Here is a 72,089-nt window from a genome sequence, read left to right on the forward strand (position 1 = left end):
GTTTTTAAATATAGAGGTCAGTGGATTGCCAAGACACAGATTATACAAATAAAAGGAGGCAGTGGTTTTATTGATATTATTACATCAAAAAGGGCCTCATTAATGGCACAAGGCTTCATGTGATCAGAACGGTTAACAACAATGTAAAGTAGAATCTAAAGTCCTAACATGGAACAAGTGAGTAAGGACATATTTTGATTTCGAGGATAACAAATTTGCCCGTCTGAAACAAAGTTACCTTTTAAAATGGAAAGATGCTAATTACTGTTATTTGGCATTTGAAGCACAAGCACTTTAATGAAAGAGCAGCACTGTTCTTAGCCAGACCAATTTCAGTCATATGGAAGTTCTTTTGTGAAAAAAAATATTGTTTTTTAGTGTTTATTTTTAAAAGTGTTTTCTTCAAGCAGCATTTTATGACCCCTCAAAATATGCTACATAGGTATATGCTACCTTCACTGCCTATTGGTTTGATATGATAAAATGTTTTGTTAAATGTGTTTTTAAGTCTTAAAAAAATAACTACCCTTTAACATACTTGAACTTGAACACTTATTAATTTACTAAATATAATACGCATACAGCTAGAAAATGACTGGATTGCTTCCCTTCTAATGCTTTATTATTACTGTATTTAATTTTCAACGAGTCAATATAGGCTATAACACGATGAATTTGTTTTCTAAATTCATATGTTTTTGCGGGGCATTGAGCCGCACAGGTTCACTAGTATACTATTAAATACCGGTAGTGCTACTTTTTTATAACCTGTTTAAGGTAGAAAAATCACTCTACATGGCGTGATTTATTTATTTTATTTACTTTCTTTAAATTAGTAGTTTTATTCACCGAATATACATATGGAAATACATACGAGACAAATCTTTAGGATTCGTTTTGCACTGTCCCATCGTATTTAGACATTTTTAGATACTTTGGTCATTGGCAACCTCTTCTCTTTGTTATTTTCACTTAAGTTAATTATTTGCTCCTTCTATGTTTTTTGATACTTTGGAATATCAGGGTTTTCCACAGGTTGTTTCGGTGCAGAATAAGGAGGTTTATATTCCGTGCTTTCAGAAATAAAGGTAGGACACAATATTTCTTACATTATTTCTTACATTATTGAACATGAAACACTCTGAGCTAGGAGTTGTGTCACCTTGTGATTGACGACTAACTCTATATTCTAGTTTACTGATCGGTTTTGGCCGGTTAGTGCATTCCTCGACGACGACGTTGTTGGATTTTACTTTCCCTTGAGACAGAAAGTCAAGGTTACAGTCTAGTGTTCCTGGAACAACTCGCTTCCTTCCCTACTGTAGTGACCGGTTCTCTGACCCAAGCTGTGATGTCAGGATGAGCAATAGGTACAGGACAGTCGGTAAATGTATCAGGGAACGCTTCAGGTCTGGGAAGTGGAAGAGCCAGTTCTACTGAGTGCATGAATTCAACGTTATTTAGATGTGCAAGTTGGAATTAGACGCAACTCTTCATTTTAATAATATAAACCTACCTATACCTCTCTATCCTGCAAGGATATGACACTCTTACATTTTTTCATCCTACATTTTTATATTTGGCTGTATTTGAACTTGCTTAGTCCAACTCTATTTACATAGCGTATTTCATCGCTAGGGCCTAAAGTGTCTCTTTTTGACCCGAGCTCAAGATTTACCATCGGGGCGAAGCCGAGGGTTAAAAATACACTTTTTGCCCGTGTGATGAACTATATTTTTCGTAATATCGCACCATTTTCTAAACAAACTATGTAACAAAACTTAAATAGTTTTAATTTAAAGATAACCTCTTAAAACTAGCTTGTGTTTAATTTTATTTGCTAATTGAACACATAGCTGTTTAGTATGTGATTCAATCGTCTCGCCTATTACGATTGTGTTGGTGTACATTATACTATCGATATGTTGAACTATTTACAATAAGGCAGCAATTAAATACAATAGATTACACAATCCATACATACTTTCGATACATGCAATTGTTTACAATCGACACTTACAACTGAGTTGACAACAGCAGATTGTTTACTCCCTAGGGGCTAAAATGATTTTTAGAGAGTAAAAATGCTACGTTAGACCCGCAACTCATGCAATAAAAACGGCTGTTTTTGCTGCAGTGTGACGTAAAATATATTTGTCCTACAATTACCTAACAATGTACATGTTCTCTCACTGTTTTCAGAAAGCAAAGTGGCTAATTCACTCATCAGTGAGACAATGTTAAAATTGTCTCACTCTAATTACTTTGTCTCACTCCAGATTTGCAGCTTGAAGGCACGAAATAGTGAGCGCGTATGCAGACAAGGTCGTATGCGCACGAAATACGTTGGCAGCACTGGCTGTAAAGAAAAGAAACTAAAATAAACTTGAGAGCTGGGGCCCATTTCATAATAAAGTACAAACTAATATTATTAGTAAATCAGCTGATCGCCTAATGCAAATCTTATGGAAATTACAAGTTACAAGTTGTAACTTGTAACTTGTAGTTTATTATGAAATGGGCCCCTGGTCAGCTGTTGTACTGTAATGCTACTTTCACATTAAATGTCATATTAAAAGTTCACTCCTGTGTAAGAGTAGTATATTTCGTACCTAGGGCGTAAAATGAGGTTTTGCCGGTTCGAGATAGTTTTTAAGTTCGAGACGAAGTCGAGGACTTGAAACGATCGAGAGCTTTAAAACCATTTCGGTTCGTGGTACGAACGCTATTTTTCACCACGCTATACCCTATTACCACTATTCACCACAATAATAATGCACACTGATAGTCAACAGAACTACAACTTTTAGGTTATGTGAAGAAATAATTTGAGGAATCAGGAAAAATAATAATAAATAGTTGCTAGGCAGTGGTAACAATGAAACAATTCTATTGAAATGCTATGGATACTGATTGTATATTTAATATGCATTCATGTATTAGGAAAGCAAGCGGGCAGCTGATTTTGTGGCCCTAGGGATGTAAAAACCTGCTCGGTCCCCAAATGACGATGACAGCTGACATGGCCAGCAAAACGTAACTTTCAGCCACCAATGAACTTATGTAAAACAGCTAAAAACATCATCGTTTGGTGAAAAAATATGTTACGTTTCTTTACCACTTTTTTGTTTTATGGTAACTGTAGGAAAAATATAATGTGCAACTCGAGTGCAAAGTGCAATTGCCTCACTCGAGAGACTAGTTGCACAAATAACTATTTTCAATTGAGCTAAATATATCAGTAAGTTTTTTGCCATTCCGCAATAATGACATTTTTTTTATCAAAATATTTCACATGTTTATGAAACCATCCACTGAAAATTACATCTTATGATAAATAATTAGGCAATGAAAAAATTGGCATTATCCTCTGTTCAGATAGAATGAGTATGTTTCGTGTCTGAGGTTAAAAGAATGTATGAAGTGAGTTATTTTAGTGGCTCTCATTCCTGCGTCTGAGGGTGCCCTGATGCAGATGAGAGTAAAACAAACCAGATTGTCTTCTCATACATACATTTACATCACACACAGATTGTGTAACATGGCTGAATTCGTTAGCTTTTAACCCTTGGTCTTGTTAAGTTTATATACCACTTCACTCTACTGCATACTACTACAAACAAAATCATTACTCACCCACGGATATACAGGCATTAGGATGATCTATGTTCAAGTTGAAGGGATTTTCATAGATGACTGACAGCAACACGTAGGCAATAAACAGGGTCGGGAGATAATTGAGCAACACCGACAAATGAATGGAGTTGATCTGCAGCCTCTGCTGTACTACGGAGTTGGCAGATATAGCTACATACACCACAATAGTGAGCAACAAACAGCTGGCAGAGAACACGGAGCCCAGAACAAAACACTCCTCCACTTTCTCTCCATCCCCCGTGCACACAAACACGTACGTCTTGTCCTTCTTGAAGTCCACGCAGTAGTCGGACAGCGAGTACACGTCTTCGTTTATTTTTACATCCCCGTCGGCCAAAAGAAGAACAGAATCCCCTTCCTTCTCAGGATTACTCTTTCCATACGCACAGTTTTCATAAACAATGTCAAATGTACCGTTGCTCCAGTCACTTCCGTTGTCCTGAGGGATGTCGGATAGTGAGAAGTGAGAGACAGAGGTAGGGTAGCAACCGGACGTGAGGTTCGGGTTCGGCTGTTGCAGCTCCTGGGCGTGAGGGCAGCATTTCCTGATGCAAGGACGATACGTATTCGAGGAGCACATCAGCTTCTGTGACTCCAGGATGTGGAAGGACTGAGGATGTTCGATATAGGCCCTGGTCACCCACAGTAGTGCTACAACTGACGCGGCTGTCGCTAGGGCCTCCCACATGCAGACCCCGCGCCAATGTCTGCAACAATCACCTGGTTTTGTATAGAGTGTATAGAAAGGTGGTATGGCGCTCTGTACAGTTAAATTTCTTATATACGATGTATTCAAATGTGACAAGTACAGTCTAAAAATGTGTTAGCGAATAATTCAGTTAGCTTCCTCTATGTACGTTATGACGGTTTAAGGTAGAGAATGATATGTGTGAGTATTGACCACGCATTGACTAATCTGTACTCCTATACTTTGAAATAGGTAGCGCAATAAGCTGGAATGAATAATCAGCGTGACACATGGTGACACCGCCATAGGCCTACTACCTCAGAAGTTAACTTTGATTCCATGTGTACATTTCAAATGGTTTGTATAGGTGCTGCAGCTAGTTTTGTGGGATATTTACCAGACTAGGCAAATAGTAAAACTACGACATTGTAGTTTTATGGAATGTTTGAACCTAATCGTCAAATCATTTGAGACAGTGTACAAGAAAAAAATTAATAATATTGATTCACAATTGTATTAGTTGTGTAATTTACAGTTAATATACACCATAAAACTCAAATATACTCTTTTAGTTCTGGAGGCAGCCACAAAACCTAAATTCATTTCTTATACAATAGAATCTTGATTACAGGACCTTTGGCAACAACCCTTGATAACAAGTGTCATTTTAAAACTCCCTTGAACTTATGTAACCCATAAAATTTTTATTGCAAACCTCAATAACAAGTTAATCTTGATAAGGAGTCTTTTGATCATCCATTTGAGAGATTATTTGTTATTAAGGTTCAGGTTCTACCGTACATGTATCATATATTTGTGAACAACGTGTAAATAATATTATTTATAATAAACTGTTGAAGCAATAAATTTGTCGGTAAGCTATAGTGTGTATAGAGTGATAAATGAACACCACCAAATTCAATGTCAGTGGGACGATAAACACAGCCATGATACGGCGTATCAGCACCTCCGCGCCTCCGCCTACTGTTTGTTTGCTTTCCTTTCACAGGGATTCAACATCAACTAACAACTGATTGATGCAATGGGCAATGAGGGTCACTTGAAATCATTACATAAGCTAACCTGATCCATAAATAACACCATTGGTACGAGTAGTCTACAGACAAAGCTTGTATTTAACTGGACAGATTGAAGTGCATCTCCTTTTTTTCGAGTTTTTAAAGTCAATTTATTATATATTTGTGTAACTGGTGCGCTTTACGTATGAGCTGCAGGCTGCAGGCGAGTAGGCTACTTCATACACGATTACGAATTACCTACCATAATTCCCCTATCATTTAACGTAGCAATTAATTTAATGATCGTATTTTATTGTATATAACTTTTGCACCAACACTAAAAAGTTCGGTAGTGTATTTTTTTAATTTATCCATAAAATAACACTAAGTTTTAACGAAACATTCTTGGCTCTCGCAGGCAATAAAATAAGTGTAGGCCGACTACTGAAATTAAGTTCACAATTAACTATCTATATTTTGCTTTCATTTGGCCAAAGTAAATAAATTTCAAAAATCCTTTAAATAACTCAAGGATTTCGTTAAATTACTAGAATAAATTCTATGTTTTCTGTGGTTTGACCTACATCAGTAAAATATGTTGTTGGTGAATTTGAAACGTAAACAATAACAATGTGACCACTGATCTATGACTATTTACAGTCAGTGTTGCCAACAAATTATTTACACAAACAGGACCACCTTACTACTTTGTGTTTTGAACATTTGGTAGGTACCTATATGCGGAAAAGAAAAACGAATGTGCTGGAATCCGCAACTATTTTGTTCGATTTTCGTGTTATCGTCAGTGCACAAAGAGCAGTTTTTTTGTAGAAAAACGTCTTACTATCAACTGACACATTACACACATAAAATGGCTACACTATCCGATTATTTACAAAAGTCCGATCAGTGTATTGATTTCTTTACAATTAGTATTTATAGTTACTTTTACTGGCGTGAGGAGCTAGTTTGTAACAAACTTTAGCTAGTTTTGTGTTTGTGTGATTATTTATGTTATGTTAACTATAAATAACATAACATTCGCATTCAGGGTAACACATTTAGCGGGCTGCATTTTATTAGATTATATAACTAGCTCGAGTTCGCCTTGGGTTTATGTTTCGTTCCAATTACATGTTTTGACCAGTTTGTAAATTTTATTAGAGGCAGGATCATTGAAAGCCTTAAATCTTTAATTTCATTTAGCCAACAGCTGGATGGATACTGGTGATATGTTCTCTTCTGTAGGCTATATCATATTCATTCAAAATATAAATATTAAAAATAATAGTAAAAACAGGATAAAGAAACAATAATTGCAGCATTTTCATAAATATTGTTAATTTTTCCTACTCGCACGGTGTCAAGGGCAAGATGATAGCTGAACTATATACATTGTACATGTTAAGACATTTTCTACTAAAAAACAGCTCTTTGTGCACAAACGATAACACGCAAATCACACAATAGTGGCGGAATTCCTGACACGTTTTACTATTCCGAATAGGTTTTCTTTAAGTTTTGGGCACCTTAATACAAATAAGTAATACCAAAATCTGTAAAAGCAATTACATTAAATAAACGTACACTTACAATAAACACGGACAAACGCCTGTCCATGTTACGTTAACTACAAGCTCGGAATGAATACGTGATCGTGTTTAATAGTTAGTTGGGCTCGTTTTATCGAGCATTTAACACCTTTCACGAATACAATGTTCTCGGCAGCATCGAGGGAAAGTTCCATTGCCTCTGATGCTAATGAAATTGTTACTAATCGGCAATAACTGTCAGTTGCAGTCACCAGATCAACATCAATAAGCTATCCAATAATTAAATAGCCTACTTAATGTAATTTGTATCTTTATATTTTAGAATGCAGACTTTTTACTCGTATTGAACACGATACACGTTCTAAATGTCATAATATGATTCTGATGAGTTGTCCATCAAGTTATGTAAACTCAGTTGTATGCAGTTCTGATGACTGTGTGACACGGGAGGATGTACAGGGCCTACTGATCTGATAATCCTAATTTTAACTAGTTTTTGTGGGATTCTAATTATTTTAATGCCTTGGTTTTATGTCTTTGATATTTTATTTGTTTCATAACTTCAACTGGATACTTTTGACTTGTATAGTTTACAAATAACTGTGGTTTAAAAACAAGTGAATTTTTCAACACATCATTATTTAAAACATCATTACCAATCGTACAAAATGATGGACTTGTAATTGAAATAATAGGATTTCATTATGTTTACAAATACAACAAGCTATATAAAAAATATAAGTCATAATTTTTTTAACATTACATTTATAAAATAGAAAATTGTGATTTCTTCAAACAAATGCATATTTTGTTTTTGATCTTAAACCCATACATAATCACTACACTACTGTGTCTTGCTCATTTTTGGACTGTTCGAAAAACGTAAAATTAAATATATAGCCTACATCTTCATACAGTAATTTTACATAGTTTTAACATTACATTTATAAAATAGAAAATTGTGATTTCTTCAAACAAATGCATATTTTGTTTTTGATCTTAAACCCATACATAATCACTACACTACTGTGTCTTGCTCATTTTTGGACTGTTCGAAAAACGTAAAATTAAATATATACATCTTCATACAGTAATTTATTCATAGAACAATGATAGTGAATATCCTGGGTATTGTTTTTTAAATTAAAAACATGAGTAGCCTACGTTGAAATCAACTAAAACTATGTAAAATTACGTAAAAAAATTTAAAAAATGTAAAAACAAATTATGTAAAAAAATGGTTTTGCAACAGGAATTTAAATTACGTGAAAATATACACACAGTACAAATATATTACCTAAACAGTTAAATTATGTATGATAAATACTAAAAAATTTGTCTAGCTCTTATGAAACGCACTTTAACCACTTTAACTTTAAATTGTCCGGTTGGTTTTACCAGCATTATTATTTGGGAACGCTTGGAAAGTTTGGTTATGATTAATATATTAAAGTAAGAACTAACGTTTTATAAAATACCCTCTTTGTCAAAACTTCTGTTTCCATAGAAAAGTACTAAATTCAATTAATGCTATTTTGTGTTTTATGTTTAAAAATAGCACAAGAATAATTCGTCATGAAATATTTTAATCAGTGTTGTGTTAGCCATGTCTAATCACAAAAGCTTTACCAGTTCAATATCTGTTATCAATCATCAACACAGAACACCGAGGGATGAGTTGAACACGGCACATAGATACAGGAATTGAATGTTTAATTGAATTTATATTAGTCTTAGTACAGTAATTATCAAATCACAAATCTAAGAAGATAAGCTAAGAGATAAGTCGATCGGACGACACGACTTACCTCATGACTCGGCAGACATTCAGTGTTGACTGTCGACTGTTGACTGTTGTGTTGTGATGTCTGCTGCTGACCGGTCCTGTCCCGGCGACTCTTCCTTCCTCACACAAGACACTCACACAGGGACAGTAGACAGGACTCCGGGACTCAGGAATATATACATCGTGAAGAGGCCCACACCCAACAATATTTTAATCACTTACTCCCTATTTCTGGCTGTCTGGTATCTTGCTAGCGTGTTTGGCGCTGATTTATACCACTCTAGGGAAATCCATATATTTAATACGCTAGGCACATTTTTGTCAAAATTGTTTTGGAGCGGTGGTGCCACCAATCACCATGTTCAAGGTGTCGTTAGAAAGGTCTTAGCATGAAGTTTTGCCATCAAACCAAAAAACATTGGAATTCCATCAGGGCTCTGCCCCAGTGGCCTTCAAAGTTTCCATTTTGTTCTTAGGGAGAAAATGTTTGTTTACATTTGAATAGATGCTTACTTTGAAATTGACACTAATATTTGAAACAACTGGTTATACTAAAATTGGAGACACGTGCTATTTATTATACTAGCGTCCCTGTTGCTCGAATTCGAGCAATTGTTAAGTACTACAGGCGTTATTTTAAAACAAATAACAGTCATAATTTCTTATGACTTTCAAAGATTCGACCCAAAGATTATAGCAATACTCAAGATGTACATAACAGATCGATATAACCAACATTTCTTGTAAATATCTTATTGTTTTTCAAAAGCTGATCTTGTTTTTTAGTGTTTTCTACAAATAGCCTTACTCATAGCCATTAGGTTGTCCATAATAACGATTATAAATAAAAAAAACATTATTTCTATTTCTATTTCTTCTCCTTTGTGGTTTTCTATAGCTTTCCTGTTTCCATACTTAGCAAATCGGCTTTTTCATCGATTACAAAGAAATGCAGCACAGTGTTAATTCACTTTTCTTTTTAGTATAAGTTATCAATTTCTCCAAGCTCTCTCATTATTTTCCATTGTAATTAATATTTACGTTAACCCAAATTCAAATAGTAAAAATTTCATTTCAACCAAGTCAGTAATGTTTGTAGCAAACTGTTATATAAGCAAACTTATTGACTGTTTGCATTTAACATCTGTTCTTCTTCTCACTCTTAATTTCTGACAACAGCTGGAGTTTCATAACAATGTTTGTTTCCCATGTTAATCTTATAGAGAAATACAACACTTTAAAGGGCCCCGGGGCCTCACTCTCCAATTAATTTCCTAAAAAGAAAGTTTCCTGCACAACTTCACGTTACCCTCCTTCCAATGACACCAAAAACATGTAAATCGACTAAGTAGTTTCGGAGGAGTAATTGTCACAAAAAACTTGTTTGCTTATTAAATAAGTGAGTATAGATTATAGTTGAAAAAACTGATGTTTCACTGTTTAAACCAGTTTTTATTTGCACAAAATCAAAACATAAAAAAAAAAAACGTTCGACGTAATGGAGACTATAAGACGTCGACCAGGACGACCAATAGGAGGCCGACGAACTTTATCTGGTAGACGCGAACGAAATGCAAATAACACAAATAATAATAATTGTCATTGATAGCCAAAAATTTGGCAAGCCCTTGCTATTCATCACCATGACATGTAATCCCCGTTGGTCTGAAATCTCGGATAATTTTGAGATTGGTGAATCAGCTAATATGCGACCAGATTTGGTTGTACGTGTGATCCACTGAGGGAACTCATGTCAGACCTAACGAAAACTCAAATATTTGGAAAGGTCGTGGCCTTCAGGGCCGGAACAAGGGGGGGGCAGAGGGGGCGGTTGCCCCGGGCGGCAGGGTTGAGGGGCGGCAAATTTCAGGTTGCAGAAAATTTGTTTAATACTGTTTGTAAAAGTTTTTAATGAGCCGAACGTCATAAGGAACGTCAATTAAGTAATTTCAAAACTGCATAACGTAATAAACAAACAATAATTTTACAATAGAAATCAATATAAATTGCAACGGAGTAGAAAACACTGAGAGCCCTAATAGCATAGTTAGCAGCACAGCAAAGTTTGTTTACAATTTCAGCTGATCGCCATCCCTGTCAAGGCGCCATGCCGCCCTGCCGTGGTTCGTTATATAGAGGTTAGGTTTCCAGGAATTTCGCTAAGTCGAGGTTCCAGAACCAGCGTCGATCAATATAGGTCGGGACTTGACCTCATTAAAATACAGTACAATTAAAGTAGCATGGGCTACAATTCTTTACAGTACAGTGTTTACATTGTACAGTAGAACCTAAATTATCCGGCATAATAAAGGGGAGGGATCTTGAATATTGCGCAATCATGACAATGGCCACAACCAATCACAGCTTGTTCTAACCCTCCTAAAACCTAGCCAAACACTGTATTGCGTAGTCATAAATTATGTAAAGAACAAAACAAAACAGTAGAAAGTTTTGTAAGCTACTGCTCGCGATAGGCCGGTAGCACAGACAATATAATACTTTATTGTCTGTGCCGGTAGGCTACTAACAGTACAGTACTGATTTATCACAACAGAGGAATGTCAATAATAATCATTAACTATAGCATTGGTGTTGCTAATGCTAGTTGAAACAAATCGTATTGAAAACAATAAATTATTAGATAAGTCATTATAAAAGAGTATAATCATAGCCAACTTAAGGATAGTAAAAATACTCGTAAAAGGAATGTTAAAATAGCGATGTTGTTATTCTTTCTCTTTGGTTTTGTTTTTATATTCTTTCTTAGGTTTTTCTTTATCAAAAAAATTGTACAATTCACCATAGTTATCCCATATCGCCCAATCACGGCTTACTAAACATTACGTCGTCATCAGTCCTCAGTGAATGAAATCAGTTCTCAGTTGCAACATAGCGCGCGCAGAGACAGCAGACAAAGATGTAAATTGTAAAACGGAGCAGAAGAATGTTAGCGCAAGCGATGAGGTGACCTTTCCATTTCATTTGATAAAGAAACAGATTTTCCCAAAACAATAATTGGGTGGGGGATTTGTTATATCGAGGGAAAGACGTAGACAATTCGTTATGCAGAGGTTAAATTCGCAATGTAGAGGTTCTGACAATGATAAATTTGTTATACTTATTGAGGTGTCTTATTTTAGCCGAAATCACGAAAAATTCGTTAAATCAAGGTCGTTGTTATAGTTTGTTCGTTATGTAGAGGTAAAATATACATTGTGTCTTATGGAGAGTTCTAGGGGATTAAAAAAAATTCGTTATATCAAGGAATTCGTTATATCTACCTATTCCACTTTACCTATTCCATTTTTGTTTAATTTGTGAGGGATTTTTTGTTGTGGGTGAAGGGGGGGGAGGGGCGGCAAATTTTAGTTTGCCCCCACTCAAAAATTGTCTAGATCCGGCCCTGGTGGCCTTAGTTTATACCATCGAATTCCAGAAAAGAGGATTGCCTCACGCCCATATATTACTAACTTTGGACCCCGAAGATGTATATTGGCAGCCTGGTATTGTCTCCAAAATTGTTGAATTTAGCGAAGAACAATCTTCGTTTTTCGGGAAGAGAATTGCACGATCAACGATTTCATCTGCCTCAATAATCTTAGATTCGAATCGCTTTCCTTCAAACCGCCTATATTGTAGTGAACAGAGCGAGTATTGGAATAAGTCATTGATAAATGAAATAATTCATTGATACATCAAATAAGTAAGATTCTATTCTCTTGAGCTTTTTCTTAGCTTAGGAGAATTAATTCCTTGATACATTCTTGTGGAAACAGTAGTAGGCTACAATATTTTATTTTATTTTATTTTTATTTTATTTCAACGGACATTCCATTTTGTTTGATGTGGTACTAAAGATACATTGTACAGTTCAAGATGACTAATATTAAATAACAAATGTGAACTTTTGACACTTAGACATAGGTAACAAAACAAATAACAATAATATAGTAATTAACAACAATAATGTAGTAATTAACAACAATAATGAAGTAATTAACAACAATGATGTAGTAATTAACAACAATAAATTATAGCAAAAACATAAAAAAAAACGATCGTATTACATAATAACCATAAATAACAAGGAAAACAGGCATGTTTGGGAGAATAAATATTAGCTTAAATAAGTATAACAGATTATGACTAGAGCAATTATGACCAACTTTGTTTAATATTTACAAGGAACATGCAGTTTAATGAATGTGATTTTGAAAAGAAACAAGGAAAAAAAACAAGTGTAAATAATGATTATTACCAACAAGGATATTGAAGATACAAAAATAAAAAAAAAATAAATAAGCTAAACACTCACGCACTATCTGCCTGTTCAGGCGTGTGGCCCTTTAAAGGCGCCACCTAACACAAGCACACCATTCACCCACAAATTCCGAATGCGATCCTTTAAACGCATCGCCAAGCACAACCGCACAAACTCACTTTACCAACACGTATCATCTGGGCTGACGTTATTGGATGAGGCGTCGCTTTACCGCTCTTCTAAAACTGGCCAGGTTGCTGTTGAAGAAGTCAACACTGGAGGAGACGGTGTTGCCGTGGCGCTGTATTCTGGGCAAGGTACTGTTCTTCTCGTAATTGGTGGACTGGTGGGCTCTACCAAAGAGTTCAGTTGACCTTGTGCCACTAGGAACGCGAAAATGGATTCCCTCCAGTATCTCAGGACAGTCTATTATTCCGTTGACAAGTTTAAAGAGAAAGATGATATCCTGGAGTTTCCTTCGGATTTCCAGTGTATCCAACTTCAGCAGGCAAGATACCTCATCCATTGATACAGATCTGTAAGTGAACCCAAGTCTCAAGCCGACCAGGCGTAATAGTCTGTTCTGTACTGACTGCAATGTGGACACTGCCGTTACCTGGTGTGGGGACCATACAATAGATGCATATTCAAGTATGGGTCGCACATAAGCACAGTAAAGCAGCTTTAGCGTGGATGGGTTTGTAAGGTAGTGTGAGGATCTATGTATTAGACCTAAGTTCCTGCTTGCTCTGGATGAGATGTTATTGATGTGGTTGGTAAAACTTAAAGAAGAGTGCATCAAAATTCCAAGGTCCTTGGCTTCATCCTTTCTCTGAAGACTACAACCACTGAGAGTGTAACTTGTGTTATGTCTAGAACGTGTTCTATGGAAGGACATGTAAAAACATTTTTCTTTGTTAAGCACCATGCAATTTTTGTTACACCACACTTCAACGGCATCTAGGGCGTCCTGAAGGGAGCTCTCATCGGCTTTGTTCCCAATCTTTGTAAATATTTTCATATCATCAGCAAATAATAGCTGGTTGACTCCTAGGCCCCTGACGATGTCATTAATGAAGGCAATAAAAAGTAATAATTACTATGTTGGACAGGGAGGGCAGGATTGAGAAAGTTTTGCTTGTGTTGTTGGTAACAATAAATTGGGACAGGAACGACAAAATTACTAAAAAAAAAACAAAGTTTAGAGATGGAAAACGTGAGGCTGATGTAGCTCCTCTCCAATTATATTTCACTGGTCCTCAGACCTAATCCAAGCTGTGATCCAGTTGTCATATGCAGGAGTCCGCCTCCTGCGGTCTTCCCACTCCTGCGGGATCCGACGCCAGAAAAAAATATGATTCTGTGCAGTTTGAGTTTATTTTCCACCAGCATTTAGACTCACGCGAAACATTACAAATTCTTTAAAGTTATTTTGAACTTATACAATTAGTGGCACAAATGATCAAACCATCAAATCTGTTGGATCTGGCTCAGAACAGTAATCAAAATCAAATCATTTATTGACCTAAAAACATACGACAGTATGGCATCGTCATACTTTACAATTACTTGATGTTTACATAATTGGACACCTTAAATAAGTGATAAGTTCGTCAACATCATAGACACTTAATCCTATCAATACATATTTCAAAATTAACTTAGAATTATTTACTATCCAAGTATTTTACATTATTTGGCAGCAAATTAAAGATTGTTTACCTAATTCAAACATTGATTTAATGGTAGTCTGATTACATTGGTGAATGTTGATAAAATGTCTCTGCCTGGTATAAAATGAATGCATTGAATTGTAAGCAGGGATATTTTATAAAGACTAGTGTACATGTTGCTCGAAATCGAGCAATTGCAAAGCAATACAGGAGCTATTTATAAACAAATGACTTGTTTAAAAACTAATAACAGTCATAATTTCCGATGATTTTGAAAGAGTCGACTAAAAGATTATTAACTAATGGAAATACTCACAATTTACATAACAGTCCTATTTCAGTTTAAAGGGTTAATTTTTAACTATCAAACTGCACATGGACGGGAAAAGGTTACAACTTAAGTCAACGTAAAAAGGCTGTCAGCTTTTATAATGTACCGTACCTAAATTATTTAGCCAATTTGTAGACAATAAGGTGTAGGCTACTTTAGACTCTACAAAAAAAAAGTGTTAGGCAAAAACTGGTAGAACTCTGAAATGGTGTTATTTTTATCATAGGCATACTCATATACCCATTCCTTCAAATAAAAATTCAATTCTTAATAACTTATAATTAAACGCAAACCAACATCCAAAACTATACACGTTTTTAATTCAATATAGATAATTTACACATTGACTGTTTACAATTAACATGTTCTTCTTCTCACTTTTGAATTTTGCTTCGCAACGGAAAAAATCTGCTTCATGATCGTTGAAATAGATTTATAATAAAATTATAATCTATCATAAAGTTTAAGATTGAATAAACCTACCACATAGTTGTTTTATTTTTTTTTCTTGATCAGCTGTCTGAAATTGTGAAAAAGGCATTTAACAGTTCTGGTTGTTTGCATATAAATGTCAAAGCAAATGTAAACATTGTGAATTTTCTCATGCTTCCATGGAAACCAATTATTAATATTCCATTTCTAACAACAGCTGGAGTTTCAAAACAATGTTTGTTTCCCATGTTAATCTTATGGAGAATTACGAAACTTAAAAGGGCCCCAGGGCCTCACTCTAATTATTTACCTAAAAAGAAAGTTTCCTGCACAACTTCACGTTACCAATGATACAAAAAACATGTCAATCGGTTCAGTAGTTTCGGAGAGGTAATTGTCACAAAAATTCTGCTTGCGTATTAAATAAGTACTAGTGGTCGTCCAGTGGTCGAAAGCTCGACCAATAGTAATCTACACCCATTGACTATTGGATACTGCAGTAGACATCCCACCTATATGGACCAGCTGTCGCCATTTTTGTATTTTAAAAAACATTTAGTTGTGTGAGCCAGTCAAAGAATGTGCGTCTAAAATTCTATTTTCTACCTTTTTTGTTGCTGATAAAGTAGATGGGTCATAAAAGTTGCTATAACTCATAATAATAGTTCCAAAAGTTTTACTTGATAAAAAACATCGTGTATTCTACAGAAATTACTAATTTTGATCAGAGAAACCTGTTGGTGGCTCATATCAACTACGACGAATTTAATTCAATTTAAAAACTGGCGACAACTTAACATTGGGATGGGAACGAAATGTTGTAAGTCAAATGGTCGAAGGTATAGGCTTCTCTATTTCCACCCCACCCTGTAAATAAAGCATGTGATTGTAATTTCTTACATTTGTTTTGATTTTCTGTTTATAATTCGTTGTTATTTCGTCACCAGCATGACAATCAATAAAGCCCATGTTAATAAAAAAAAAAATTCATTTTTTGTGCTTATATTTGAGCCTGTTTTAATTTTTAAGGGGACTCTGCACATCTACAGGAAAATATCTTTCTAACAGTATGCGTAGATTTTCCCTGCGATGCACACAAGCTAAGAAAAAAGGTTTTAAAGAAACATGCTTGCCTATTATTATATAGATAGATAGATTTTCTTTACAACACCAAGTTTTCTAAACACAGGTGTACAGTGAGTTTTTTTTTACTTTACGTATAATTATTAAAACTCTCGTCTGAAAATTCATTAACATTGCTGTCACATCCCCACACAGCAATTCCATACGATAGGTGACTCTGAACGCGAGCAAAGTATATTGGTATCAAACATTAAAATCAACAATCAACCTAAAATGTCTAATCATAAAAATACCTTTAGACACTTTTTTGCACACAATGACAACATGATTATTCCATTTAATGTTAGGTTGTAGAACTATACTTAAAAACCTAACAGCTTCAGGAGTGTTTTGAGAATATGAACTTAGGTTTAATTTGAGGATTTGAGTATTCTTCTTGAGACATAGTAAATTTGAGATTTACCCATGTTTTGCCTCCTGGATTGATGAAGAGTAATAAATTTGAGACCTTCCTCAACAGTCAGGTTGATATTATTGAGAATTTGATTGGTTAAATTATCATTTGAGTAACTTATCTGAACTGTAAGGTCATCAGCTTAAATGTAGGTTGACACACAAGCTTTACTTAAAGCTACCGGTAAATCATTGACATATATTATGAACATGGTTGGACCAAAAATTTAACCTTGCGGAACACCTGTGTCAACCTTTAAATACTGAGAGGAATTACCATAAAAATACGTATTGGATTAACGTCCGCACTAGTGAGTACTACGACTATCCGCAGTACTATCCTGATAATTAGACCAATTCGTAAATTACAAGGAAAAAATTTGGTTCGGATTCCACTATAAACTGTAGGTCCCTTAGTTGCCATTAGCTGTATGGGCTATTAATTAACAGCTGTGTCTAAGGAACATGTCGGCCTTAGTCACTAACAAGACTACAAGATCGCGCCACTCATCCTACACTCATCCTTCACTCATATTTGGGTTAAAATACGCACATAGTGGCGTCCCCATCTTAAATAATTGATAATTGATATTTGTCTGCCAAATATGATATAACTAACCTAACTGACTGATTATCACTTAAGTTGTTGTTGGAGCCGTTGTTAATTTTACTAAAAAGAAAATTATCTCAATATGGACAGTAATACAAATTTTCGCTTTTATAATATGTCTAAGGCCTTTGATACTATAAACCACGATGTTCCGGTTAGAAAACGAGTTATACGGTTATCACGCCGCTTGACTTATACACATTAGCATACTAGAGACCGTTCTATAACTTCAGTTGTTTGTATGTTTTTAGCTATCCCAAGTTCAAGAAATTGATTATATTTAAGTGATTATTACCTCTTTTATTTACGTTGTTCTTGAGTAGTAGTTTGTATGCTATCCTTATGCACATATCACCAGCTTGTGTGATATCTTCAGGGCGTCTTCTTATTCTGTAGCCCTATCACCAACACCATAGCCTATATATTTACAAATATTAACACACATGGATGTTACACATTTATCGTAGTCAGGTTGAGCAACAACATCATGCGGAGGGGCAGGAGGTCTTACTTTCTCATTTTCATTTCTCGGGCTAGGGATTTTGGCATTTTGAGGTTGGGTGTTCCTCGTCGATAGTAGGTAGGAACTTACCAGGTTAGTTACCGGACGGATGCTTAGTGGAGCTGCTGGTTTGTTGCTGCTTTTAGTTTACGAAGTTGATTAATTTGAAAGAGCTTTTTTAGGGAGAGGAGGGAAAATGCTTTTACGCACACAGGTAGATAGCCTGTAGTGTGAGACTCCTGAACTTATCAAAGACTACTCACTAAAAACCCCCTCTACTCTGTTGGACACAGACCTGGAATTGTTTGTCACATTAGTTCAAGTCAGGCCAACATGTTACCTAAGCCCTCAGGGCTCTCACTGTTTCTGGCATTTAGATTCTTTATGACCTACACCGCATCCCGGTCAAGGTCGAGCTTCTTGGCGCGGAGAATACCCTGGATGTAATGTGACACAAAGGGCCAATTGTCCTCACCCTCCATGACGGAGGGTGAGGATGACCATCAGTATGAATTTGAAAGAGTACTAGTGTAGTACTAGTGAGTACTAGAGTACTAGTGTAGTATTTTTTTGTTTATATGCTTATAAGGATGTTCGATCAATAAATACTAACTTTCTTGTACTTTCACTAAAAGTTTTGAGTGCCTTTTGTACAGAATAGTACGCGAGTCGGGAAATGTTGTTGAGTGAGATGGGTGTTGTTTTAGGTGTTTGGTAACCATTGACGTGGGATTGGTGGTGACTTGTAGGCTATTACGGTTTAAGAATAGTTGGAAAAATTACGTACCTGCTGGTGTTGTCTATGTATTGGTTTTTTACATTGTGGTTTAGAGAAAATTGTGTACATGTTTCTACAATTTTCAAATTACATACAATAGACAACTGAGAAAACATAAAAATAAAAAAAATCGGCAACTCATCAAAAATCAAAGCATCCGATCATAAACCTGGAAAGTCCCTGTCCTCAACTGTCGTCGAATGTCCCAAATGTCAACAGTCCCCGACCAAGACCTACCTCAGTGTGCGTGTCCGTCGACATAGTAATGATGACATGAGTTAATATGTTAGTGATCGGGTTACAACATAAGAAGACGCCCTGAAGATGCGAAACAAGCTGGTAAAATGTGCATAGGATAGTATAAAAAGTACTACTCAAGAACAAAGGTAAAGTTAAAGGTAATAACAACTTAATTATACAGTTGTTTGGTTTGGATTTAGGATTAGTTAACCAGATTTTATAGGTTTGCCTTCCAATTTGACAACCTCTTGCCCAAAAACTTTCTGCTTAAATTCAATTGTCTTTTATACGAGAACACTCACTAAAACTCATGCAATTACTTTTGGTATCAAACCAAATGGTTGACTGGAATTTAACTTATTGAATTTTTATTATGAGTTTCAGCAGTTTTATATTGTTTATATTTATACGTTCTCCTTGATCCTTTCCCTACACAAACCTGTCAATGTTTATCAATACACATTTATGATGGTCAAATAAAGGTTGCCACACACAAAAAACTTCACATTTTAAAATTAGTAATTGAAACTTTAGATCAGAATAGCCAAAAAGGAGTAGGTAAAGAAAAAATGTGTTTACTTCCTGAAAACATTATGCACAGGCTTTTGCTAGTTTATAAATATCCATCGCCTAGTATTCATCTTTTATGTCGCCATGTAGAGGTTTGAGAACTGTGTCTTGACTGTGATACATTGATCTTGAACTAATAGAAGTGGTTCTAGTTGTTGAGGTACTACTGTTTGTACTTGTGTCTGTCATGACATTCCATTGCGGACACAACTTTTTGTTGAGAATCTTCAGTGTTTTGCGCTTACAGACAAAAATAATGAAGATAAACACACCCTGAAAACAAGGAAAAAGAATATTACAGTATTAAGATAATATGTTTTATGATGCACTGGTTTTAAAATCACAAGTCAAGTTGAAATAGTATAAGTTGTCATATCCCAAGTAGCAACACAATATTGTTAAAATGTTGAAATAATGTTGCTTAACATTGTCAACAATATTGTTCTGAGAATATTGTTTTAATGTTGAAGCAAGATTTTCCCAACATTGATCAACGTTTTATGAAAATATTGTTTGATAATATTGATTAATGTTGAAAAAACATTATTTCAACATTAACACATTATTTTCCCAACATTGATCAACATTTATTGAAAACATTGTTGTCAATATTGAATAATGTTGAAATAATTTTTATTTCAACATTGAAACAACATTAATAAGATTGAAAACTGTTTATGGACTCAGCTCATCCAGAAAATCAAAATAAATATAAACTAGGCTTTTATTAAGTAATAAAGGGAATAAGGTTGATGCTAAAAACAAAATACTAAAATAAAAGTTCTACCCAAACGGGTAGAAACAAAAATATCTTCAATTTAAATTAGAACTATTTTCTTGTGCGCGCCATTAAAACGCGCGCGGATGGATCTATCTTTTAGCTACTGTTAACTGTAGCTAGCTAGCATCTAGCATGGTAGCAATGGTAGCAGGTAGCATCCATCTTCATCATCTCATCTTCCATCATCGGCACTCGGCAGCTCCAGAGCATCTTTCATTTCAATCAATCTTTCAATCATCTCTAGTCCTAGTCTCAATCTCGTAATTTTTATTTCACTTCACACCATGTTGCAATGATTGTATTTTTCCCTTTGCTTTGAGATTCTGATGTATAATAATACAATTATTTACGGCTGAATACAGTTTTTTAATGGTGGTCAACTTGAGATACCAGCTTCAAGGTAAGTGCATCTTGTTATCAAGTTAAGTTTTGCATTCATAGTTACATATTATCAAAGTAGGCTAGGCTTGCACTCTAGTCGTAACTTAATAGAGCCAAGCCTAATTTATTAAAATCTTTTAACCTACAAATGCAGTACCGACTGCTAAGATTGATTGTTAACACACAAATAAAATATGTAAGTGTGATAGTATGCAAGGCTATGTAGGCTAAATAAGTTAGGCCAATTAATAAGGCTAATATTTATAAGCAAACAAAAAAATCTCATTTGAATGCTGAAAGAAAAAGTAAAACCTAGCCTAATCATTGAGATCATTGTGAATGCATTTGCCGAGAAAATTGAAGTCATAAGTTAATCATCTCCAAGGCTTGAATCATCTCACATCTTTTTTACCTAACCTTAATTTAGACGAAAATGTGTTTTCCTGTTTTGCCATTGCAGTTTAACCTTTGACATATTTTAGCCTAGGATGTCAATATTATTTTACCTAAACTTAACTTATGTTACATAGGCTACCAAAGCCAATTTACAACTTCAAAGTAGGCTACAATTTAATTATCCTATGAATTGGTCAATAATTTGTAAATTTAAAATAGGCCTAGGCCTAACCTACATTAAGTTACCGTTGGCCTTTTTATAAGCGGAACAACTTAATAAGTTATTTAATCCCAAGAATAATTTTAATGCTAGGGCCTGCATTGATCGATTTTACTACACTAATTTCGACCTCTAAAGTAAAGTAGCTTAACCTACCATTACAACTACTTACAGTAGCCTTAACAGTAAAAAGTTAAGCTTATACTAAAATTATTTTAAAACTGAAAGATCAGTTGTTAACATTACCGTATCACTTTAGTTGGGTATCTGTGTTATTTTAGTTCATAGGTACCTAACTAACTTAGCCTTAACTTATTTAATTCGTTGGTAGCAGGCCTAACTTGTTCTATACCGGTCAAGGTTGCTTTACTTTAACTTATAGGCTATTCTTATGTTTGTTATGACTTAACTTAGTCACACTGCTTATGATTAAGTTATGGCAGTAATTTGAACTTAACTCAAACATTAACTAACCTGTACATTTTTGCTTGTCTCTTGCATACAAAAAGCACTTAAACACACATTCTTCACAGGCACGAGGCAGAATAACAATACCGGTACATATGTTATTTAAAACCTAAAATAACTTTTATGCTAGGGCCTAAATTGATTTTACGATAGGCTCTACCTTAACCCTCCGAGTGTTATGTGTCGTAAAAGCGACTCATAACACACCCGCTGTGGTGTTATGTGTCGCTTTTGCGACTCACAAACACTGTTTACGGCGACGGCTCTGGGACTGGCTGAATCGGATTGAACTGGATCGAGTTAGGTATCATTTTTTTCAGCAGATTCAGAGCTTTCTCCTGATGTCTGTTTCTTCATTTTAGTTCCGAAAATATTGTAGCAGACAGCTGACGTGCGTATTTGTAAACAGCTTGGTTAACCTCGCACCGATGACTGATGTGTTTTATTACGTTTATCATTGTTTTAGTGTTAAAATCAAAAGTAGTGATATACGTGGCGCATTATAAGAAGATTTAAGTGATTTTGAAGGGCTGGTTGATGATCCTGAAGAAGTAGGTAGTGATATTGATGTAAATTATCAGCCAGATTCCTAGCTATGGTTAGGCTATGCATTCTTAGCTAAACGCTATGTACCGAAATCGGTTTTTTGCCCATAACTTAACTTATTTATTTTCAAATCTACTTCCTTATATTATTATATTTTTGGAATCCTCATAAAATTCTGAACAAAGTGGCTATTTTAAGATATTTGTAGACCGATAAATTGTAACAACTTATTGAGCGCAAACATAATTTTTTTTCATTTAGCCTATTTTATAATTTTTGAGAAATGTTAACTTAACCCCACAAAAATTGTTGAAATTTTTTTTGTAATGTTTAATATGTTAGGGCCTACCTTGAAGCCCATAATTTTCCAAACAAAATGATATATAAAACAGTATAACTTACTTTACATTGTTTTTAAGTTTCTAAGATGCATTTTAATAAAACCCTGCGATTGCGCAATAAATGGGCGAACATTAAGACCAAAAGTAGAGACACTTGGAGGGTTAAGTTACTAAGTTAATTTCAACCACTAACTTACCATTTCAACTACAGTAGCCTAATATCAGTTTTACGTTAGACTAAAAAGATATTTTAAACTAAAATATCAGTCGTTAACATCATCACTTTACATTTCACTTTACATTAGTGTAGTTGGGTTTTGTTATTTTAGTTAATAGGTACCATTAAATTACTCTTTAATATTATAATAGCCTACCGCATTGTTTATGTTGAGTTTTTGTTTTCGTTAACCAAAACTAAGATCGTAAAATCATCAATAATAATGAATGTCTCTCTAACAGGAAAGTACCCCTAACTAACTTACATTAATTTGTTGGTAGGCCTAACTTGTTCTGTTCCGATCAAGGTTTGCTGTACTTTATATAGGCTATTCTTATTTGTTTGTTTTAACTTAGTCGCACTGCTTATGAATATGGCACAGTAATTAAAGCCTAATTCAAACAGTAATCAACCTGTACATTTTTGCAGGTGTCTTAAGTTACATAAATACAAAAATCCCTTAACTTAAACTCTCTCATTCTTCACAGGCACGCAGGCACGTATAAAACCATGGGGCACGAGGTCAAAATAAAATCAGTAGACTCTACACAAGACTGACCAAGTTTCTAACATCCTTTGAAGCTACAGGTAATTGACCTTTTCAATTGATTTCCTCTGTCAGCTCAGCATGTTAGCCTAGATAGTTTTAAGAATGTGATGTATGCATGGTTGATTGTATTGTAAGGCCCTTTTACAGACTTAAAGATTTTTCAAAGCGGACTTTAGCTCTATTAATCTTGCATGATGTTTTTTCTAAAATATAGCTATCAGTTTATTTGGTTTTTAGTACAATGAACTTATTAACTTATTTTGCTTTAATGTATCATATTTTACTGTTGTATGACTGACTTGTGCTTTTCAAGCTTTCATGACAGTATCAATTGCATGTAATTGTCTAAATATTAATAATTGCTTTATATCATATTGTATGGCTAGGCCTATCGTTTGACTAGATTAATCAAATCACAAAACATGTATTAATAATCATAGGGAGTGTTGTGTCTGATGAGGCTACGTTGTAGGTAATCTCAGCCAAGATCGATTAGTAAAGTAGGCTAACCAGATGGTAAAAACTAGGTAGGCTATCAAGGTGAGCACTTTTTTGTCTAAAAACGCCATGTGATTTCGCAAACTGTCATAACCTAACCTAACTAACCAAACATGCTGTTAATGAAAAAATCAAATGAAGGTTTACTATTGAAAAAATTGTTCTGTTCATAAAATAAAATTATAACTTAAATGCCTCAAATTCTAAAAAAAGATGTACAGTTAAGAAGTAATCACATTCTAAGCAAAATCTTTGACAAAATGTTAGTGTCACCGGTGGGATTCGGTCTGATAAGTATTTGATTATGAGCCGAACACTATCCACTTCACCTCGAACACCGATGGCAGCACTTCGTACTGTCGCGGTACGGTAACAGTGTTCATTATATGTATTCATTCAACCATTAATCGATTGAATCGAGCCTATTTGGTCCGAAATAATATAAATACTTAGTATTTCGTTATTGAACCGATAGTACGTGGCGTTTTTGTACGCAAATTTGCTCACCCTCTTAAAAAGATTAAACAAATTTGATCATTTCACTAAAAAAAAAAAAAAAAATAAAGTTAGATTCTCTCTGACACCTAATGTTTGAAGTACGGTAGCCAAGAAATATATTGACTACCGGTTTGTAAAATATATTGGTAGGCCTCTAAACGGTTTCATATAATGGCAAAAAATAGCTTTTGGTTTTGTTGTATGTTTAGGAAATCGTTCCTCGAATGACTAATTTTACAACAGCCTACCGCATTGTTTATGTTGAGTTTTTGTTTTCATTAACTAAAAATAAGGCAATAAATAGCAATATTAAAATATTTCTAGATAATTTGAAGCTTGTATAAGAGTAAATAAATAAGCCTTTATACTCTCTTCTGACTCTATCTCTGCCTAACTAAATTTTTTAATACATGCCTTTCATACATAATATAGGTTAATATAGGTCTTGTATTATATTTGGCTATTAATACAAGTAGGCCCTATTCAACAATTTAGTCAATGGTTATATGCAAAATGTTTTTGACAGTGGAGAAAATAGTGGAAAAGGGAGTATTTAAATTACAGACCTTGCAAACCATTAACAATCTCCAAGGCTACGTTTAACCTTAAAATAGTTATTTTAAAGTGGGCCAGGGCCATGAGGCACAATTTTTATTTCAGCTGCGGTTTTCAATACGGACGAAATGAGAACATTCTATTGGCTGTCACGGTCTGACGTCACTCTCTTCTCTTGAGAGAACACCATTAGCGCAACGATACGAAGTTCAACTATCGATGTTGTGTAGTGGATAGAGTACTCAGTGGATAGAGTATATTATTATACTCATGATAAAGTTGACTCGCAACTAGTATCAACGATGTCTAAGAGTTATCCAGTTTGAATCCCTCCAGTGACACTAACTTTTTGTTAAAGATTTTGCTTAGAATGTGATTACTTCATTTTATGTTAGAAATTGAGGCATTTATAATATTATTTTATGAACAGAACAATTTTTTCGAATAGGTAGTAAACCTTCATTAGATTTTTATCTTATATCTCTTTTTATATTATTAGCAAGTTTGGTTAGTTATGTTAGTTTGTGGCGGTTAGGTTTTATATTTTTTTTTCATTTTTTTACTCTCATTTCGTCCACAATGAAACCGCAGTATTAGCTGAAATAAAAATTGTGAGAGCGTGGAACATAGATCAAACATGCCTGATGTACTTCATAAGCTCTATCCAACCCTCAACAACATGAAATAGCAGCTGTTCTTGTTCTATACTTTCAGATACTCCCAATTCCCATGCAAAATAAACTTGACACAAAGACTTTTTTTTAGGAAAGGGAAGGATGCCGCTACAGTCGAAGAGAATCGGGCCTATGGAGATGTCAGCGAAGATATAAACACTTTTCAACAATCACTAGGCCTATACATTGAGCCTACAGTTATTAATTTTTAAATCTTGAAAGTGATTTACTTTTGTTTACAGATTTGATATATTATAAGAATATTTTGTTCGCTTGGTTTTTTGGTCTCTTATACTTTTGTGATTTGACCTTCTATAAAAAATGTATATTTTGGGCTTTGTGAAAGAATAAACAAAATATTTTTAAATTGTGACGTTATATTTTACCTTTTTCTTGAAATAAATATACATAACTTATGTCAACAATATTCCACAGAAATACTTTTTGCAGATTTTATGAAATAGCATAGCCTACTGTTATTCAAGAATAAAATAATATATTAATAATAGTTTTGTCAGTCAATAGAGTATTACCTAAAATGAGTTTTTTTTTTGTTTTGACATTTTTATTATGCATTTATGCAGGCCGAAGTATTTTGAATACTTAGATTGTTTAACAATTATTTTGTGAATTTTTTAAAATATTAGCTTAATATTGACAGGATAATACAGCCGATACAAAAATACTTAAACAATGTTGTAAAAACAATAATCAAAATACTGTTAATGTTAACAAAATATTGTTAATTGATAATTTCTAAATTTTTTTCAAAATTGTCTTAATATTGGCTTAATATTTCCATATAACATTGAAACAACGTTGAAAAATATTAAGACAACATTGTCAAGACAATGTATTTTGTTTCACGAAAACGTTGTAACAATATTGTTACCACATTGATCAATATTTGGGCAATATTGAATGAATGTTGTTTAAATGTTGAAAACAACATTAAAACAACGTTGAAAAATATTAAGACAACATTGTCAAGACAATGTATTTTGTTTCACGAAAACGTTGTAACAATATTGTTACCACATTGATCAATATTTGGGCAATATTGAATGAATGTTGTTTAAATGTTGAAAACAACATTGAAACAACGTTGAAAAATATTAAGACAACATTGTCAAGACAATGTATTTTGTTTCACGAAAACGTTGTAACAATATTGTTACCACGTTGATCAATATTGGGGCAATATTAAATTAATGTTGATTAAATGTTGAGAACAACATTGAAACAACATTGTTATGCTACTTGGGATTGTACTGACATTACTAACCTGCAGTGTGTTGACAAGATTCGGTATAAACCATAAAATCTTTGGTCCTCCCACATAAACGGCAAATAATTCCATTATCCAATTGACTCCCATCACAATGAACAGCCTCAGGTAAAGATTGAACCTGTTCAAAGATATGACAAAAAATTAAAAATAGGTATTTACCTTCGTCTACAGCTCAATCTGTTGTAACTTGAGTTACGGCCGTTTCGGCATTATAATGCCATCGTCGGACGTTGAACATTCAGCTGAAGTAGCGTCGTCATAGTTGAAACACGAAACACGAACACAGCTCAATAACTATATCACAGCTCAGGGGCTAAAAATGGATTTTAATATGACAAAAGGTAAAATTTTTAATCACACAACTGCATATATTTGTCCAAACACAATTAGTTTGGACAATCAGAGCTCAAAACAAGAAGTTGTAAAATGTATGATACAAAAATAGATAACCAGTGTCAGAGAAATAAAAATAATAGCAAGAAAAACAAAAAACAAAAAGATAATTCGAAATAAGACAATTACATTCCTTGATAAGATAACATACATGGTCCGGGTCCATAATTTTATTTCAATTGGAGTTCATGCACATAGGGCGAATGAAGTATTTTGATTGGCTGATCCAACAGTGACAGAGATGTCAGATGCAGATGTTCGATATTTTTTTGTACTATAACCAATTATAAAATGAAACAGTTACAACCCAACCTAACTACCCTAACTACCCAACCCAAACTAGGTAAGGCCTAACTAAAAAAAATCGAAACCTAACCTATTTACCGGCTAACCTAACATGAGAGCGCATCCAACTCAAAACAGTTAACTTAAAACTTTATAATAGATTTTTGTGTTTTGGTTTAAGTTATTTGAGATTTTATTTTTCTGAAATAGATGGCCTTATCATCCAGTACAATCTACACTGCTTGCAATACGTAATAACTTATAAGGCAGGCTTTACAATTCCTGTAAATGTTCATTCATTCCATCAGACTGAGACTACGAAATTGGAATGAGAATAGAATCAGAATCAGATGACAACCAACGAAAAGAATAATAATTAGGTTTTGTGATTATAAAACTGTTAGTTTAAAATATTTTTAATGTAAATTATTTAGCCCTAATTGCGTGTTTTGTTAGCAAAAATCTACAGTTTAAGCAAGCTGAAGATGATATCAGAATAAGTTGGTTATTAATGGATTAGAATATTACTTGTTTATTACCCAGGAAAGGTTTTTATTATAATGTACAACTCTTAAACAATTTACTCATTACTCTATGAATGAACAGGAGCAAAGTCGTTCTCTTTTTCTCTGTCTCACACGATAAAATTGTAGGTCTTAAAAGGTAAACAAATCAAAAGAATGGCGGAATGTTATCCCATAAGGCCCATATTAAATTTTCTAAAGTTTATACTCCTATTATGGCGAAAATAGATTTTTCCTGGCTATACCACTGGTCTACAAGAACTTATTTTTGACACAGAACCTAGTTATACCGTTACTATAAATATGGTATAAACGTGTTTTTATGTGCCGATCCCCAGATCGAAGTAACAAGTATTCAAACTTTACTCATATTGATTGAAGATACATCAGCTGTTAGAATTAGATTCGTATTTTTAGTTTGTTTACTTTTCCTTGATAACCTTGAAAGAATAACCATAGATTTCTACACTGCATCAAGAGAAGTGACAGTACGTTTTTCTTATAATGTGGGAAAGTGTTCAAACCTTTTAAATATGTTTCAATTGTTTTCTTATAAGTTCAAAACAATTAAACTTCTTCAGTATTATATATTAAAACACAGCAATTGATGTTGCAGATAAATGTTGTGTATATAATTAAGTGACACTTAAGAAACATAGAGTTTAGACGGAGCCTTATATGTTCCAGCTGGGAAAAATGCATCTGTAGAGTATTTTTCCTTGTGACACGGACATTAATTAAGTTAATTTACATCAAGAACAAACGCTTAATCAACCAGCAGTTTGCATTGGACAAGGTGGTGAAGAATCAACATATCTTCTCAACGTTCTCTCCTTGTGGCTGCACGGGCAGAACAAGTAGTAAGTCCTAAAGGTAATATTGATTTCTACACGTGAACTGTTCATAACGCTGCGTAAATACCAGAGTTTACAACATGTGTTATAAACGAAGGTTTACAGTACCGGTAATCCTAAGAATGCTAATTCTTTGTTCAAAATTGTTTCTACAGTTTTTCAGTGTTTACAACAACAATTATGCTTTCCACTAGAAATCCTCAGCTGTTGACAACATTTTTTTTGCCTTTCATATACACCAGGGCTTGCAACCTGATATTTACAGCTTTTATTGACAATCCTTATTGTTGTTAACATGTTTTAAATATTTTGCTGCAAACTACGTAGAAAACACGCTTTTAATACACATGTTCAAGTTTTCATGGTACATAAACTCATTCAGATAGAATATATCTACAACCGAACTTGATTACACACCCAGTTAAAATATGAGGATCATAAACACAAACAAATAAAAAAGTTTATTATTAAAATGGAAATATACCATTTGACAACAAAAATATGAGCAGTACATTATGTTACAATTATTTGTTTACATTCGAGCTAGTTACACACATAAATTGGTTATGTTTAAGGCCATATGTTACTGTTCTAATATCCGTGCCCCCACATATTACACATGCAATCACACGTCTAGCTGTTTAGGGTTCATATGTGTAAAATTGCTTTTGTGGTTACACGCATTTTAGTTATTTGGATATATCATTGTATTATACAGTTCCTGAAAGCACAAATTCATCTCCTTATTTTAGTGGAAAAAATTCATGTAGTGTGATTCTAATAAAGGTTTAGGTACCGTACCAATGATAAACCAAGCCATTTATGGATTGTTATTTATTCAATCTCTAAACAATAGAAAAAACTTAATCCAATCATGGTTTTCTTTGTTACGCCCATTTTCAGCTGCCCCGCTTATTTTCACAATTGAGGTGTAATTTTAGAGCTTATGATAAGCCCACCTGGGAATGGTAACGAAAAAGGTAATTTCCTCCAGGGCTTCGCCCCCATGTGTTTATATAGTTTCTAGAGTTCACTTCCAAAGATCCAGTGTTGCTGACCAACTTTCTTTATAACAGTAAATAAGAAATTTTTACTAACAGCTATCCTTCAGTTGAATGTTTAACCACAGTAAGCAAGAGACAAAGAACAGTTTGTGAAAATAGATTTTAAATAGGGTACTTTTTTGATAATTTATTTTAAATAGGGGCAACATGATTGAGGTAAATCACAATTCAGGCTTCATCACTTAGATCTTGATCTTTGAAAAATAAAAGTTGATTGCATAAATATTTTTCCATTGGAAATAAGTTTTGAAGCCTATTGAAATTTGCAAATTGTGCATGGGCCCTCTCCAATTCTGTATACTCTTCAACAAAACAAGCTGTTAACAACTAATAACGTTCACACTTCATCGACAGTTTGCAGATAGAATGTTTCTCCACGGCTGATTGGTTTTTTATAGAATAGCCTTCTACAAAGTAGAAACAGTTTTGGTTTTCTTGGGCTATGAAACCTAAAGGTTCAGATAACAAAAAACTTCATGATTCTACCCAGTGTAACAGAAAAGCCCGTAATTTTATTCATATAGATTTCTAAAGATCGTTATAATTTAACCTATATAACAATTTCTTTCCTTTGAGTATGCTGCTAAATAACAATTTAACACTTTCTTGAACTCATAACATTTGCATAGCATACCAATTACTGGTTATTTGCTGCCAATACAATGATAGTTACCTGTCTATGTCTGAGTCACTGGTTCTGCGACTCTCACTTGTGTTAAGCATATTGGTATGTTGCGAGTGAGCTCTCAATGCAATGGCAGCAGATACAAACGTGACAACATTGGTGACCACCACCGCTGCTATGGGCAAGTAGAAGTAGAGTAGAAGCCCTCGATCATCTGTAAAAAAACTTAATTGGTCATAAAGTATTTTATCAACCTGATTATAGTGAATATCATACATCAGATAACTAACTTCATGTTCCCCACACAGTTTTAAAATTACAAACTATTTTATGTATACCTTTGTATATAACCTATATACAAAGGTATACCTTTGTTTTCCATGCTGTATTAATTAACGTTGATGTCTACGTGAAGCAACAAAGATTAATTTATAAGTAATATCAATATAAAAATGTAGAGAACTTCTAAGTTCAGAGTAATTACTTGAAAATACCAGTATTCAACTACAATTTCGTAAAACAAAAAGGATTACAGTGTCACATCATTATCATCATCGTTATGGGTGACTTTACTGCCCAATGTGCATCAATCAGCCACTTGGGTTTTTTTTAATTCCCCTTACAAATTCTTTAAACTTCCCAATATCTCTGCAAGTCAGAGGTTAAGAGGTTTTTCCTACAGTTACCTAACAATGTACATGTTCTCTCACTGATTTGAGAAAGCAAAGTGGCCAATTCGCTCATCAGTGAGACAATGTTAACATTGTCTCACTCTAATTACTTTGTCTCACTCCAGATTTGCAATGTGAAGGCACGAAATAGTGAGCGCGTAACATGCAGGCAACGTCGTGTGCGCGCGAAATACGTTGGCAGCACTGGCTGTTAATCAGCTGGTCAGCTGTTGTACTGTTGTATTTGTCACTTCACATTAAATGTTATATTAAAAGTTCACTTCTGTGTAAAAATAGGTTATGTTTCTTCACCAATTTATTTGTTTTATGGTAACTGTAGGAAAAGTATAATGTGCAACTCGAGTTCAAAGTACAATTGCCTCACTCGAGAAACCATTCCTCACTCGCCTACGGCTCGTGAGTAAGGATTTCTCTCGAGTGAGTCAATTGCTCACTTTTCTCACTAGTTGCACAAATAACTATTAATCTTGCATTTGTCCGTCTGCATAGGCTACGGACCTGTGTGTGAAACGTATCCATCAAAGCAAGGGATGAGCCGGTGCAGTACAAGGGTGAATTGTAGTGTACTGATAAAAAGTAGTATAAGGTACCAGTATCCAATCCCAAGAAATCCACTGCCTTGGGACTGAAGTCTGTGGCACCGACTGAGCCACTGACTCACAAACTAGAAGACCCCCTTCATTAGAGCTTCCCGAGGAATTGTATGTCCTTTGTCAATGTAAGAAAGGGCAGCCCTTACGGACTCTGCTTTCTATGGTAGCAGTGTCCTGTGGAAGGGGTTCCTCAGGAGTTTGTACTAAGGGAGAGTTAAGTGTAATTTTAATTTTGCTAATCCGTCCATTTCTTCTCGTGCTCATAATGTCTCAAGAGTTGATTTAAGCTTGCAGTGCTGTTTTCTTGGAGATGCCACAGTATAGTTTGGGTCCTTTGAGATTTGCACACAGCAGTTGGCTTTTTTGTTACAACCAAGCACAGCAGAGAGTACTACTTGTGTTGATCTCCCTTCACCTGCAGGTTTCTTCAAAGCATTCCCAAACTAATCTTGACCTAAACTCATATGAGTTAAAGGTTTTAAAGGCGGCTTGGCTCTCTGAGGAAATGCGTCTCTTTTGTACTTAAAGCCAAGTTTCATAATTATTTCCTGGACGAATTCCGAATCGGGAATAATTTCTTACTGAAACATAGAGGAAATAGGTACCTGCTGCCTCCCCTGCCCCTCTCTGGGTACGCCCATGTAAGCTACACATCTGTTTATGATTATAAGCTAAAAAGATTATTATGAGGGCTAGAAATAATTGATAGGCCTCTTATGATCATTTCAATCTGTTACTGTATTCACTGTCAATAGATTAAATAAAAGCTGACCTGCAAACCAGCATTTCTTCTTCCCAAACTGAGGCTTGATCCAAGTGTCAGGCACTCCAGGTATCATGTCCATGGCTATGGAGACTCCCACAATGAACATAGGCACTCCCCAAGCATATAGAGAGTAGTACAGAAACTTCTTATTGTAATTCCTGCTCTGCGCTGGCCTGACTTTACTGGCAACATACAGTCAATGTCAAAGTTTGTTAGTAGCTCAATAGCCATACAACTAGCAAACATGCTACGAATACCAACGCCGCAGCAAACCTAGAGACTAAGTGAATTTCAGTTTGTCTGATTATATTTTTACTAAAACATTTACAAGACATTAATATTCACCGTTTTAATAATTATTCATTGGATTAAAACCCAAATTAGACTTGCTGCTACATGCAAGTTGAAAAGTATTTTTTTTCTTTTACAAATGTTAAGAGTTTAAGGATGAAATAAAGAAATTTACCAAACTCGATCAACATATATCCATAAACAAGCAAACTTCTACAGTTTTCTTTCCCTCTGTAAGAGTTAACAGTGGAATTTTGAATAAATCCAAAGGTGTTTTTTTTGGAATTTCCTCCGTAACCTTTATAAAATAACAACACTTCAGTTCAACATTGATGTATACAGTATCTAAAAAATTAGTTATCTCCCTTAGTTTATGAACCGATTTTCTTAAACGTGGTATCATTAGAATTGTAAGAAAATTTTCTAAATAAAACATTACCACATTTTTTTTTACCTTCGTAGTTTTTTATGTTATTTCAGTTCAAAGACTTTTAATGTTCGCCATTATGAAACCCCACGTGATAAAAAAAATTATTTTTTTTGTCTTAAAATAGGTCGTTGCGTTATTCAACTATTCATAGAATTTCAATTCATTACAAAAACCTGTTAAAAATAAAAATAATCTTGTAAAAAAGGACCACTGTAGGCCCACCAACAACTATTACTACAAGTATTACTACATATAATATTATATTATAGTATTATAGTATTACTACAATGTTAAGTCAAGTTTTAAATTATCTACATAAAACTTACCTTATGACCAGCCAAATGTCTATACACATTACGTTCATCCAGAAGAAGGTCGCCAATAATGAAAACTGGGCAGTGAACGCTGAAACAAAAACTTAACTCATGATAACATTCATCATAAAAAAAATAAAACAACCAAAAACTAAGCTAAATGCCTAGTTTGTAAATTGATTTTACAAAGTATTTCGTCAGGCAAACAAAGTATAGCATTTCTGGTTGATTTACGATTATAAGGTTCTTTCTGTGTAAATAAACAAATAAAGCCCCTTTTCGACAGTCGGTCTTGGTTTACAAAGCTCAATGCATATCAATAACGCTAAAATTACTAGAACTTTGAATTCTCTCAACATTCACTTGTTAACGCTGACGTCATTTACCTAAATACATATTTACCTCCTTGACATGAAATCTATCTCTATCTCCAGATGCTATTTCCAGTTGAAACTTAATAGCAACTCTCCCATTGGGATTCTCAAATAGACTCATTATCAAGGTTTGATGCAAATTCAAAGATATTTTAAATTACACTATTATCAATGGCCACTTGTTTGTTATCGAGGGTTTATTAGGGTGCACTGTATTTTATTGGTTGGTTACTGTCTACATCAAAAGTAAAACTAGAATTGAAGACCAACCTATTGCCTGGTTGCCTGTTTTTCAATTTAAAAATAGCCATAACCCATATACTGTACTGTCATTAAAAACCACCCAATACTGTTGTGCAGTGAAATCGCCATGATATTTTCGGTACTTTTGAAATTATGAAACCGTCACTTTCATTGAATATGTTGATAGGAAAAGGTCCCCTCCTCCTCGCCCGACCCATCATGGATTGGCCTACTCTTTTTGTATCCACCACAACAGGTTAGGCTAGGTTATAGAACCATACATTAACAGAAATTTAATTTTAAATGTTTGGTTACCTAACATTGTGTGGTCGGGGTAATAGAACAGTGCGGTACCCAATTATGAAATCTCCATAAACATGGCTAGGTAGACGCTATGGGACTGGGGGAATTAAACAAAAATTATAACCATAAACTATATATGTAGCCTAAGGTTTGTTAACAATTACAGAACATATTTACGCATTATATCTTACTAATATTATAAATGTGAAAGTTTGTGTGTTTGTTTGTTTGTTTGTTTGAAGTTCAATCATGCATTAACTACTGGACGGATTGGGTTGAAATTTGGCATGATGATAGTTCACATTCCCGATTAATACATAGACGTACTCTTTATCTCAAAAATCCTTTCGGGCTCCGCCCCAGTGGCTCTGTAGTTCCACATGTTATCCTTATGAGTATTCATATTTAAAGGGAATTAAAGGATTTAGTCAGCTGTTTCAAATAAAAAAGTTGGTTCTATGATACGCAAAAGCATTAAAAAGTTATAAGATTTACCAACAGGGTGCAGCACTATATTTGTTTGCATTTATGAAAACTGCTAATTTGAACTAAGGAGCAACAAAGAACTGTGGTACACAATGAGAACTAATTGTCAAAGTAAGATTGTTTACAGTTAGGTTTATGTTTTTAATTTCATGAATAATTTGTGATATTTTGCGAATTTTTGATCATTTATTTTTCTCTATCTTAGTTGAAGTGGTAGAACAATATGGTAGACGTGTAGTACTATAGAATACTGTAAATTTAAATAAGCAAATTTTAACAAACTGTGTCCTTCCTCATTGCTTGAGTATAACTGCAAAAAGCATTTTACTTATGCCAACCCCGTACGAAGGACGGTTACTCTGCCCTAAACATATACACACCATACATATGCAAATAAACATAGAGGGGTTTTTGTTTTTTAAACTTACCTTCACACTTGGATATTAGAACTTAAACGGAAGAATCGTAAACATCAAGAAATTACACCAGTGGCTAAAAACCCTAACAAAATATGGTAAAATGAATACTGTATGTATTTGACAGTCACAATGTAAACCGTACCACCCGCTACAATCTTTTCTTTACATTTTCGCCCGTTACACAATATGTTTATGTTTATGGTCCATACATTTTCTGTTCGTATATCCGTGCCCGTACATATCAACTTACACGATGTAGTCACGCTCCTAGTCGTGCACAGTGTATGTTTTTTTTTTCATTTGGCCCTTATAGGCTAACTCAATATAAAAAAAAAGTGTTTGTAATAGTATATTTCGTACCTAGGACCGAAAATGAGAGCTCGAGATGGTTTTTAAGTTCAAGGTGAAGTCTAGAACTTAAAACGATCGAGAGCTGCAAAACCTTTTCGGTCCGTGGTACGAACGCTATTTTTAACCACACTTTAACATAATTACCACTATTCACCACAATAATAATGCACTCTGTCAACGCAAGTACAACTTTAAGGTTATGGGAAGAAATAATTTGAGTAATAAGCAAAAAATAATAACAAACCGTTGCTAGGCAGCGGTGACAATAAAACAATTCTATTGCAATTTGCAATGCTATGGATACTGATTGTATATATACATTCATGTTTTATGAAAGTAAGCGGCAGCTGGTTTTGCGGCCCTAAGGATGTAAAAACCTGCTCGGTCCCCAAATGACTATATGACAGCTGGCATGGCCAGCATAACGTAACTTTCAGCCATTAATTAACGTATGTAAAACAGCTAAAAACATCATAGTGTGGTGAAAATTAGTTTTTTTAACATTGCCACTTCCTAATTCAGAAAACCCAGCTGCTTAATTTATCTATCCTCGGATACGCCATTTCCTGAATTAATTCGTGGATCAGGTTAAGTTTTCTTTTTCAATTGTAAACGCTATTGGTATTTTAAATTTCTTGATTTTCTCTTTATTTTGACCCAATGAATCACTAGTTAAAATATATCCCCACCCTTTTCGAACATCCTGTATATCCCTCATGAATCGAACTCACAGCTCAATATCAAGAGCAAAACAACAACAAAGTTTCTAACGATGTAACTATTTTTAGAACGCACGCCCAGAGAACGTGTCTTGATAATTCCCATGAAAACTCAACCGCTTCTATTTTATTTTTGGGTAGTAGTAGATCACGTTTACGTCATCCTCCACATAGATGCGGAGGTTATATACTGATAAAAGGGCATTTACCTTAAAGCTGTCAGGTTATATAATCGTCTGACCTAATTAAGAATTTTCTATACTTCACTCCTGCCAAGATGCATCAGCTCTGCGTACGAATTTTTAACAAGAAATACGAAAGTCAGCCCATTTGAATCCCCAAGGTTAACCTTTCTGTCCTGTCTTCTGTATCTTCATTTGATTTTAAGCTGACAAGTTTATAGCTTCTAATCTGTGTGGCATGTGCAATTACACTGTTAAAATACAAAATAAACGTTAAAATTTTAAAGCCTATTTCCTTCAATACTTTTATCTTACGGCGACCATACGAAGGTAGGAATTTTAAGCCAAGTATGAATGGAAATGCCGTCAGCTGCTCATAGTATTATTATCTTTAAGTGTTGCCAACCTATTTCCAAGCGTACACGGTTTACGTGCATAATCGAACCACGCAGGTTTGTGTTGTTTCGTTGGAATCCTGATGTGCGCCAAAGTATAAACCGTACGACAAAGTATAAACCGAACGACAAAGTATAAACCGTACGACAAAGTATAAATATGCAGCAATTAGCAGCTTTCTGTACTATAAGCAAACAAGGAAGCCTGTACAAGGAAGCCAACTTTGTCGGGTGACAAAGTTGAAATTACAATCCCATTTAAACAGTTACCATATAAAGAAGGTTGGTCAGAATAACTGGATCTTTGAAAATGGACTCTAGAAATAAATTAAGTGTTAGGGGGGCAAAACACTAAAGGAAATTAGATTCGTAAATAACAACGACAGGTGCGCTAGGTCATAAGCTTTAAAATGGCACATTAATCGTAAAAATTGGTCAAGTAGGATGGCTGGAAAAGTTATGTTTCGGTACGCGGATACTTCTCATAGTATTAAGAATGTAAATAGATATATTAACAAAAAGGGTTTTTGAGTGACTGGAAAGCATATATTTGTGGACTAAGTAGATGAATAAAGGTTTTACAGTAATACAATCTATACAGCTTACCAAAAAGAATACAGAGGTCCGAGCTTAAGTCCTCTTGAAATATCTTAATGGCTGCGTGGAACGAATAACCAGTGAGGAGAGCCGCCGTGTGGCACATGAGGGATAGTCCGTGTAGGTTGTTGTGCAGTTCAGGCAGAATGTAGTAGACCAGGAAGGTAGCCAATAGGAAGAAGGTGGATATGATCGTGCCAACAGTGTACATCGAGTACATTATATACTCAACTGAATCTTCAGTTTCTAGAGACACACGGACTGTTGCCGCACAAAACATAATAGTGATCTCGTCTCTCGCGTCCAATGAGTCTAGACAATATTGGGAAGTGTTTACATAAACTGATTCGTTTTCACTTAGGATTCTGTATATGCTTCCATTTGTCATTAACTGAGGCTGGGGAAGATGGGCCTGTGTTATGAATTTCACTTTACACACATCCCCATACAAGATCCGGAAATGGTTTTTAGCCACATCCGTAATGTTCCAAGGGCTCTGGTAGACCGGAAGTCTGAATTTGTCGAAGGGAGAAGGTTTTGTGTTCTTCTTGCAACCCACTTTCCTCTTGTAGTACTCGTCTTTGGCGCAGCATTTTCTGATGCAAGGATTCAACGCGCAGAGACATCCCCGAGTAGTTCCGTTGACGGTAAAGTAAAACCCTGTGGGATAAACGTCTCCGTGGTCCACCACCGACCCGTTACTGTAGAACTGTGGACTGAGCAGCGGAACACTGAGGTCTATGTGGCAAGGGTAAGTGACTGGTGGCGTATCTCTCATGTGATAATACACAGGCACTGCGATCATCACAACTATCACGACGACGACACATCCCGAGATCTTGTAAATCCTATTCAGTTTCCGTTGTCTCATGGGTTCCGCAGGAGTCCCGCCTAATGTGGGGGCCATGGATGCCCTATGACGCCACTCTCTCGCTGGCGCCGGCTGACTGGAGTCTAGAACCTAAAAATACCACCTCGTGTAGGAAACACGACTCACAGACCCACGAGTAGTTAGTAAGCAACTGACAAAGCGAAGCGACGCGACAGACTGAGACTGGACTGGACTGAAACAGAGCGCATGCGCCAACTCACCTGAGGGTTGTCCTCCCTCCCTAAAAAAGGCACTAAAGTTGCATTGTTGAAGAGAGAGACTAAAAACTGGTGTTTTGCAGAGTCTTGGCTGTCCACTGTTTTTAGAGGAAAGTTAACTTAATATTCGTTAGTAAGCTACACGAATACGTAATTTCCTCGAAATATATTTAACAACCTTTTACCAATGTATAAGTTGTAAATTAAATCACTACTTACGTACATGTAAAACTTGGATGTACTTGGATTAAGTAACACATATTTGGTAAAATTAATAAGGTATGCGGTCTCAGGTCCACCAATTGAGCCGAGCAATCAAAGATGTAAACAAATAATCCTCTATTAAAAGTTTTTTAAGAGTAATAATTAATGATTAATTATAATTGAGATGGGGACGCCACCTAGGTGCGTATATTAACCCAAATATGAGTGAAGGTTGATGGTGTGAGAGGATCTGTGTAGCTTTGTTAACCAAACCAGTTATTCATTAGCCAGGATAATTTATTTAAAGACCTATGATCAATTATAGATCACAACACGCAAAGAAAACATAAAGTATGGTAATAGCTATTTACCATACAAGTGTAGTAAGAGCGTTTTTACATCACGCAGGTGAAGGTTGTGCAACTCGCTTCCGCTCGTTGCATAATTTACCTAAGTGATGTAAACACGCTCTTGCGTAACGTGTAACGTATACCTCTATGGAGCCAACGACGTTCAACGCTAGAAATCAGCCGTGTGTTTGAATTTTATTGTTATTCTTTGAAGAATTTTCCTAACCTAGCTTTTGTTTAAAAATTAACGTTACTGTTAGAAGATGAGTGAAATTGATAATGAAGCATATTGCTCGTAGCCTCCTGAATATTGTCGGGTCAGGTAAAATCTTGTACGTTACACGTTACGCAAGAGCGTGTTTACATCACTTCGGTGAATTATGCAACTCGCCTTCGCTCGTTGCACAACATTCACCTGCGTGATGTAAAAACGCTCTTACTACACTTGTAATGTAAATAGCTATTGGGCATCACTCACCTTATTGAAATCAGGAGAACACAATCCTTGCCATATCACAGTTCATTGCACATACACACGGATTAAAATAGGTACAAAAATAAAAATAAAACTAAATATAAAATCACATTACATTTGTTGTCATGAAAGCCGAAGCCCCCTGACTGCTTACCCGGTACCTATCCTTCAGGACATACCCGGGCCCCATGATGTAGGCCGAAGCTTACGCATCAACCTTTAGCACATCATGGGCGGATGACTTAAGGTCATCAGGCTCGCCGGCTGCCGAAGCAGACCCTTCGGAAAGAGGGTTGCCCCTCAATCCTAACCAGGGATTCCGGCTGCTTGTTTAAGCGTCACTCCACCTGAGTTCCACCAGGTCGGAACCTAGAGGTCCATAGTAGAGCGCCCCGACGCATTTAGTGCAAGCAACACTCGGGACCTATCTAATCCCTGACAGGCAGAACCCGCCATCAATAGCCAGGAGGAAGGGGACCATCAGCACGCTGACGGGGGGAACCCCAACCTCCCATTTACACCGCTGCCCGATCGAGGCCTTACCCATTGCTGGGAAACCAGAGATAACCAGAGCGATAGATCCCCAGATACCCCTGGCGGGCTCGGACCCAGCACCCGATCTACTTCGTTTGCCCGTCAGACCCAACATCACTGCCAGGCCATCAGGGTTTCCCAAAAGGAGGCAGGTATAGAAGTGGGACCCACCCGGATGAACCTATCCACCAGAGGTACCAACATTTAATTATCAATACGGTACACAAACCACATTATTATCTAATCTGTTTTCATCTCGCCGTTACAAGTCAACTTCATCAGTCTTTCCATCTCCTTTTTCTCTACCTTTATTTTTAGGGAATTACCCATCCAAGGAATAGGATATTACCGTAGGTCTCATGTTAATACATGGAACCAATTTACGTTTTCGTTTGAGGCATCCAGAGACCAAAAACACCAACCGTTCAAATTCACGGGAAACGGAGCGAGTACCGTTCTATTCTTTGCCGTGGGGTTTCGATATTGTGTTTGGGTTATAAACTGTCAAAACCGTCAGATAGGCCCGAGTGCCGTTTGATTCCCCAGTGCGTAAGAGTGATTCATGGGAAGGGTTTTGTGAAGGATTTAGGGAGAGGGATTAGTTGAAGGGTGTGTAGTGGGCAGGATGTAACGCAGACCGGGTACAGTTTCTTAACTGGGCTATCCTAATATCGATTGAAAATTAATATCAATTCGATTAGTAAACCGTAATTCAATTTTTCATATTCAGCAAGTTTGGTTAGGTTAGGTTATAACAGTTTCCTTGTATCCCTAAAACAAATGTTGCTCACTCCCCTGGCCGATCTTTCCATCCCCATACCATACCCGCCGCACCGTGACACCGGTCAGGCGTGCGCACAGATTGGCCAATGGTTCGAGGGTCTTTTCTATCATACAGATTGACCAAAGGTCCTAATGAGCAGTGACAAAAAATGGGATGTCCCGTGTGGGGGAGGGGCTTGTAGATGAGTGAACGAAGTGAACGAATCTATGTATCGTGTTGTCCGCTTGTCCGTGTGTGTCTGTGTGTTCGCACCAAAAACTCAAGAACCGTCGTACTTATAGCGTTCAAATTTTGCACAAATAATTATGACACCAGTGGGAAGACCTCATTAAAATTCTAGACGATTCCGCTCTGTAGTAATTATAAAATACTTAAAAAACATGTTTAAATTTGTCCCATAAGAATAACATTAGGAGCTACCTTCTTCTTCTTTTTATTTGTTTACATTTTACGAAAAACAATTTTGTTGTCTGCTTAAGACAGAGAGAACTACTCTGTCTGTTTACTCTTAGCTCTTTCATTCATGGACACAGTTATGGCGCCTATGAATATATATCATTAGAATTTCACAACTTTCAGAATAATAAATTGAACTTTACAATATTAGTCGGCAGTTATATACAGTTTATGTTCAGTATTAAAATTCGCCTTAACATGACAAATATATATGTATATATTTAGAAATAAGCAGCTTTTTACATTATTCAATTTAATGCTGGCATTGACTATTAAATAGTCAAAGATATTAGCATTAGATTTCCCATCCTTATAGAACAGCTGAAGCCTATTTAATTGTTAGTTCTGTCCGGTTGTCTGTAGATGTCGTGTTTTCTTTACAATTTGTTTATATTTTTTTAGGGTTAGTTTTTCATTATTTGTGTCTCACTGTTTGGTTATATCACTGTTTGGTGTTTTGGACGAGTTATTGTTTATAATTAGATCGTTTTATTTGTTCAAACGAGGTTTTAAGTTACTGGAATAACAAGAAACTAATTAAAACAAAAAACTACATCTATAGAAAACCGGAGGGAACTAATAATACAATTATGTTCAGCTGTTCCATAAGGATGGGAAATCTATACTATGCTTTAGCTATGATATTCGTCAATTTTTATACTAAAACGCTATGCGAAAGGAGGGAAACAGGCCCACGACGTAGGGAGTGATAAAGGAAGTGGTAAAGGTGAGCAGTGCAGAGTGTGGACACCCTTTGTGACAGTTAAATTAATGATCTGTAATAATTAAATACAATGGGAAGAGAGGGAAACAGGTCTACGATGTAGGAAGTAGAGAAGGAAGTAGTCAAGAGGCGAGCGGTCCGGAGTGTGGGCAGCATTTGTGACAGTTGGATGAATGTACCTGCAAAACTAAAATGCCATGGGAAGGGAGGGAAACAGGTCCACGACGAAGGGAGTGATAAAGGAAGTAGTCAAGGCGAGGGGTCCGGAGTGTGGGAAGCCTTTTTGACAGTTAGAATATTATATCTGCGATACTAAAATGCTATGGGAAGGGAGAGAAACCGGTCTACGACGTAGGAAGTGGTGAAGGAAGTAGTCAAATCGAGCAGTGTGGAGTGTAAGAACAAGAACCATTGGTGGCAGTTAGATTAATACAATAATCAGCAATACTAAAAGGCTATGGGAAGGGAGGGAAACAGGTCCACGATGAAGGAAGTGGTGAAGGGAGTAGTCAAGGCGAGCAGTGCGGAGTGTGGGAACCATTGGTGGCAGTTAGATTAATACAATAATCAGCAATACTAAAAGGCTATGGGAAGGGAGGAAAACAGGTGCACATCGTAGGAAGTGGGGAAGGAAGTGGTAAAGGCGAGAAGTTTTGAGTGTGGGAACTGTTTAAGGCAGTTAGAGTAATGTACATGCAATACTAAAATGCTGAGGAATGGGAGGTAAACACGTCCACGACGTAGGTAGAGGCGATATAAGTTGTAAAGGCAAGCAGTGCGGAGTGTGGGAACCGTGTATGGCATTTAGATTCATTGGTTAGATAAACATATATTGGATTTTTAATCATTTTAGCGAATTTCCCTATAGGGAAGTAGCTATTACCGTAGGTGGCACGGTAAGACCTAGACCCGGGACCGATTTACTTTTTCATTTTGATGTCCCCAGAGGCCAAAAACACTATTCGTTCAAATTTTTATATATGTATATATATATATATAGACATATATATAAATATATATATATATACGTCCGTGAACGCGATAACTTGAGTAATTTTTGTCCGATTTTGATGAAATTTGGAGGTGTAAAGCGGGATAAACTTGAATGAGTTCGCGAACCAGCACGATCGGACCATGGGAACGGGGCTTTACGGGGGGTTTTATGGGGTAAAAATTGGTTTTTCTCACTTTTGACCCTCAAAACACAAAATTTCCCAATTTTCTTTAGGCCTTTTTAAAGAGCTTAAAAAACAAATAATTTAGTATATAAAAGTATTTTTGTTCAATTATTAGTAACGGAGAAAATTAAAAAAATTTTAAATTTTAAATTCCCATGTTATTCTTATGGAGAATATTGTCAAATGTTGTAGTTTGCTTGTTTATGAATATATTTTGATCAAACTTGGCAAATTTATTTATTTTGTACTAAGCTATCAATATTTTACTCAAAAACACACTTTATTAGTTTCCTTGTAGCAGCAAACCTAGGTACTCGTTAAACCTAATGTTATTAAAATATATTTAACTGAAAATCAATTCAGACAAATGGAAATTCGCTTAGTCGGCAGGTTTGCTGCGGCGGGGGTATTTAGGTAATAATAGTGCTATCGTTCGTATGTGTTACATAACATCATTATAAGCCATACGATATTTTGAAGAAGACTCCTTTACACCAAGCTGTGGCAATTAGGTTAAGTTAGATTAGGTCAGTTTGGCTTAGTTTTGTTTTGTTATGATAGGCCTCATAACAAATAAGGAAATAGGCCTTATTTAATCAAAAGACGTTTTGTACAGGAACGATGGATTTACCTCCTATCGATAACTGTCGGAAATCCATTACATATATTACCAATGACTTTGGTTAAGACTTTGGACGAGAAGTTAGGATTGTTGTTGACTGAGATTTGGTTGATTGTGTTCACCAGTGACACCGGTAAGTAGGCTAGGTGTGGGTGGACTCTTCAACTGTTGCGCTCACGTTCACTCATCCCGTTACGCGCAGAATAAGCGTACTACTAGTCTATTTAAGTACAGTTTTTGTTAACGTGTTCTAATCTTACCAGACACAGAGGTAGCCTCTTTAATGCTATTGAATATCATAGAACCAACAACTTGTGTAGTTGAAACAGCTGACAAAATTCTTTAATTCATTTTACATATGAATACTCATAAGGTTAACATGGGAAACTAAGGAGCTATTGGGGCAGAGCCCGAAATGATTTTTGGGATAAGAATATGTCTAGATATGTTAATCGGGAATGTGAGCTATCTTCTTACAAAATTTCAACCCGATCCGACCAGTAGTTAATGTGTGATTGGATATCAAACAAAACAAACAAACAAACAAACAAATAAACAAACTCACAAAATTTCACAATATTAGTATTATGATAAATTGTAGTTGATAAAGGTGAAAACATGATGTCTCATCATATCTATACTAGGTGGCGTTCGCAGAGGCATCCACAAAATTGAGCGGAGTCATCAAGGGTTCACATTATATTGTTTTTGTCATACTGCAGTGAAAACAGTTGTTTTAATGCGTGCGTTGCGGGTCTAAAGTAGCATTTTTACACTTTAGGGAGTAAAAATCGTTTTTTGCCTCTATTGAGTAAAAATCGGCTGTTGAGAACTCAGTTGTAAATTTCTATTGTAAACGATTGCATGTATCGAAATATGTATCGATTCGTGCTTCGTAATCATTTTAACCTACAGTCTACAGTCTCTTCCTATAGCATTTCAGCATTGTAGATACATTAATCTATTCCCACACTCAACACTGCTCACCTTTACTACTTCCTTCACCACCCCCTACGTCGTGGATCTGTTTCCCTCTCTTTCCATAGCATTTTAGGATTGCAGATACATTAATGTAATTGCCAAAGACATTTCCCACACTCTGCACTGCAAGCCTTACTACTTCCTTCACCATTTAACTACGTCATAGACCTGTTTCCTTCCCATCTCATAGCATTTAAGTAGTTTAGATACATTTATCTAACTGCCCAAACGGTTCCCAGACTCTGCACTGCCAGCCTTTACTACTTCCTTCACCACTTCCCACGTCGTGGGGCCTGTTTCCTTCCCTTCTCATAGCATTTTCAGGTTGAAGATACATAAATTTAACTGACACAGACGGTTCTCACACTATGCTCATACTTTACTATTTCCTTCACCACTTCCTACGTCTCGGACCTGTTTCCCTCCCTTCCATTAGCATTATTGGATTGCAAATACCTTTCTATTGGTCATAAACAAATCCCATACTCCGAACAACTCGCCTTTACTACTTCCTTCGCCACTTCCTACGTCTCGGACCTGTTTCCATCCCTTCCATTAGCATTATTGGATTATAAATACCTCAATCTATTGGTCATAAACAGACCCCACACTCCAGATAACTCGCCTTTACTACTTCCTTCACCACTTCCTACGTCACGGGCCTGTTTCCCTCCATTTCCATGGCATTCTATATACCTAAATATAATAGTCATAAACCGTTTCCACACTCCGGACAGCTCGCCTTGACTAATTCCTTTACCATTTCCTACATCGCAGACCCGTTTTCCTCCCTTCCAATAGAATTTTAGGAATGCAGATACCTTAATCTAATCGTCATAAACAGTTCCCATACTCCAGGAAGCTCGCCTTGACTACTTCCTTCACCACTTCCTATGTCGCGGACCCGTTTCCCTCTCTTCCCATAGAATTTTAGGAATTCATATACCTAAATCTAATAGTCATAAATAGTTCCTACACTCCGGACTGCTCACCTTTTCTACTTCCTTCACCACTTCATACGTCACGGACCTGTTTCCCTCTCTTCCCATAGTATATTAGGATTGCAGATACCTTAATCTAATCGTCATAAACAGTTTCCACACTCCGGACTGCTCACATTTACTACTTCCTTCACCACTTCCTACGTCGCGGACCTGTTTCCCTCCCTTCCCATAGCATATTAGGATTGCAGATACCTTAATCTAATCGTCATAAACAGTTCCCAAACGCTGGACAGCTCGCCTTGACTACTTCCTTCACCACTTCCTACGTCACGGACCCGTTTTCTTCCCTTCCTATAGAATTTTGGGAATGCAGATACCTAAATCTAATCGTCATAAACAGTTTCCACACTCCAGACTGCTCACCTTTACTACTTCCTTCATTACTTCCTACGTCACGGACCTCAAGCTAGTGTCGTCATTCCGTTTCTGTTCTAATATCTGTGGAATAATGCTATCAGCTATTTCTTTATGTACTGCATTCAAACGTCAACAGCTGATCATATGTCTTTGTTTATGTGTCAAATACTGATTCCATAAGGATTACATTGAAACTTTGAGACCCAGTGGGGCGGATTCCTGAAAGACTTTTTCAACGCCATATAGATGTTGGCACTCACCGATATGGTCTTTATCACCATGCAAAATTTGAAAACGATTGATTCAGCCGTCTAGGAGGAGTTTGCGTATTACGAAATGCATAAGAGTCGACGTATAAGAGCTTCGCTCGCTCCGCTCAACAAACAAGCAATTTTAATGTGTTGAAAAAGTTGTACTTGAAACCTGTTGATGAAATTTACACACGTCATAAACTTAAAATCAGAAGACAAGAGCCTGGGGAGAGCATAGATACTTACCTACATGGAATCTCTGAATCGCCTTTCCTAGGATTGTAACTTTAAAGCTGTCAATGCTGTATCTAGTAGAGATGAATACATCAGAGACACAATTATTGATGGCTTGCTCATGCCTCATATTTGTCAACGGTTGTTGGAAAGCTCTACTTTGACTTTGGATGAAGCAGTTTCTCAAGCCAGATCACTCGAACTTACTAAATATCACTCTGAACAGTAAAACTTAGAGAATTGCTTACCAATAACTAACGCTGCAGCTTCAAAACATTTAAGTGAAAAGAATCCATACTTGTCCAATCCTGATCCAAGACCTTCTGCTGCCGAACCAGAATCATATCTATCTCAAGAAAATATCGCATGTTCACTCAATCAGACATGTTACTTCTGTGGCTTTAAGAAACACAACAGAGCTGCTTGTCCAGCTAAAGAAGCTATATGCAGAGGATGCAGCATTAAAGGTCATTACCAAAATGTAGAAAATCCAAAACACCGACGTCTACAGTGGTAACTTAGAAAGATTAATAATACTAATGACACATACTATGATAACACAAAATCTAACGTAAACCATTTTCTTCTTTACATTTCATACAAAATAATACAACATTTTCTTGATTTAACTTAAACATCACCGACTTACAGATAACACCACTTTCGTATGGATGTAAACAAAATTGTACTATGGACATATGTTTTGATGTAAACAAAATTTTATTGTAAACTTGTAAAAGTTCAGATGATTGACAACAGAATTCAGCACAAACTATGCAATTTTAAAAGCTAATATGACGAGCTTATATGCTTTCATGCGATATTATACAAACTCGCAAAAGGCACATCTAGAGGATAAGAGCTTTAAATTAGATCCAATATGCCTACGAAATTGTTATTTGTGTAACAAGTGAGCATAGTGGCACTTTGCTGCACACGAGAGCAATGTTTACGCTCGAGCTGCAGGTGAGTGTAAAATGATCTAAAAAAAGTACTTTGTGTACTTGAAAAGAAATTGATATTGAGTTTATAAGCAATTAGTTAGATTTTATAGCCTATTATTTGCATTTGAATACCGCACTGTTTAGTTTAAGCTACAGTTTAATGTAAAAACCTTATTTGTTTACTTAACAGCTTACATAAAACTTAGTGTTTTGAAAAGTAAAATTCGTCTCTTGAGTTTGGCCACCTCTGTGACTGGTAAGATTATAAAAAGTTAACCAATACTTGACTTGAATCACAGAAAACATACTGTGCTTGAATGGACAAGCTCCTCCCCCACACGGGACATCGCTGCTGTAAGCTCCTCCCCCATTTTTTGTCCCTGTTCATTAGGCCCTTTGGTCAATCTGTATGTTAGAAACGACCCTTAAACCATTGGCCAATCTGTATGTGGCCGGTCACTGATACCTGGCCGGCACCACAGAAAACGTACTACTATAACCCAGAATGCCAACCGCATGGTAAAAAGCATTAAGTGTTTTGAGAGAGCTTTGCCTGTCAATCCATAGGCAGCGCCACCAGCGTTGCTATACCATGCGGTTGGCATTCTGGGTTATAGTAGTACGTTTTCTGTGCCGGCACTCGCCCCGCCAAGCATCAGGCTGCAAAATGACCCTCGTCAAAGTGTTTAGGCAAACGGCACTCAGCCCTGCACTCCAAATTCACACACACAAATATATATAAAAATATATATGTATATATGCTAGCTGCTTCACCCGTGCCTAGTAACAAGGTCAGGAGTCATGATCCGGAAGAAACAATGTTGGTTCTTTGAAAATGCCATAAAAGTGGTTTCACATCCTCCACTAAATTTAGAAATGAATTTCAACTGTACCACCTATCTTGATAAACGTATTGTTTTGTAAACTCAAGTAGTGAACACTTATTTAGGCTACCTAGGATGGTATAAAAGTGGTACTGATGTGCTGATGCACATATGAAGATATTTTATCATGCAGACTTATATCCTATACTCGAATACAAGCTATATCTGTTTGTTTGTCTGTCTGTTTGTCTCCTTGTCTGTAATACATATATCGAAATCCAGCGGAAGGATTATGACTACATTTTGGAATTGGGGATTTGTAGCGCTTGTAGCCCTAAAAACGTGATTGGTGACAGTCACTACTTCAGGAAAATTCGCATTTCTCCACACAACTCATTTGAAAATTAAGAAAGTTAATACTGCCCATATGGGTTGCCAAGTAACTATGATGGTTGAACAAAATAACGAGTAATAAGTAAACAAAATACTTGTAACTTATTGTGTTTATAACAAGCCGTCGACTGTATACTATATCAAATTACAAAGTACAGTACAAAGGAAAAAATACCTCAGCTGTAACTATTGAGCTAAGATTACACTGAAGAATCCTCGATATAGGAGAAAATAGTTCCGATCAAATACTGAGTATTTTATTTAGTCCTCTCCCAACAAAACTTAATCACGAAGTACTGATGCAGTCCAAGTAAACTAATTACATCTGGTGGTTTTAATTGGCATAAAACTATTACCGTATGCGAAATCCCAATATTAATACTATTGCATTATTACAAACTACTATAAATCCAACAGTGTAAAACGAACAAATGCTTCTTGAATGTGTCCAGGATATAAGGAGGTATAAATAAATGTTATTCCTTTGAACTTTATTAATATACAGGTGCTTTTCATCTTCCCAACTATTAATTGTCTAGTTTGCATCTTCTTTGTCATCAATTAGAGGTTGGAGAACTACTGTGCCTTGTCTATGATAGGTAGATCTTGAGCAAGATGTAGTTCTGGATTGATTTGAGGATGTATTGTTTGTTCTTGAAGAAGTTGAATTTTGGATGATCTCCCATCGTGGAAACAACTTTTGGTTGAGAAGCTTCAGTGTCTTGTGCTTACAGACGAAAATGATGAAGATGAATACACCCTGAGGACAAGTAAGAGGATTACTAGTAGGGGAAGATTATGCTTAGTAAAATGTGTATCTGTATGCAATCAGTTTTGGTTTTATGACTCAAATATAGTCAATTTACAAAATTTAGGTGGTTTGAGGGGAAGTTCCCCCACCATATTTAGGCATTTTGCTTAATGTAAGTTGCAGCTGATTGACGATTTGAAAAATTGTTTGTTTATAGACAAACACCGCAATCCAACCCACACAATAAATGTTCCAGATTCCCTCACGATTCTGAACGACATGAGTACATTTAAGACGGTCCCAGGGCTAAGCCCTGAAAGTTATCACGAAATTGATGGTTTATAAACCTACTCCATTAAATTCTACATGTATGTACCAAATCGGGCAACAGGGCATTACCATACACGAATTTAAACTTGTAAAAGTTTAACATGGACCTTATGGGTTAATTGGTTGCCATTAAAGAATTTAAAAGATTTAAAAGTTAAACAAAAGTCGAGACGTATTTTTATCAATGAATCATCTAAACTAGCACATAACAAATAGAGAACAAAAGGGAAGAACAATGGATTGATACTGTTGAGCATTATTGCTATAAAATGAATAACCAATTAGGATAATGAACTATATTGATTTTGGATACTCCATTTACGTGAACCAGACTATTTACTTTGGCTACTGTAAGTAGACATCCCATTTAGTGTACGTATAACAGACGTAGCATTGACTTTAAAAAAGGCATTTGATTAATATGCTTGCTCCACTCAATAACGCAAGCAGACAACAGCTTTGTACACTTAGTATTTAATTCCTCAAATTGCAGTAATATCGACATCGTTACTAACCTGGAGTGTGTTGGCAAGATTGGGTATAACACACCAAATGTTTGGTCCTACAATAACTGCAATTAACTCCATTATCCAGTTGACTCCCATCACGATGAACAATTTCAGGTAAAGATTGAATCTGTATAAATGAACCACAGGATGTAAAATTTGCAACAATAGAACTATCAGTATTTGTAAATAGAACTATAAAACAAAAAACAAAAAGGTTGGATGATCAGAGGGTATGATACAAGTGTCAAATAAATTACAATTACAGCAAGAAAATAACAAACGTATTTGACGTAAGGCAAACACATTTCCTGACATAAAATGTAATTAATAGTCCCAAACTAGTCCTACTAGCTTCAAAAGTAACGATAACCGTTTTGAGACAAGAAGGCACCAGCTATCGAGCACCCCGAGATGGAAAACGTGAATTACTGACGAGTTGAAAACGATTCTTTCCATTAAGATGCTAATTGAGCAGAGCAGGTGGTTGTGGCAGAGCTCTTACTACGTTAGACTCACGCATCTGACTTAGACTGACGCACTTAAATATGGTTAAGATCGCCTCGGAGTCTACAACAGATAAAACCTTAAAAATAACCATCGACGAGCAGTACAACAAATAATTAATACCCCTATCACATACCCGACCTCCTACAACCTCATTGAGAGCAAACCCTAACCTCACTCAGGATAGTAGGCCTACCGACTAACACAAACCTAACACAAGAGAAGCCAGCGAGCCAGATGCTCTAATAATCAGTGATTCCATTCTTAAAAGAGCCATCACTACCCTCAAGTGTTTCAAATCTCATGAAATTCACTATAGAGTTATGCCGGAAGGGAAAATTGCAGATTCCTGTGTTACCAAAATAAACTACCTATTAAATTTATAATTAATATGGGATCAAACAATGTCCAGAAAGCCCCAACACCAAATCATCAAATGAGACCCCTCTGGTACACTATCGAGTCCCTTAAAAAATCCATACTGAAACTAAATGACATGCGTACACTATATTATACAAAAAGGATGCTCGGAACTGCTATATCGACCAAATAAATGATGCCCTCAGATTCATGTGCGAACAGCTACATATAAATTTTGTAGACATTACTAGCTCTTTTGGGGAAGACCCCTACTCACGAGACGGAATCCATGTAAATGCAATTTGAGACAAAGCTCTGTGAATCTTAGGGGCATACGCTCCAAGATGACCAAACTACAAACCAAGTCCAAGCAGCTACAAAAAACAAAGCAACTACAAAAACCCTTCTAAGAAAGGGCAGGCTTATAACATCTACTGGTACAAAAAAACATAAAGCAACCAAAAGCCACCTAACGACTGAAGATAAACTTCCAACTAAAATTCAACCAGCGACAGAAGACCAACTAGCGATTGAGGAGCTTCTTGTGACTCTGGATATGACTGAGGATGAACTGACAACTGTAGACTTGATAACGAGTAGCGATCAAACTACGATTGAGACTAGTTTCAGAGAAAACGAAAACATAGAAACCTCTAAACAGAACCTGAACTCAACAAATAAAGAATTTGTAACTGATATAACCTGCCACACGACCAAAATCCTAAACAATATTCCAGAATCAAATACCCCCGCCGCAGCAAACCTGCAGACTAAGCGAATTTCCATTTGACTGATTGGATTTACACTGAAATGTCTACTTAAAAATATAACATTTATTCTTGATTTAAATAGAATTAGTTTAACAAGTACTTAGGTTTGCTGCATCAAGGAGGGTAAAACTTTTTTTGTTTGTAAAATGTGAATAGGTAGTGAGAAATAAAAACATTTTCCAAATTTGATCAAAATATGTTCACAAACAAGCAAACTACAACAGTTTACTTATTCCCCATAAGAATAACATGGGAATTTTAAATTTACAATTTTTTGGAATTTTCTCCGTAACTATTAGGCACATAATAACGCTTCAATATACTAAATTATTTGTTTTTTTAAGCTCTACAAAATGGTTTGGAAAGAAATCGCTAAATTTTATGTTTTTTGGGTCAAAAATAGGAAAAACCTATTTTTACCCCATAAAACCCCCCGTAAACCCCCGTTCCCATGGTCCGATCATGCTGGATCGCGAACTCGTTCGAATAAACGTACGTTTACACATTTGTACCAAATTTCATCCAAATCGGATCATTTTTGCTCGAGTTATCGTGCTGACGGACATATATATATATATATATATATAAATATATAAATATATATATATATATGAATTTGAACGGATGGTGTTTTTGGCCTCTAGGGACCTCAAAACGAAAAAAAAAATGGGTCCCGCGTCCAGGTCTTACCATGAGTACTACGGTAATAGCTTATTCCCTATATGGGAAATTCGCTAAAAGCCCCTAAAGCCTGATTGCCACAAGTGTTAAAGCCCAGCTTCCGTATTTTATCAACAATAAGCCCACAAAAAATCCGGAAATAAAACCCCAGCCTTATAATTCATCACTTAAATATACAAAGAGGACTCCACAAGAAAATTTAAAAATTAATATTTGAAATCCATGAAATAAATCCACATATAGCGTACTAATAATATCATAACATGGCCATGTCCATACTAATATCAGACTACTAATATCAAACATATCCATAAATGGGGTGGAGTAGCAATTTATATGAAAGATGCGATGAAATGCAAGCAAATTCATGAAATAAACATTCAGGGTTTCAACAAAGAATTGACAATTGAATTAGCAGCAATCGAATTAATAAAAGAACAATCTATTATTATAGGAGGATACAGATCGCCTAGTGGCAATTTAAATACATTTTTTAATAATCTTTCAGATTTTTTATCAACATTCACGCATAAGAACAAAAACATTATATTTATGTTAGATATAAATATTGACTACCTAAAAAAAAAACTAACCCTGACACAATTGAATTTTTAAATATAGTAACTGAACATTACCTGAAACCTATTGAGGTGGAACCTACCAGAATAACGTCTACATCTGAGACATGTATTGATTGGTGCTGTACAAATATTAGCCTATCAAAACTTAAAGTATCATCTATTTGGAATTCAAATTTCTGACCATCAGGCTTTGAAGTGTATAGTAGAAGCTATAAAAATTAAAACTAACCCCCCCATCAAAAGACTAACCAGAAAAATTACAACAGCAAAATTAGATGAACTAAAAGAATCACTTAGTAATCAAGACTGGACATACATATTTACAACTCCTGATGTGAATAAAAAATATAACTAGGCCTACCTAGTGAAAACTATCCAAGGAAAATAGAAGAAATCATGCCCAAAACCTACAGAGCCTATAATAACAAAAATAATAAAAAATATTTTGGAATGACAAGCTTGTAAAATTAAGATCTACATTACGTCAGGCCGAACAAAAATATTCATTGTCAAATAAAGATGAAGATAAGGAACTACACAAAAGGTTGAAAAGATTTAAAAAAAGTAACTCAATTATTGAGAAAATAAAAATGCCCCCAATAAAAAAATAAAGAACTATGACAACCATAAAATAGAGAAATGAATCACAATAAGAGACACGATGAAGGGATAAAACTAATAGCTGAAGACCAATTTATCAGTGACCCTGCCAAGATATGTAAGTTGCTTAATACTCACTTCATCACTCTCGGCAAAGGAAAACCTGCTGAGACACTGAACAGGCCTACCGATCTTGAAAACCTAACACCGGACATGACACTACCCAAACCAGACTCTCTATCAGAATTCAAGACTATAACCATAAAAGAGTGAATGATGTCTTGAGCTGATTATGTCTAAGCTACCACCAAAACATTCCTCAAGGATTGATGAGATAACTTACAGAATGATTGAACATTGTAAAAATCAAATAATTGAGCCTCTTTTAAATGTAATAAATGCTTCCATTAGACAAGCAACTGTACCAGACCTAGCAAAAATAGCCCTAGTATATCCAAAGTATAAGCAAGGAGAGAAGACTAATATATCAAACTATAGACCGATATCTACACGTTAATCATTTACACGTTCCGTCTTTTTCTCCAACTTTAGCTCAAACCACTACAGTTTGATGGAAGTTTCAAGAGGAAAAGGTCTTTCTTGTTCCTGTTGGAATAGTCTTTATTTTTTACTTGCCAAGCGAGGGAAATTCTTGTACAGTTCAATAAAGTCTATGAAAAAATCACGAGATGCTTGACGGATGTCTGACATTTTAAGTGACAAATAAATGTTACACTGACAAAAAAACAGTAAAAAAACACAGCTAAAACTACACTACAATAGTCAAAATATACCACCAACGGTAAACACAACATAAAAAAAAGTAAACTGGACCACAACAAACGTTGCGACATCGGCAAGTGAGGGTCTACAGGTTGAAAACGTTTGTAGTCCTGGGTTGCAACGATGACTGAGTCACCACGACTGAAGCAATCATTTTCAAATTTTTCTTTAGATAAATACCATATTGGCGAGTACTATGGTGCTAACATTTACATTGTGTTAAAAGGATTTTCCCAGGAATCCGCCCCACAGGGTCTTAAAGTTTCAATGTAATCCTTATAGAAGCAGTTTTTGACTCACAAACAAAGCCATAAGATCAGCTGTTTATTTAAATGCAACACAACAAGAAAATAGCTGATATAAATTATTGTAACAATTACAATTCATCACGGATAAGAACAGAAATGGTATGGATTATTAACATTAGAATAAGCACAACCAGTGAATACGAGTACACTGCCGTCACCATAGGTTGATTCCGTTGTATTTACAATATAATTTATAACTACTGAATTTTTTGTCTGCAGCGTAATGGGACTAATGGAACACTTATAAAATTACACCTATTCAACTGAAACCAAGAATTAATCAAGCAGCACGAATATTAGAACAAAAACGGTATTGATAATAAACAAATGACGTTACCAGCCCGAAATCAAACATGTTTGTACTTAGCTCGCTCCGCTCAACAAAAGAATGCTGACTATACAACCGAGAGTATGTTTTATCTATGATACAACTTAGTTTGGCGATATTTTCCTTGGTGCAACTTAATCAGCTGTGTAGCAAAACACAAATACTAAATTTATCGAAATATAATCCTATACTCTAAACAAGCGCGTGTGCGGACAAACTTTAATTTTTGTCCGAAATTTTTAATTTTTTTAGCGAATTTCCCATATAGGGAATAAGCTATTACCGTAGGTCTCATGGTAAGACCTAGACCCGGGACCGATTTACTTTTTCGTTTTGAGGTCCCCAGAGGCCAAAAACACCATCCGTTCAAATTCATATATATATTTATAGGTATTTATATATGTGTCCGTTAGCGCGATGACTCGAGCAAAATGTATCCGATTTTGATGAAATTTGGTAAAAACGTGTAAACCTACATTTATTCGAACGAGTTCGCGAACCAGCATAATCGGACCATGGGATCAGGGGTTTATGGGGGGTTTTATGGGGTAAAAATGGGTTTTTCTCATTATTGTCCCTAAAAACTTTAAATTTCTCTCTAAACCGTTTTGAAAAGCTTAAAAAAACAAATAATTTAGTATATTGAAGTTTTTTGAGTGTTCATTGACTACGGAGAAAATTAAAAAAATTGTAAATTTAAAATTCCCATGTTATTCTTATGGAGAATAAATAAACTGTTCTAGTTTGCTTGTTAATGGATATATTTTAATCAAATTTGGTAATTTGGCTTATTTCATACTAAGCTATCAATATTTTAATTGAAAAAACACACCTCAACATCTTCCCCGTAGCAGCAAACCTAACTACTCACTTAAGGTAATGTTATTTAACTAGGAAATAAATCTGAAAATTTATAGGGAATATTTTAGTAGAAATCAAGCCGGGTAAATGGAAATTCGCTTAGTATGCAGGTTTGCTGCGACGGGGGTATTTTGTTTAATACGGGGTATTTGGCAACGATAAATCGATTGGACTTAGTCACCAGGCTTGGAAAAATCCAGTTCCCGCCCTACAGCCCTTTAAAGTGCCTATGTTATAGTCAACATATTTTGTAGCTGCAGTTAATAAAAACAGCTGATTCAGTCAGGTTATTTTTATTGCATCTATCTATTTATAAAGGTCTATTAAAATATGTTCTTTGTATCATCTCAAATATTTTCATATTGATTACCTTACATTATAAATATCTTTAATTTAGCTTACTAACTTACTTAATGTTAAATTCAATCTGAGCAAAGCTCGGTCTCCTGGTATTCAATTTAATGTGAAGTCTAAGCTTTGTTTAAATAAAATAACCGTATTTACCAACGTCAGGACACTCAATCGTTACCCATACATGCAACACAGTTCAATAAAATGCTTGAGATTTTGCGATAGGGTGCATGTGGGTAGAACCTAAATGCTTAAAAATCCTAATAGTTGCAGCATCGAAACTCAATGATAGAAAAAAGATAAGAAGTAGCTACCTTTGAATAAAAAAAATTGTGGTAATTATGATGTAATGTAATTTTTATGTTGATAATCCATAATGTTTCTGTTCTTATTCGTGATTAATTGTAATTGGGGTTTTTAGATTTTCCATTGGAAAGTAAAATAAATTACAATAACTTTTGAACTATCTTTACAGCAATGGAAGCTATACCATTTTGTTCAGAATTGAAAGGACTATAACATTCTAGGTCTTTATCAAAATTGTTACAGCCATTTTCTAGAAAATTAGATTTTTTCGTTATTTTAGGGGTTTTATGGTCAAATTACCATTAAAAATAAAAATTCAAAAAAATAAAAACAATACCTATAGATGCCATGGATTAGTACCTACATCCCAAAGTTCATCAAAATTTGAGTACAGGTGCGGTCTGTAGCTCTGTACACATCCACACATACCGAAACACACACAAAAAGACTGACAGCCATTAATTCGAAAACCACTTTTTGGGGGTCGGGGGCCCAAAACAGATTTACAAAAAAACTTAAACTCGAAAGTTTTTATAAAAACAATATACCTTTTGCATGTACTATGTGTATAGGGGGAGAAATGAAAAATTGTTAATCTAAAACCCCATGTTATTCTTATGGGGAATAAGTAACCAGTTGCAGTTTGCTTTTTTATGGATATATTTTGGTAAAACTTGGCAAATTTGTTTATTTTTGATAACCTATTAATATTTTATTAAAAACCACGCTTTATTACTATCCCTGTAGCAACAAACATAGGTACTCATTAAAACTAATATTATTTAAATTTAGCATCAAATCAAATCATGCAAATGAAAATTCGCTTAGTCTGCAGGTTTGCTGCGGTGCGGCGGATGTATTTTTGAACTCATATTATTTGCATAGCATACCAATTACTGGTTATTTGCTGCCAATACAATGATAGTTACCTGTCTATGTCTGAGTCACTGGTTCTGCGACTCTCACTTGTGTTAAGCATATTGGTATGTTGCGAGTGAGCTCTCAATGCAATGGCAGCAGATACAAACATGACAACATTGGTGACCACCACCGCTGCTATGGGCAAGTAGAAGTAGAGTAGAAGCCCTTGAAAATCTGTAATAAATAATCAATGAATGAATTTCAAATTATTACAAACTATCTATATATTAATAGGCAAGCATGTTTCTTTAAATCCTTTTTTCTCAGGTCGTGTGTTCGTAGGGAAAATTTATGCATACTGTTGAAAGATTAAAATTATGTTAAAATTATTAAAAGTTGCTAAGTTTGTGCCTATTTTCAAAAAGGGGGACCCTCAGTGCGTAGAAAACTATCGACCAATATCACTTTTGCCAGTTATTTCAAAATTATTTGAAAAGGCAATGAAAATTACGCTAGTATCTTTTATAGAAAATAACAACCTTCTATTTAGTGGCCAACATGGTTTTCGCTCAGGCAGATCAACAATTACAACAAGTTTTTTTTTAAAGTATAATAAATTCAATTGATAGCCACGAAAATGTTATAGGAATATCAATGGACCTTACGAAGGCTTTTGATAGGGTATGTCACCAAACTCTAATACTCAAGCTAGAAGATATGGGAGTAAGAGGTCACATTTTGGCGTGGTTCAAATCATATTTATCGGATAGAAAGCAATACGTTGAAATCATGTCTAATAAAAATAATTGGCTGGTAAAAAACAGATCAGAAATAAAACTTAATCACTTTGGTGTCCCTCAGGGTTCAATACTAGGCCCTGTTTATTCCTTTGCTACATTGATAAGATTCCAAATGTACTGTCGTGTGTACCTTGTGGAAATATGTGTTTATATGCTGATGACATTAACTTAAAAATTACAGGAAAAACAGTAGAACACATAGAAATCGAAATAGATACCCTTTATAGAACTTGCATATATTAAAAATTACTTACTATCCAACAATCTCCAAATAAACAAAAGTAAAACTAATTTTATATCATTTTCAACTAAACAATGTAGAACCGTTGATTATTTTGGATTCCGATGAAATCAAACAAGTTGAAAAAATCGATTTTTTAGGTTTAAAAGTTGATAAACATCTATCCTGGCAGGACCACGTCGATCATGTTTGCTCAAAGATAAATTCAGGGATATTTGCTTTGAAAAAGATGTCATATCGATGTAATATCAATACTTTGAAAACTATATATCATTCTCTTGTCCATAGCCACATTTCATACGGTATATCTTTATATGGAGCTACAACTAAGAAAAATCTTAATCGAATCTTAAAATTACAGCAAAGGGCATTAATAACAATGATGGGACTAAAAAATGATGAATGTGTTAAAATTCATTTCAAAAATTTTAAAATATTATCTGTGTTTGCCCAATACATTTTTGAAACTGCTCTCATAGCGAAAGAAAGTATATCAGAAAACGCACAATTATGCTACAATACAAGAGGAAAAGCCCTAAGAGAAAATAGTCGCAACCATCTTTTATTTTCAAATAAAAAGCCCACCTGTGCCGGAAGAAGGTTTTTAAGGTTTCTTCCAAATCATTTAAAACCCATTGGCAACATCAAATTTAAAAACAAATTTAAAAAATATCTCATAGAAATAGCTCCTTACTCCATTAAAGAGGTGTTTCCCCAATTAACCTGATTTTATTGGTTTCTTAGTATTATATAAATTGTAATTTTAGCTTATAACTTTATTTACTAGGTTAGGAATTTGACACTATTCAATGTACAATGTACTATTATTGAATAAAAATATTGAAATGAAATGAAATGAAAAGATATTATTTCCTGTAAGTGTGCAGAATCCCTTAGTAAATTAAAATAGGCTCAAAAATAAGCACAAAAATAAATTTAAAATAAAAATAAATTAACATTGGCTTTATGGGTTGCCATGCTGGTGACGAAATAACGACGAAATATACTGTAGACAGAAAACCAAAACAAAAGGAAGAAATTTCAATCGCATGTTTTATTTATAGTGTGGTGTAAAAAAAGTCAGTACATTGGATATTTTTGGCCAAGTTTTCGATCACTGGAAGACCTCTAGTAATAATAAACTCTCAAATATTTTTTTAAGTTACATACCATACTAAAATAATTTAAAATTTTTGATATACACTGATAGTCGTAGGCGCGCTTTGGGGACAGGAAGGATTTGGTATCTGTCGTTTGCAGTGCACCTTCAGTTTTACAGGAGGAGGTCACAACAATTTTGGTTTGTCCCCATCCCGCAAGAATCTCAGTAAGGATATAAGAGACAAAAGGACATGTATCCACACTGACAGACAGGCAATTTTGAAACTCAAACGAGTTTGACTTCAATCTTTTCTGAGATTGTCTTGCCTTCGCGTCGGGATTGGAAAAAGGGTCAATTTGACACTCGTAAGTTGCCTGGTCACTCTTAGTAGGTAAGGCTGCTGACAGACTGACGAACGTTACAGCAACTTTGCTCAATTCTCAACCCTTTTGAGGCATTTCACAAAAGTGTGTGTGCATCAATGCGTCATGAGCCACCGAAGAACATTGTAGGAGATGGGCTGAAGCACCCCTTTTAAAAGTAGGTTTAGCTCACTCTTCACATGCTTTCAAAGCGGGACGACACGGACACCCTGAGGTAGGATGGACAACGAATCAAACAAACAATAAAACTGATTACTCAATATTGGCGATTCAGAAAACATCTGCATGAAATGGGTTTAAATAAGTTGGTAAGAAATACTCTTTACAATATGGTAAGAGGGAGTAACCTTCTTGAGGAGGAACTAATTTAGAATGCAAGCATTGATCAGTCTGGTGCACAATAAGCTGTTTCAGCTGCGATGCAATCCCATGGTTTACCTATTAGCCTGGGCCTCTGTTAAAAAATGCATTCATCAGGTGTCTAGATATTTAAGATTTCAAAATATATCAACCGACTGGTGGGGGGTACCAATAATTAAATAAATCCGAAAGAATGACTTAGGGCTTTGGCCAGCCGCTTCTAGATAAGATAAGAACGAGCTAGGAGTGTTACACATTTGCATGATCTAATAGTTTGTTGGGTTTAAAGTGTCGGACATTGTAAGTGTCGGTATTTAAAGGAGATCAAGTATTTCAAATTGCTGTACACTGACAATAGACTAAGAACTGACCTGCAAACCAGCATTTTTTCTTTCCAAACTGAGGCTTAACCCAAGTGTCAGGCACTCCAGGTATCATGTCCATGCCTATGGAGACTCCCACAATGAGCATAGGCACTCCCCAAGCATATAGAGAGTAGCACAGGAACTTCTTATTGTAATTCCTGCCCTGCGCTGGCCTGACTTTACTGGCAACATACAGTCAATGTCAAAGTTTGTGTGTAACTCAATCTATACAGGGTGATCAACTCAAGGACGCCACCATTGGGATATTGGAAACGGCAAGAATTAGAGAAAACTTTCAATGGAGGACATTCCTTTATTTTTTGTGGCAGTTAAAAAAATGATTTTATTTTTTCGAAATTCAGCCACCATTTTCCAAATTTTCCTTTATTTTATCACTAGCTGTGTGCCCGTTCTACGTACGGGGATCTTATAGTAGTCAGTTGTATGTGACAAAAATCACACAATGTTGGGTTTTTGGACATTTTTAATTTTATTTCTTAAGTAGGTAGGTAGCTTATTCTATAGAAAATTACTGGTATCAAGGATCGTCGTCGAAAAGGTTGTTAGATGAATAAATAGGTAGGCGTACGTACCCAAGAGATGGGCTAAGGGCCTATTGGCTGTATGGTCCAGCGATTGCATTACACGGTGAGTAGAAACAGAAAGTTACACATTGGAAAAGCAAGTTTAGCATCATCCGTAAACCCCTGTTACAATCACCCACTGCAGTTGTGATTTTTTTACTTTACACTTTACACAATCGCCATTGAAGCGCCGTCAATGAGTGGAAACCTTGTTTGTAAGCTATTGGCGACGATCATTAAGTGTCCCAGCCATATACAACACTGATTCAAGGTCTTTTGTTTGGTTATCAAAACTCAAGAACAATTTTATACACAAAGAATTTCTGGTTCCTGACCTGGATGATGCCTAGTTATTTAATTTAATTTACGGTTACACTATGATATTACACTTGCGATTAATTAAATCCGTTATGTAAGAAAAACGCGTTTAATCCTACTTGGTTGGGATTTGCTTTCAAAACGTGATTAGAAATGGTTGCGGTTTTTGTAAACAACATTTGTAAACATATCAGTGACAGCTAGAAAAAATAATCTTGATCCGAACAGCTGTTCGTTATTTCATTGACGATTATGTGATAAAAATTAAACGAAAATTTGACAAAAATCGCACAAAACTGCATTTTTGAACGTCCGTAATTTTATTTACAAAGTAGTGAGGCCATATTTTAATCGCTAAAGACACTCTCGCCAATCCAGTGAACACATTAAAATGACTTGGATCTTGATAGGTATATATATATTATACACATTTCAAAAAGACCATAAAATTCGTTAAAACTATTAATTCTATTATTTCAAAAATGGCGGCCATTTTCTAAAATGGCGGCAAACTTTAGTGTCTTTAGCGATTAAAATATGGCCTCACTACTTTGTAAATAAAATTACGGACGTTCAAAAATGCAGTTTTGTGCGATTTTTGTCAAATTTTCGCTCAATTTTTATCACATAATCGTCAATGAAATAACGAACAGCTGTTCGGATCAAGATTATTTTTTCTAGCTGTCACTGATATGTTTACAAATGTTGTTTACAAAAACCGCAACCATTTCTAATCACGTTTTGAAAGCAAATCCCAACCAAGTAAAATTAAACGCGTTTTTCTTACATACCGGATTTAATTAATCGCAAGTGTAATATCATAGTGTAACCGTAAATTAAATTAAATAACTAGGCATCAACCAGGTCAGGAACCAGAAATTCTTTGTGTATAAAATTGTTCTTGAGTTTTGATAACCAAACAAAAGACCTCGAATCAGTGTTGTATATGGCTGGGACACTTAATGATCGTCGCCAATAGCTTACAAACAAGGTTTCCACTCATTGACGGCGCTTCAATGGCGATTGTGTAAAGTGTAAGGTAAAAAAATCACAACTGCAGTGGGTGATTGTAACAGGGGTTTACGGATGATGCTAAACTTGCTTTTCCAATGTGTCACTTTCTGTTTCTACTCACCGTGTAATGCAATCGCTGGACCATACAGCCAATAGGCCCATAGCCCATCTCTTGGGTACGTACGCCTACCTATTTATTCATCTAACAACCTTTTCGACGACGATCCTTGATACCAGTAATTTTCCATAGAATAAGCTACCTACCTACTTAAGAAATAAAATTACTAGGTGGCGTTCGCAGATGCATCCACAAAATTGAGCGGAGTCATCAAGGGTTCATATTATATTATGGTTTTCATACTGCAGTAAAAACAGTCGTCATTGATGCATGCGTTCCGGGTCTAAAGTAGCATTTTTACTCTTTAGGAAATAAAATTAGTTTTTAGCCTCTATGGAGTAAAACTCAGCTGTTGTCAACTCAGTTGTAAATTTCTATTTTAAACGATTGAATACGTATCAAAATATGTAACGATTCGTGCTTCATAATCATTTTAACCAGTCTATTCCCATAGCATTTTAGCATTGCAGATACATTAATCCATCCCCACACTCAACACTGCCCACCTTTACTACTTCCTTCACAGGTAAACAGGTCCGTGACGTAGGAAGAGATGAAGGAAAGTAAAGGCGAGTTTTTCGGAGTGTGGGAACTGTTTATGACAATTAGATTAAGGTATCTACAATCTTAAAATTGTATGGGAAGAGAGGAAAACAGGTCTGCGACGTAAGAAGAGGTGAAGGAAGTAGTAAGGTGAGCAGTGTGGAGTTTGGGAACTGGAAACCGTTTGTAGCAGTTAGATTAATGTATCTGCAATGCTGAATTGCTATGAGAAGGGATGGAAGCATGCCCACAAAATAGAAAATGGTGAAAGAAGTAGTAAAGGTTAGCAGTGCGGACCTGTTTCCCTCCCTTTCCATAGCATTTTAGGGTTGCAGATACCTTAATCTAATCGTCATAAACAGTTCCCACACTCCGAAAAACTCGCCTTTACTGATTCCTTCATCACTTCCTACGTCACGGACCTGTTTACCTCCCTTCCCATAGCATTTTAGGATTGCAAATACCTTAATCTAATGGTCATAAACAGATCCCATACCCCGAACATATCGCGTTTACTACGTCCTTCGCCACTTCGTACATCGCGGACCTGTTTTCCTCCCTTTCCATAGCATTTTAGGATTGTAGATACCTTAATCTAATAGTCATAAACAGTTTCCACACTCCGGACAGCTCGCCTTGACTATTTCCTTCACCACTTCCTACGTCGCGGACCTATTTTCCTCCCTTCCCATAGCATTTTAGGATTGCAAATACCTTAATCTAATGGTCATAAACAGATCCCATACCCCAAACATCTCGCCTTTACTACTTCCTTCACCACTACCTACGTCGCGGACCCGTTTCCTTCCCTTCCAATAGCATTTTAAGATTGCAGATACCTTAATCTAATTGTCATAAACAGTTCCCACACTACGGACAGCTCGCCTTGACTACTTCCTTCACCACTTCCTACGTCGCGGACCCGTTTTCCTCCCTTCCCATAGAATTTAAGGAATGCAGATACCTTAATCTAATCGTCATAAACAGTACGTCGCAGACCTGTTTCCTTCCCTTCCAATAGCATTTTAGGATTGCAGATACCTTAATCTAATTGTCATAAACAGTTCCCACACTCCGGACAACTCGCCTTGAAACCAAATTCCTACTTCCTTCACCACTTCCTACGTCGCGGACCTGTTTTCCTCCCTTCCCATAGCATTTTAGGATTGCAAATACCTTAATCTAATGGTCATAAACAGATCCCATACCCCGAACATCTCGCCTTTACTACTTCCTTCATCACTTCCTACGTCGCGGATCCGTTTCCTTCCCTTCAAATAGCATTTTAGGATTGCAGATACCTTAACCTAATTGTCATAAACAGTTCCCACACTACGGACAGCTTGCCTCGACTACTTCCTTCACCACTTCCTACGTCTCGGACCCGTTTTCCTCCCTTCCCATAGAATTTTAGGAATGCAGATACCTAAATCTAATCGTCATAAACAGTTTCCACACTCCGGACAGCTCACCTTGACTACTTCCTTCACCACTTCCTATGTCGCGGACCCATTTTCCTCCCTTCCCATAGAATTTAAGGAATGCAGATACCTTTATCTAATCGTCATAAACAGTATGTCGCTGACCTATTTCCTTCCCTTCCAATAGCATTTTAGGATTGCAGATACCTTAATCTTACTGTCATAAACAGTTCCCACACTCCGGACAGCTCGCCTTGACTACTTCCTTTACCACTTCCTACGTCACGGACCTCAAGTTAGTGTCGTCATTTGATTATATTTTTGATCCATACCACCGTTTATGTTCTAATATCTGTGGAATAATGCCATCAGCTATTCATTTATCTACTGCATTCAAAAGTCATCAGCTGATCTTATTTCTTTGTTTATGTGTCAAATACTGCTTCCATAAGGATTACATTGAAACTTTGAGACCCAGTGGGGCGGATTCCCGAGAGACTTTTTTAACGCCATATCGATGTTGGCACTCACCGGTATGGTCTTTATCACAATGCAAAATTTGAAAACGATTGATTCACCCGTCTAGGAGGAGTTTGCGTATTACGAAATGCATAAAAGTCGACGTATAAGAGCTTCGCTCGCTTCGCTCGCTCCGCTCAACAAATGTCCAAAAACCCAACATTGTGTGATTTTTGTCACATTCAACTGACTACTATAAGATCCCCGTACGTAGAACGGGCACACAGCTAGTACAAAAAAATACAAGTGCAGAAGGGCACGGTGCCCATTTGAGCCGTGTCCATATTTTGTAAAATTAATAGTGGTTTACAGCAACTGGATAAAACATTTTACAATATTTATGTAAAATATGTGCATGATTTAGAAAGTCATTAAGCTGGAAAACTGCAATATACGGCGGACTTTTCAGAGAGGTTACTTCGATGTATTCATTCAGCCTAGTGAAAACATAATATAGATATGTATACAAATAAGAACTTGGACTTTTAGAGAGCCTTTGAATGTTATTAGACTAACGACGAGGGTTGGTCATGTTTACTAGCGCTACTCAGCAACATAAACCATTTAATTTATCTCTAAAACATATATTCTTTAAGTGCACTGAGCTGCAGCCTAAAAAATCTATGAAACCTGCCCATATAATATAGTTACAAAATGCTCAAACTCGCATTGTGACATTTATAATTCGGCATTCGGCTTATATTTCTCCAACAGAAAATTCATCTGCAGAAGATTTTTATTGTGCTCTTACCGTTTCTAATAACATCCAAACACAGAAACCTTGTCTAAAATGGTATCTATCTTGACAAATGATTTGCAATGGCCTATATTACGGACTGTGACAAACTGGGTTGGTAACATTATTGAAAATAACACGACATTTTGGCTTTAAAAATGGCCTAATGAGTAAATACTATTTAAACAGCTACTGTCATGGCAGAAAGGTCATATTCCTTTTAAACTAGATCACATCATCCTTTATCATATACGTTGATTAACAGTGCATGTAAACGTCAATATTTTTTGATGGTATTTTATATTTATTTACATAACAGCCAATTTACCTTATTTTTTGCTTTTTGGAAATTCAACATTACTATGTCATTCGCATTATTTGTTGCCAATGCACGACCATATAAATGAGGAGGCCCCTAACGGTTCAAGAATAAAAGCCAAATTCATTTTAAGTATATTCCACTACACCTAACATTCCGTAGAGAGATTATATCGATAACTTTATGTAACTGATAAGGCTGAGACAATTAACTCAACTGACATCCCCCATGTCAAGGAATTCCAGCTTTTACAGTAACCCTACAACCAATTTCTCATAACTGTTCTAGAGTGTTATTCATTGGCACAGAAGTACAATATGAACTGACGCGACGTGACGAAGGAAAAACCGAAATGTAACAACGTAAAGCGTAAACATCATGGTTTGCTAAAAATATGTTTCACTCAAATTTTTTAACAACATTTTCATAGTATAAATTAACATTATTGGAATCCAGACAGAAAACTCAATGCTTATAAAGTTCGACATCAATTAAATTGATCATAACTGTAAGGAATAAGGCGCAACAACAACGGTTAAGTTGGAAATAGTGATGTGTTCGTACGTAAAAATGATTCTTGCTACCACCGGTTCTAAGGAAAAGTACCAGAACCAAAAACGCACATTTACAGTTAAGAACTATAGTACTTCCAACTAATTAAATGCGTTAATCAAGTCACTAAGTATCCCTCCCTCCCTTGGTTTTGGACTTTCACTCAAAGCGTTATCGGAAATCAAAGTTATTTCCCATTACTGCATTATTTGTAAACAACTTATAATGTAAACATATCGGTGACAGTTTGAAGAAACAAACAACGGTTTGTTATTTAATATAATAGATGACGTATTCTCAAACAATGTATGGTATATCACATTAGGAGGAAATGTGTCAAAAATCGCATAAAGTTGGGGGTTTGGAAGTTTGTAATAATTTGGTTCCTTGGTAAGTAAGCTCTGAAGTCTAGGAAAAAGCATCAGTATCAAGAATCGTCGTCGAAATGTGGTTATGCATAATTGGGTAGGCTAGTATGGTACAACATTATTTAATTTTAACATATCAGTGACAGCTAGAAACAATAATAATAATTATCCAAACAGCTGTTCATTATTTCATAGATGACAGAATCCCTTTATAAATTTTATTAAAATAGGCTGAAAAATAAGCACAACAAATTTGTTTAAAATTTAAAAAAATTAACATAGTTCTTAATACTGTATATGGGTTGCCATGTTGGTGACGAAATAACAACAAAATAATACAGTAACAGAAAATAAAAACAAATGGAAGAAGTTGCAATAACATGTTTTTTTACAGTGTGGGGTATGAATAGAGAAGTTTACTAAGATACTTTTGGAGTTTTCGACCTCGGGGCGAGCTCTAGTTTAATCTGAATCCACATAAAGCCCAAAGTAACCATGAACTTTTGAGTAAACTACAAGTCACACCCCCATAAACCATATACTTAAAATGTTAGTCATGACGAGAAACCTTGCGCTAAACCATCCATTTTTTCATAAATTGCCCTTTAAGGTCGTAATTGCTTTCTAAAAGGCACTTTCCATATATCTAATTTTAGAAATACCTCAGCCGTACTTATTTGTTTGTTATTCTTTCAATTTATACCTTATTAAAATCAGCGTGTTTATTTGTTTGTATTGCTGTATTCTGATTTATTTATTTCAGCTTAACTTAACCAATCAATAGTTTTAATTTGGTTTTAGCGAATTTCTCATATAGGGAATAAGTGATTACCGTAGTAGGCCTACTCATGGTAAGACCTGGACCCGGGACCGATTTAATTTTTCATTTTGAGTTCCCTAGGGGCCAAAAACACCATTCGTTCAAATTCATTATATATATAATTGATATATATATATATATATATATAGCGCGATGACTCGAGCAAAAATGATCCGATTTTGATGAAATTTGGTACAAACTTGTAAACCTACGTTTATTCGAACGAGTTCGCGATCCAACTTAATCGGACCATGGGAACGGGGGTTTATTGGAGGTTTTATGGGGTAAAATGGGTATTAAAACAACTACATGAATCAGTAGTTAAATGACTAGGTATTATCATGGATAAAACATAGTCCCTTAGTAGATTCCCATCCTTGTGGAACAGATGAAGCCAATTTTACTGTTAATTAAAACTTTTGTTACGGCGTGCCATGCACTTGTAGTGTGTAGGCCGCTTTAGTTCTGTCCGGTGTAGGCCTACTGTAGAGTCGTGTTTTGTTTACAATTCGTTCTTGCTATTTCACTAATTTAAAACCTCGTTCGACCAAATAAAACTCATAACATCATAAACAATAACTTGTCCACTAGCCATCAAACCAAAAAGTGAGGCACAAATCATGAGAAACTAACCCTAAAGTAATATAAACAAATTGTAAACAAAACACGACACCTACAGTACACCGGACAGAACTATCAATCAAATTGGCTTCAGCTGTTCCATAAGGATGGGGAATCTAGCAAGGAGTATGTTTTATTTATGGTTTTTTTCAATCAATATATTTATTTAAATAGGCTGTTAGTAATAATAATAATTTTGTTTTACGTTTATTAATAAGTTTAATAATCTGTTTTTAACATATAAAGCATAGGCTTAAAGTTAAATTAATTAATGTTTATGTAAGTTAGTAAGTTGGCTATCAATCAACAAAACGCCCGGTTTACCACTGAGTTTAAAAACTGTCCCAACCTATTGTAAAATTTGAAATATTTTAGCGAATTTCCCATATAGGGAATAAGCTATTACCGTAGGTCTCATAGTAAGACCTAGACCCGGGACCGATTTACTTTTTCGTTTTGAGGTCCCCAGAGGCCAAAAACACCATCCGTTCAAATTCATATATATTTATATATATATATATATTTATATATGTGTCCGTTAGCGCGATAACTCGAGCAAAATTGATCCGATTTTGATGAAATTTGGTACAAACGTGTAAACCTACATTTATTCGAACGAGTTCGCAAACCAGCATAATCGGACCATGGGATCAGGGGTTTATGGGGGGTTTTATGGGGTAAAAAAAGGTTTTTCTCATTTTTGACCCTAAAAACTTTAAATTTCTAAATTTCTCTCTAGACCATTTTGAAGAGCTTAAAAAAACAAATAATTTAGTATATTGAAGTTTTTTTGAATGTTCATTGACTATGAAGAAAATTAAACAAATTGTAAATTTAAAATTCCCATGTTATTCTTATGGAGAATAAATAAACTGTTCTAGTTTGCTTGTTTATGGATATATTTCAATCAAATTTGGCAATTTGGCTTATTTCATACTAAGCTATCAATATTTCAATTGAAAAAACACACCTCAACATCTTTCCCGTAGCAGCAAACCTAACTACTCACTAAAATTAATGTTATTTAAATAGGAAATAAATCTGAAAATTTATAGGGAATATTTTAGCAGAAATCGAGCCTGGTGAATGGAAATTCGCTTAGTATGCAGGTTTGCTGCGACGGGGGTATTTTATGATAACATCGTGTTGGCAACGTCATGTTTGTATTGATCAGCATGTTGGCAACGACTTGGGGTTTAATTGCCTAAGTAAGTAAGCCTAAAGTAGCATATTTTTTTTGCGTTTTCGTTTAAGAACAAAATACCTAATTCGTATAGAGTGTCATATTAAGAAAAATATCAGAATGCATTCTCAAAAACGGCCTGATATTTGTAGAAAATGTAGATGAGCAATAAACCCCATAACTACTTTTGGCAATATTTTGAGATAGTTGAATGTAAAATACTTGCTTGAAAACAATGTTTTTCATATGTTCAATATAGAAAATTTAAGAAAACAGACATTAATAGGTGTGGTGAAGACCATTTGTGGAATTATCTCAAAGCAGGCAAGTCTTTCAAAAATTATATCTGCTAATCATATGGATCCATGCAGGATTTTTTCTGCCTGAATTGCCAAATCTAGCAAACTCAATCTTGATTTAAAATACTGTATGTCGATTGGTCGGGTTCAACCAGCGATGTATATAACGACGTTGTTAGGTTGTACGATATTATGATGTTAGGTTATATACCTACAACGATGGGTTTAAGCAGAACGGTTGGTTCACCAGATGACATTACCAAGCAAACATAGAAAAAATACCTATACAAAGGATATCTATGTAAAGTTCCCATCTTAACCCTCCCCAGACGGATGACGGATATATCCGCCTAAGTCTTTGGCGATAAAGGACGGGTGACGGATATATCCGCCTATGGTTTTTGACGTTTCGTTCTCAACACTACGTTGTCTTTAATTATTAATTACATATTGTTCTTTATTTATTGCCTAACGTTGTCATGGTCATATCTTCAAAGACGGGTGGCGGATATATCCGCTGCTTTTCTACTCATCCGCGGACGGGTAGCGGATATATCCGCATATTTAAAAAAATTATTTCGACAGTATGAAGTGTTCTATTGTATTTATTTTATGTATACTTGTATGACTAAACACAAATAAGGAAATTTAATTTTTATTTTTCCTATAATTTTTTCCTGTCCTATATCACGATTTCGCCCGTCCGGGAAGGGTTTAACTTATGACACTAAAATAGACGTGATAGTTCTGAGATAAACTGATAAGTTAAATCGATGAAATAGTTGTATTATATCTATAAACATTATTTTAATTTATTGATTTACTTGCTTAAAAACTATGAAACTTGATTTTTTCGCTCAACTGACTTTCACCGCTACAAAAGCGATCTTAGTTTAATCTAAGCAGCAACAAAAAGCTGTAGTACACAATGAACTGTCAAAGTTGGATCGTTTACAGTTAGTTTGACGGAAAATTATAAAAAAAAATCAAAAATCACTCATCTTGAAGTTTGCACCGTCTCAAAGGGAGATGCAACTTGCATTGGTGTCAAGCGTACTCTTTGCATTTGAACTAACTGAAGGCGCTGACTAGTAGCTGCCGCCGCGCCGCTTGTGATCTGCATTACCATGCATCATGACCTTTATGTTTATTATGTAATATTGTATGTCAGTTAAAATTTTTA

The 72,089-nt window shown here is 35.5% G+C and overlaps 1 protein-coding gene and 1 long non-coding RNA gene across 2 annotated transcripts; one reads left to right on the plus strand and one right to left on the minus strand.

Moving 5' to 3' along the window:
• Positions 1–19,679: 19,679 nt before the first annotated feature.
• On the minus strand, positions 19,680–48,510 carry LOC128995584 (G-protein coupled receptor Mth2-like). Its single transcript, XM_054420602.1, has 7 exons — positions 48,448–48,510; positions 37,962–38,913; positions 33,896–33,974; positions 32,855–33,030; positions 30,846–31,011; positions 27,047–27,170; positions 19,680–19,909 (listed from the first exon to the last, which is right to left on the minus strand). The coding sequence occupies exons 1-7, from the start codon at positions 48,508–48,510 to the stop codon at positions 19,697–19,699; spliced, it is 1,773 nt and encodes a 590-aa protein (XP_054276577.1). The 3' UTR covers positions 19,680–19,696.
• On the plus strand, positions 20,699–26,070 carry LOC128982855 (uncharacterized). Its single transcript, XR_008489746.1, has 3 exons — positions 20,699–20,817; positions 23,475–23,574; positions 25,853–26,070. It is a non-coding gene; the product is annotated as an uncharacterized LOC128982855 (long non-coding RNA).
• Positions 48,511–72,089: the final 23,579 nt, after the last annotated feature.

The sequence above is a fragment of the Macrosteles quadrilineatus genome, unplaced genomic scaffold (assembly GCF_028750875.1).
Source record: "Macrosteles quadrilineatus isolate MER2022 unplaced genomic scaffold, UCM_ALF_1.0 Scaffold_1__1_contigs__length_201487025, whole genome shotgun sequence".
Classification (NCBI taxonomy): domain Eukaryota; kingdom Metazoa; phylum Arthropoda; class Insecta; order Hemiptera; family Cicadellidae; genus Macrosteles; species Macrosteles quadrilineatus.

Excerpts from the sequence above, each read along its gene's own strand:
- LOC128995584 (XM_054420602.1), bottom strand. The coding sequence starts at position 48,510 with ATGGGGGAGGAGCTTACAGCAGCGATGTCCCGTGTGGGGGAGGAGCTT. Across the intron at positions 31,012-32,854 it reads GAAGAAATGCTGGTTTGCAG|ATGATCGAGGGCTTCTACTC; the intron begins GTCAGCTTTTAT and ends GTTTTTTTACAG. Across the intron at positions 19,910-27,046 it reads ATCTTGTCAACACACTGCAG|GGTGTGTTTATCTTCATTAT; the intron begins GTTAGTAATGTC and ends CCTTGTTTTCAG.